This window comes from Pipistrellus hanaki (assembly GCF_964339955.1).
Source record: "Pipistrellus hanaki genome assembly, chromosome: 8".
Lineage (NCBI taxonomy): Eukaryota > Metazoa > Chordata > Mammalia > Chiroptera > Vespertilionidae > Pipistrellus > Pipistrellus hanaki.
Window position 1 is genome coordinate 55188156 of NC_140510.1, and position 70624 is coordinate 55258779.

General features: G+C 54.4%; 1 protein-coding gene and 1 long non-coding RNA gene across 2 annotated transcripts; one reads left to right on the forward strand and one right to left on the reverse strand.

Annotated features, from left to right (window-relative positions):
• Positions 1-6775: 6775 nt before the first annotated feature.
• Positions 6776-44761, reverse strand: TWIST2 (twist family bHLH transcription factor 2). The gene is made up of 2 exons (XM_084891371.1): positions 44070-44761; positions 6776-7466 (listed from the first exon to the last, which is right to left on the reverse strand). Exon 1 carries the CDS (start codon positions 44593-44595, stop codon positions 44113-44115), a length of 483 nt encoding a protein of 160 aa, XP_084747497.1. The 5' UTR covers positions 44596-44761; the 3' UTR covers positions 6776-7466; positions 44070-44112.
• A 50-nt stretch (positions 44762-44811) lies between these two features.
• Positions 44812-59643, forward strand: LOC311626283. Its single transcript, XR_014795663.1, has 3 exons — positions 44812-45138; positions 57584-57759; positions 57847-59643. It is a non-coding gene; the product is annotated as an uncharacterized lncRNA (long non-coding RNA).
• The last annotated feature ends 10981 nt before the right edge of the window (positions 59644-70624 follow it).

Sequence of the window (70624 nt, forward strand, 5' to 3'; positions counted from 1 at the left end):
CCTACATTCTGCTTGCCCTGCTGGAGATGCATCTCAGAGGCCCATTTCCTAGAAGTTTGAGTCTCATTGAGACTGGCTTCTTAATGAGCATAATTATTCTATCATACAACGTGCCCAATTTGGTTTTCAGATCCCTTGGGGACTAATTCTTCACCAACTAAGAGCCAGCTGAATAGTATACATTTAGGATTAGACATATGTATGTTAATGCAGACCATGAACCAAATAATTATAGGGAATGATGTTTTGGTCTCAATAAAATAAAGATTCTTCTAACAACAGGGCTCCTATACCCAGAGTGGGCTTGCCTGTGAGGGGAGGCACCCCTGGGCAGTAGCTCCCATCCCTGCAGCAGCTCCCACGCAGGCTGGGTGCCCACCTGCAGGGCTGGGCTGGGCAGGGCTCTCCTTGGCCTAGATTCCTCTACTTCTGCTTCCAACTCTTCCCGACTTTAGGGAGACTTTTTTTTTTCATTTCTTACAAACTTTTTGCTATGCATAAAGATAACATAAATATATAAATATTGCTTTAAAAAGTAACTAGGTACATTTTCACAATGGAACACCACTCAGCATGTAAAAAAAAAGAAAAGAAAAGAAAAGAAAAGAAAAGAAAAGAAAAGAAAAGAAAAGAAAAGAAAAGAAAAGAAAAGAAAAGAAAAGAAAATCCCACCCCTTATGATAGCATGGATGGATAAACCAGCCAGAGAAAGGCAAGACCACAGGACCCCACTCATATGTGGAATTCAATGAACAAAACCAACAACAACAAAAATTAGGTTCCATTCGAGACCATATTGTATTTCCCCCTTCTTACTATTACTATTACTATTACTATTACTATTACTATTACTATTACTATTACTATTACTATTACTATTACTGTTACCATTACTGTTACCATTACGGAAATGGCTGCGCAGACTCTTGTCTGAGACACAGTCAGGCCCCTGTAGCTGCTTCTCTCAATAACAGCGACCTCCCACGTTAGTGCCCTGTAACTGCCTCTCGCCAATCACCCCTCTCCCATGGTAGCTGCCTATCGCCATCCTCGGTGCCTCTCGCGATAGGGGCTGCCTCTGGCAATAGTAAGTCACATCTGGCACTTTTTGTCTGTTTGTCTAGATTTATCTTTCTTACTGGAATAATTTTCCTTCAGCCTAAACAAGTTTCTTTAACATGCAATGCAGACTTCCTGATTTAAAAAAGTTCTCATTTTTGGCATTTTTTTTTCCCCTGCCTTTTTCCTTCTGGGTCTTGGGCTATAAATATATTCAACCATATGATAGATTGCTTTGTCATGAAGATTGCTTCGGGGGGGTGGTGCCAAGAAAGCAGCCTTTTAAAAAATCTCGGTGCTGTAGTTTGGACTCTACTTGGCACAGCCCATCTTGAGATCCAGGCCACCCATGCCCCGGGCAGCTGGCAGCGTGGCGGTTGGGCTGCTGCTGGGTCAGCACCCACCAGCCCAGCAGACGGGGAGGAGTGGGGCGGCTATACAGAGATACGGCTGTTGACCCAGAGGAGCTGTGGGCTGGAAGACACTGTCAACCTAAAAATGAAGGCAGGGAGCGCTCACTCTGTTTTTTTATTAATTCTTACAACTCCCCAAATGAGCAGTGGGAGGAACTGGGTCGGCCAGATCAGCGGGACCATCCACGAACAGAATGTGCAACTCTTTCCAAGTTGATTAGCTTTGCCTTAAAAAAAAAAAAAAAAATATGTGAATTGTTGAGTCCGTTCCCAGCATCATAAAGAGCCAGGTTTTGTTCATCTTGGCACCAAAATGATGTGCTTTCAAAATCTGAACAGAACTAGAGAAGCAACGAGTCAAAGAAGTAAGACTCAAGAAGTAAAAAGGAACACACTGTTTGGTGGAAAGTCTGTTAAGAAAACAAACAGTCCATACCTGGGCATAAACACTGGGCTGTGTGCTGGTGAACATTTGACACCGTCTCCTCCCCCCACCCATGCCGGAAGGCAGAGAGCTCTCATCAGATCTGAACATGTGAGGCTGTGCGTTTCAGAGCAGACCCAGGGCTGGGGTTCTGGCTGAGGTTCTGGCCGGAAGCATGCTGTCCATGCATCCTGAGAGAGGGCACCTATAGGTGGGGAAGACCACCACACAGGTTCCAGACCTTCACCCCCAGGGATGTTTATCTCACCTGTCCCTGCATGATCCCGAGTTGCATGTTCTCAGCAGGACATTCGCGTTCAGGAACCTGTAGGCCAGCTTAGCTCCGACACCCTGAGCTTTCCTCCAGGCTCGGCAACAAAAGCACCTCAGCCCCCAGTGCTGCAGTGCACACCGGGCGCCCTCGGCAGCCTTCGCCTTGCCTTGCCCTGTGCTGTCCTAGGAGCTCCCTTCCTCACCGGCAGGGGGATGAAAGCACAAGTTATTTGTGCCTGTTGTGTGTTGTGCTGTTTTGTCAAATCAGAAAATGGACTCTGTGTCTTCTTCTCCCCACAGTGGGAGGAGGAAGGCCCACGGGCCTTTTGGGCCTGGGCAGGGGTGAGGTGACCCTAATGCTCACCCGTGTCCCCAGAACCTTACACCTGGCAACAACTTCTATTTTCCTGGGCATCCGTGGGTCTGTTTCCATGTGGCTTATTATGATGCCAATATATCAAAAAAGGTCTCTTTTTCCCCCTCATAAAACTGCAAGCATGGCAATTTTTAGCAAACAATCTAAATAATTTCTATTTTGGTGAGGGTTTTGCAGGGTTGCTGAGCTGTCCTAAATGTGAGAGGGGTGCCAGGAATCTGGGGAGGGGTAGGAGGGAGAGGGAGGAGGGGGCAGAGCTGTCTTCACATCTCTGCTGGCCCTGGCTCTCCCCACCTGACACTTCACCATGAGCCGTTTGGGGACCCAGGGCACTGGCTTAGCTAAGCTTCTGCTAGTAGCACGCTAAAGAACATGTGGAGGCTAGGGTGTGTGGAGAAGTACTTCCCATGAATTTCTTTATCAAATGGGCAGGAGTAGCTTGTGTGAGGGGTACAGGCTAGGATTCCTCCGCTTGGTCCCCATGCCCTTTAATAGGTCACATTGCTAAAACCCACCCACCCAACCACCAAACATGCCAAGCTCTCAGCACCTGGTATACGAGTCTGTTCATTCGGGACATCTCTGACAGCGGGTGGTGCCCTCAGGAGCGAGGGGTCCTTGTGCCCGGCGTGCGCGGGGCTCATTCACAGGGCACTTGGGACCCTGGGGGCGGCTCTTACTTGGGTTACCTTGGTCATTGTCACGAAGCCCACACAGAATGTGGATTCATTTAACCCCATTTTACAGCTGAGGAAACTGAGACCCCAAATTAAGTGTCCAGCAGTGACTGCCCTGCATGCTCCAGGATATAGACTGACACATGAGATGACAACCTTGGAACAACGGAAAAGAACAAAGAAAATCCGGTCCAATCAGACTGGAAGCCATCACTGCCCATGACCGGGCAGGCGGCAATCCAAGGGAAGGCCCGAGCGGGGCGTGTGGCATTGGAGCCCGCTGCAGGGGTCTCCCCTGCCTCACATTCCTCTGGGACCAGCACTGGGAGTCTGAGTGTTGGCTTTTGAGCAGAAGGGCTCAGACTCCCCAATGCTCTCGGGCACAGGCACGGCCACCTTGGCTTTGGAAGCACACAGAGGTCCCTCTCTCCCGGGTCAGCAAGTCCACTGCCCGAAGGTCATGCAGCCCCGAGGGACAGGCCCCCTCCCCCCCCCCCCCCCCCGAAGGACCATTTAGGGCTCAGTCTGCCTCTCATTCACCTGCTCCCACCTGCGTCTTTCCCAGCAGGTCACGGGGCTGCATGGTGATGCTGGGCAAAGACCCAAACACCGGGACAAAGTAAGTGGACGAATGCCGATGCCAAAACAGCAGGAGGAAGGTGCAGAGCACAGCTGGGCGCCTGTGTTCTGCCAGGGGCTGTGAAGCTCCAGGTACGCAGAGCCCGGTGAGCAGCCACTGAACTGGTCCCCAACCAATGACGGGTGGGTTCCGTGGCCGAGGCCCTGCCCCTAGCCCTCTGGGCGGAGCCTCTCCTGTCTGTGGGGAAGGAGAGGCTGGGAGGTGTGTTTGGAGCAAGCTGTGGGGGTGGGGACAGTGCCAACGTGTTTCTTTCTTTCATGGCGCTGCGCTGCCGCCAAACCAGCGAGAGGCTTCCCGGCTTAAGCCTGTCAGAGCCCAGGCTGTGTCTTCTCCACGGGTTATGTCTGGAGACCGCTTAGCCTAGAAGATTTTCGTCAGAAGAAACCAGACCACAACATGGAAAGCTACACCGAGCACCCAGTCCAGAGAGGAGGCTGGTGGTGCTGGTGGCTCACCTCTCTGCTGACAAAACTTCCCGGGGGCCAGTGTGTGCCAGGGGCTGTGAAGCTTTGCAATTTGGAAAACCACATCCCCATGCGTGATTCATGCCCAGGGGTGAACAAGATTACAAGAAAAGGGCTCGCGTTTCACAGTAAAATCTAGAACGGTGGCCATTTTGCCCCTTAAAATCTCCACCTTTGTCTTCCTCTTCTCCACGGGCACCTCCACCCTCTGCTGCCTCCCACCCTTGTCCCTCGGGCCCATGTCTCCCACCCATCACGCGCTGTCTCTAGGCCGTGTGCTCGGTGCACCTCCTAGAATGTAATCTTGGCCTGTGGTCGCAGAGACCCAGACGGAGATGGCCGTGCTCCCGGAAAACGCTCCCAGCGACCTGTGTGCTCCCACCTCCTTCCACGTGCACTCGTTTTAATGTCTAGTGGGAAAATATCTGAGTTGGTTGAGGAAGGAGGGCGCGTGGCGGTGAGGACTCGGAGGTAACATGCCGAGAGTAGACGTGGCACTGCTAACCAGGACTGTCTTCACAGTGGGCGCTGGAGGGAGCAAGACTGTCTGCTGGAGTGTGCGTGTGTCTGCTGGAGAACGGGGCCTAGGGGCAAAGAGTGCCCCAGGTCCTCGGATAGGACCTCAGGTCTTTCCGTGACTTTGGCTCAGGGTCCCCTGCTGGACTCCACTCGACCCTCCCACGCAGGGGAGGATGTCCTCACGGCACAGCCCTCACCTTGGACTTGAGCGTGGGTGGCTCACTGGACATGGTCACTACAGTGGGGACCCATGGCTGGCCACTGGTGGGCAGACTAGCTCCAGCTCTGAACTTTGCAATTTGGAAATCAAGAAACACGAGCTTTTGACCACCCTGTCTGGAAGTTTAATGTGGCAGGTTTGGTGTTGTTTTCCTTTGAATCACTGCCGGCGAAGGCAGTGTAGGTGCTCAGGCCTCTGTAGGACCCTGCAGGATGGAAAGCACAGAGCAGGGCAGGACCCCTTGCTGCCAGACCACAGGTGCCCAGGTGTCCACAGGGAGCTCAGTGTGTGTGTGCATGTGTGTGTATACTGAGTGGCCAGATGACCTCTGAACCCATGCACAATAATCTGGCCACTCAGTGTATATCCTATATAATAAAAGCCAATATGCAAATTGTTCCCTCAACCAGTAGTTCAACCAGTAGGCAGGCTGGCCAACCGCCCATGTCCCCTCTCCCTGGCTAGGCTGGCCAGACCCCACAATGCACAAATTCATGCATTGGGCCTCTATTATAAGGATCATAATCTGGCCACTCAGTTATATATGTGTGTGCAATGCATGTGTGTGTGTATATGTATGCATTGCATGTGTGCCCATGCCCACTCACTTGCTGTGTGCAGTGGGGGCTAGGCTCGTGTGCAGCGACCAGGCCTGGACAGGTGCAGAGGAACCATCAGGGTGGCATTAGCCCCGGGGAAGCTGGGCTGCATCAGGGTCCCTCCTGGGAGCAGCCAGACGACGGAAGCTGGAGTTTCTGGAGTCCCTGCCCTTCAGTGAGCCAGGGAGGAGGAGGACCAGGGAACGAGGTGGTCACAGGCCAGCACAGTCCTGCCAGAGACACCCCTCCCAGAGTCCTGTCTGGAAGCTGGCGGGGTCTGTGTGACCTTGCACAGCCCCTCCCCCCCATACCCCTTCCCTCCCCCACTGCTCTGGCTCACAGTATGACCTGGTGACACGCAGTTCCCCAGCTGGAAGCCTTCAACCTGGGGCCACCACAACCCCACTGGTGCCCACAGACATGGTCAGGAGGCCAGCAGGTGGAACGAGGGACTCCCACTCCTCATGGAAATGTGTCTGCCCCTTCCCCAGACCCCAGCCCCTGGCTCCATCGTGGCCCTTGGCAGACTGTGGGCCTGCTGGGTTTTTGGGCCAGGGCTCCAACCTGGACATACCTGCATATACAGGTGTGCCCGCCTTCCCCTCACACAGCTGTGCATGCAGGTACTGGGGCTGGGTGTGTTCAGAACAGACAGTGACCCACAGGGAGAAGCGGGAAGGAGCAGCATGAATGTCCTGTCTGGGACCCAGGAATCCCGCCTGGGCCGGGTGGTGTCAGCTTTGAGGAGCTGGCATTGGCTAGTGCTGGCCCTGGGCAGCAGGGATGGGACACGGGCGGGAGAGTGTGGTCTCAGGAACAGGGATGGCCTGGGAACCCACTCTCTAGCTCTGAGGCTGGGGGTGGGGCTGAGAAGGTGGGCACCTGGGAGGGGCTGAGGCCTACCTTCCCTGCCCGCCCAGGCCCGGGTCTGTGAACACTCTCAGCCACACAGAGATGGAAGTTCCTAGAAAACGCTCGGACATGTGTGGCATCAAATGTCTCACATCCTTTCTTGTCCCTTGTAAAGTGAGACAACGGTCATTTCTGTGGGAACTGTCTCGGGCCGTTTCCCGGGCTGCGAGGCGGAGGGAGAGCAGAGAACAGACGGAAGACCAGGGCTGCTGGCGTCTTTATTGTTCAGGGCGGAGGGTGGGAGGGGGGAGCATACACAGCCACGTTGCAGTCACTGAGCTTGTTAAAAATATCTCAATAAATAAAACAAATAAGCAACATATACACTGAAACGGAAAATATAAAAAACTGGTTACTGAGCGAATGGTGGAGAGAGAAGGAGCAGGGGGCGGAGCTCCAGGTTGCTGGGAACGGCATGCAGGGCGGGGCGGGCGCAGGGTCTCTCTCTGAGAGCCTCGGCCCAGTTTCGATCGAAGGGTACAGGGGTGCATTTCTGTTTTATTAAAAAAATATACATTACACAAAGGTACTCGGAGGGAAATCCAAATCCAAAATCCAAATCCTCATAAATGTGTTCCTGACTCTAGAGGTCTCCAGAAAAACATACCCCCTCCCCCCATAAAAAACAACCAAGAAGAAAAATCCAAACACTGGCAAAGGTGACAGCGAGCATGTCACCGGCAAGAAGGACCGTGAGTGCCACTTGCTCTGTGGGACCGTCTCTGGGGCAGAGGGTGCCGGGCCGGGTCTTCGTCAGGCGCTGTCGCCGTCCCCTTGTCTGGGGCCTTGCTGGAGAGGAGAGTGGGCGGCTTCCTTGAGGTTGTTCAGGTTTCAGAATTCCAGGCTTGGACGCATCCCCATTCCTCAGGCACCTCAGCCCCACGGACAGTCTGGAAGACAAGGAGGAGGGCGAGTGAGACACCACCACCTCCCTCGGCTCCTATCTCCCACCGAGGGGCCCGGACAGGACGGGACAGGTGCCTCCTCCCGTCCTCCCCAGCCGGAGCTGGACACACCTGTGCCTAGTTAGGGCCACCAGGCATCTGCAAGCTGCTGACCTGCACCAGGGGCCCAGGCCAAGCACTGTCCCCCACCAACAGCCTCAGCTCCTGCACCCACTGAAGGGTTCTTCCCTGCAGGCTCTGCAGGCTCCCCGACGACGTGAGACTGTGAGGTGGGCCAGCCAGTGAGGGGGGAGGTGAGGGGGAGGTGAGATGACCGTGGCCCCTGGCCTGTCGCCTGCTGTTGGGGGCTGCAGGCTGACCACCCAGTCCAGCCAGCTGTGTCCAACCCTGCTGTGTACCATCATCGCTCCCGGGGCCTGAGCTTAGTAGGGGTCCTCCAAGCCTGGCCTGTGAGCCCTCGAGGGTGAAGTGCCCACCCTCAGGCTGGAGTACACGGCACTCATTCTGGGACTGGGACACACGTAAGACCCCAAAGGAGGCGGGCCATTCATGGGGATCCTGAGGCCCTCTCTGCACCGGGCCACGCTGGCTCGGGGTGACCCGATGCGAGGTGTGCATGCCCTCACCCAGAGGACCTAAGTACCCACAGGTCTGCAGAGTGGCTAAGTTGGGGGCTGGGGGCAGAGATGGAAGTCAGGAATGGATTCACCAAGGAGGAGGAGGGAGACAGACCTTCATGAGGAGTTTGCTGGGGGGAGGGGTGGCGGGGCAAGAAGTCAAGGAGAGGCACCCCAGGTCCTGGGAGGAGATGTGTAAAGATACGGTGACGGGCGACGCCTCAGCGGTGCGTGTGTGAGTGTGTGTGTGTGTGTGTGTCAGTCAGTGTGAATGTATCAGGGTGAGTATGAGTATGTGTGTCTGTGTGAGTGTGAATGTGTCAATGAGTGTGTCAGTGTGTCAGTGTGAATGTGTATTAGTGTGTCAGTGTGTCAGTGTGTGTCCCTGTGAGTGTGTGTGTCAGTGTATCAGTGTGAGTGTGTCAATGTGTGTCAGTATGTGTCAGTGTGAGTGTGTCAGTGTGAGTGTGTCAGTGTGAGAGTCAGTGTGTGTCAGTGTGTGTCCATGTGAATGTGTGAGTCAGTATGAGTGGGTCAGTGTGTCAGTGTATCATTGTGTGTCATTGTGTGTGTCAGTGTGTGTGTCAATGTGTGTCCCTATGTGTGTGTATGTGTCAGTGTGAGTGTGTTAGTGTGTATCAGTGTGTGTCAGTGTGTGTGTGTGTCAATGTGAGTGTGTCAGTGTGTATCAGTGTCAGTATGAGTGTATCAGTCTGAGTGTGTCATTGTGTCAGTGTGAGTGTATCAGGGTGAGTGTGTCAGTGTGAATGTATCATTGTGAGTGTGTCGGTCTGTGTCAGTGTGAGTGTGTCAGTGTGAATGTGTCCGTGTGTGTCAGTGTGAGTGTGTCAGTGTGTATCAGTGTGAGTGTCGCTCTGACCCGGATGTTTTTGGCTGAGGGAGCAGGTGGGTGCGCTTCCTCCCACAGAACCCTGAGCTCCACACTGCCCCCTCCGGGAGGTCTAGAACCTTTGCTGAATGAAGACAAAGGTCGAAAAGGTTCAGACATCTTCTCTAGACCTCACACACACACACACACACACACACACACACACACACTGCCTTTTCCCGGTTCAGAGTGCTGGGCAGGGAGTCCGGGCGCTCCCCAGAGAACGTGGTTGTAATTAGACAATCAATGGGGGCCGGAGAAGCCTGGGTGGAACCCTTCCCGGTGGGCGGGCGTCACCAGGTTGCGGCTCTCTGAGCTGCCCGCCCTCCACGGGGAAATGCAGGCTCGTCCGCGAAGAGCCAGAGATGCCGAGCCAGCCCCACGCAGCGGCGCAGGGCCCGGGCGGCAGGTTCGTTTTTCTTCCTGACTGACAGCCTGGGGCCCGGCCCCTCGATGTCACCCTGACCCCGGCCATGTCTGCTGACATGGACAGCGCTCTCAGCACAAATGTGAACCATCTGGGCCCAGGCCGCCTCCCGCGCAGAGCCACCTGAAACCCTGTGTGCGTGTGCGTGTCCCCGTCTGCCTGACAGCCCAGGAGGGGGCGGCGGACGAGCTGGAGCCTTTACCTCCCCCACACCAGAGTCTTACTCAACTCTGCATCCCAGGACCTGACAAGGGAGTGAAACATCAATGACATTCTCCAGAAAGGGAGCTGGGCTGGGCTGGGCTTATGGGGAAAAGGTTTCCTCTGAGACTTTCTATCCATCCACCCCTTCACCCATCTACCTATCCAACCGGTCACCCAGGTTCCCATACCCAGTCCCCCCACTTCCTCCATCGCTCTCCCCTTCCTTCCATCCACCCATCTTTCCAACAGGCACTGAGCACCTTTGCCTGTGTGCCAGGAATGCCATTCGTTGTTTTAAAGGCTCAGCCACATGCCCAAGGCCTAGCAGGGGAGAACATGCAGGGAAGCAGCTAGAACACAGGCAGGCAGGGACAACGTTTAAAAGAAAGTGCAGGTGAGACCCTGCGACCAGAAAGGAAAGGATTACAGCACCTTGGACTTCGTTGGACTGTCAAAAGAAGCAGGTGGGCCCTGGCCAGTTTTCTCAGTGGTTCGGGCATCCGTCCTCAGACCAAAAGATCTTGGGTTTGATTCCTGGTCTAGGGCATGTACCTGAGTTGTGGGTTCACTCCTGCCCTCAGTGGGGTGCGTGAGGGAGGCAGCTAGTCAACGTGTCTCTCACATGCCTCTCTCTCTCTCTCTCTCTCTCTCTCTCTCTCTCTCTCTCTCTCTCTCCCTTCACTCCCTTCCCCTCTCTCTGAAAAGCAATGGGAAAACTATCCTCAGGGAAGAGAGAGAGAGAGAGAGAGAGAGAGAGAGAGAGAGAGAGAGAGAGAGGCACTTAGCACCATGGGCAGCGCCATGCAGTCTTGGCCTCGTGACCTCGCTGGCCTGAGACTCACATGGCAGTGGCCCCTGTCTGACTCCTTCAAAACGGGCACAGGGGCCCACAGAGAAAGACCAGAGTGTCCCGCCTGACAGTGGGTTCAAGGACCACTTATAGATTAGGGACCCCTTCCCCAGGGAGGGAGGGACCGGGGACAAAGTGGCCGGGGCACAGCCATTGGAGGCGCCTTGTAGAAACGAAGTAATCTCACAAGGCCCGTTGCTGCTTGTCTTACGTCTCCCCGGGGAGGAAAGTTTGCCCTTTGTCCATTGCTCCTCAGGCCACCTCAGTGCTTCCCAAGAAAGGCTGGGTAAGCGGGATGCCCTCATCCCACCCACAAAGCTCCCAGAACACTCCGCGGTGATGGGCGCCTGCTGAGCCTGCAGGAAACGCCCTAGACTCTAGGGCCTAGAGGCTGCCGTGCTGCTCAGCTTCGAGGTGACCGGTCTCCAGGACCAGCGGCTCCGGTGCATTTGGTGACTCTCAGGAGGGCCGCTCTGAGGCCGGCACCGGTGTGTCCACGGGGAACTGTGTCCTTGTGTGCTGGCGCTACCGAGCTCCTGAGCTCTCTGCACCCTCTGCTTCTGCCACTGGCCCGTGCTTACCTACCTACCTACCACCTACGCCCCCGTGTGGGCCCTGCACACGGGGCCTGGGGTGGCGGGCAGGGTGAGAGCAGGCAAGGACAGGCTGTCCCTGGCCCCTGGCCTCACGGCTCAGGCCGTGACCCCAGCTCCCGCCATCCGTGTGTGAGAAAGAGGCGTCCTGTGTGCAAGGGCCATGTTTACGATGCCAAGGCTGCTTTTCTACGGCTCCCTGGTGGCTTGCAGCAGAATCTTGGCCTTGCCCCTGCGGGGAGGGAGAGCTTCACACCCACTTGGAAACTGGTCTCTCTCTCTCTCTCTCTCTCTCTCTCTCTCTCTCTCTCTCTCTCTCTCTCTCTCTCTCTCCCACCTTGGGCTGGGCTTCGGCTTCAGTGAGTCAGGCTGACTGTGCCTGGGACTGCCTATCTGCCAAGGAGGAGTCAGCCTGAGAACAGCCGGGAGAGGCAGCTTGTCTCTGGGGGACCAGCGGGTCTCCTCTCCTTGGTGCCGAGCAGCGTCCCTGCCTTGGAGAGACCCGCCCTGCAGACCCCACCCGAGGCATCCCGCCTTCCTGCCTTCCTCCGGGCCAGGCTCCTCTCCGTGAGTCACAGGCGCTGCAAATGGGTTCCGAGATAGGAGGCTGCAGTCCTGAGTAAGCAGATGGCAGGGGAGCCGCCGCTTCCCAGACGCGGCCTCCAAACCCCAAACTCCTTCCACCGGCGAGCTGCTTCTCCAGGTGCCGCTAAATTCAGCTCCACGTACAGCTCACGGGTGGCAGAGGGCGGGATGAGCAGTCACCCTGTGGGCTGACGTCAGCAGGTGGGGCAGGAAGTGCCTTTGAAGACCTCCATCGGATGATGAGGTTTCAGAGACCAGTTGGTGGTGACTTACCCCTGGTCACCAGGCTGGGGTGGAGTCACCCCAGAACACAGGTCAGCTGGCCCTGGGGGGTCTGAATGCCTCCTCCCCAATGACTGTCTTCACTCTGCCACACAGCGCCACGCAGGGCCCTCACCTGCCTCACAGCGACACGCCAGGGCCTGACCTCCCACAGCAAACAAATGAGAAGACACCCTGCTCTCAGGGACAGCAGGGTTGGCTCAAGAAATCCAAGGTTGGCGAGCCCGACGCTGTCCTCACCCCAGTCACGGTCACGTATCCTAACAAGAACGGGATGTGTTCTAATGATGCTACAGTATGTTTCACAATAGCTACGACTATTTCGCTGTAAAATGTGTATCATCAACATGAGTGACTATGGCACAACGTGACGTTCGCAGGAGGGCATAGAAAGGTGCATGACAGAAGCACAAAGGAGGACCAGTTACGAGTCCAGGGGCTGGGAGAGCTCTATGCAGGCTGGGGTGGGAGGCACAGGGCACATGTAAGTGGGTTGGAGGAAGGTTAGGATTGGGGGGGTAACGGGAGCACTGTCTCCCAGGAGAGCCAGAACCCGGCAGGACCCCACAGACAACCGAGGCCGTGAAAAGTGCGAGGGGCTCTGGCCGGCTCGGGGCTGCTCTGCAGAGATAGCTGTGGGAGCACCCAGGGCCACCAGGGGGGCGAGGACCCGCGGGCCTTGGGCAGGGCGGCCCTGGCTGAGGTCCAGGAGAAAGGGGCCGAGGACCTCAGGAAGGCAACAGCGTGCTGGAGGATCAGCTGCGGTGGCCGAGGGGCCCGGCTGGGGCAACGCAGGGGTCGTGACCCCAGGAACAGAAAGGGACAAGAGAGAAGGTGCTTTGGGGGGCATAACAAGAGCCTTGCTGGCGGGGTGGGTTGTCGGTGTTTTCAGGATGCCCGCAGCAGGATGCACAGCGCAGGCCCCAGAGGAGGGCGAGGCTTCAGAGGCAGCTTGTGAGGGAGACTGATATACTGCCACTGTTCCTCTTTCCCCCCTGCTCCCCACCTGGCAGAGCTGGGGGTAGAGACATTCAGGGGCACCAGAGGGAGAGGATGTTGGGGAGGCTGCCCACAGTCAGTGGAGGGGCACTTGCAGAGCTGGCTGGCAGTGCCCCCTGCTGGAGGGAGGACCACCCTCAGAGAGGACAGACAGGATCTGGACTGGGCAATGAGGAGTCTCCGGGCTGCATCCGGAAGGCCTGGGCCCCTTGGGAACAGTCTTCCGTACATGCAGAGAGACAGTGAGGGTGCCAGGAGCTGGGACTGATGGTGGCCCAAGCCTCCCACCCTGCGTGCCAGGCCCCATGGGCTTTATATGGGATTCACTGCAGGCTCTCCAAAACCTCCTGCAGGAGGCACCCTCACCTCCCTCATGTTCAGCAAGGACACTCCGAGCTCGGGGAGGGGCAGGCTTCTCGGCAACACAGCAGCGGGCAACGAGATGGGCGTTAGCCCCAGGCCCCTGGTCTGAAGCCGGCCATCCATCTCTCCTGGGGCACAGAGTCTGCAGTGTGTGGAAGGACCGCTCTGAGACCATTTCCTGTGAACGATGGAAAGGGAGTAGGAAATTGTTCCCTGTGGTGCTCTGAGGACCAGCACTCCATCAAGGCCTCCAGCTTTAGTTCCCGAAAGGAGCCTCAGGAAGGTAAGGATTTTTTACAATTCAAAACGGCTTACAGAAACAGCTACACCTGCCTCTATTTGAGGAGGCACTCCTTTGTTCGAATGACCCAGATAAAGCACGCTACTTCTGGAATATTTGCGTATGTCCATGCATATTCAGAAGAATGCAGACACCTGACCGAGCTTTGGAAAGAATCCTGCCAGGATCCACTTCCCAGCCCCAGAGATCCCTGGGAATCCTGGTGGCAGCAGGCGCTTGGGGCGTGGTTGGTTTAGAAAAGCCAGCAGCGCCATGGGCCCTGGCGTGGTGGAGGGTCTACTTCTAGGCACTGCGATACCCCAGCTCTTGGGTGGCTGGGGGCTTGGCCAGCCCACCCCTTTGGCAACAAGGACCAGGCCCGTCCTTCCCAAGCTCTGGATTGTTACTTTCAGCCCATTCACACTCTCAAACTTGTGACTAAGACTGCTCTCTGTTGGGAAACATGTCATACATAGCAATCAGCTATCTTGCACTCAGGCTCTGCTCAGTTCCGGTAAAACTGGCTCCAAGGAACATGACTGGATGAAAGAACGACCCTGCCCAACAGGCGGGTAGTCAGTGTCCAGGCCAGGAAAGGACCAGCTATCCTGGTGGTGGCCTGGCAGGTGCTCATTTGGAGCCATGGCCCTGGGGTCCCGAGGGCAGCGGTGCAAGTCCGCAGGATGGGCGCCAAGGGCACAGGGGACACCCTCCACCTGAGGACGTAAGTCAGAATGGGCATGACGACCAGCAGGAGCTGCAGAAGAATGGAGAAATGATCGGATTGACGGGCCAGCGGAAGAGGAATGGACAAATGGCCCATGAACAAACCTTGCTGATAAATTCCAGCGGTCCCCCCTTCCACCCTTGCACTAGAGACACCTTAGTCTGATTCTCCTGCTGATTCAGACAGAGGACACCCTGGTGAGCTCCAGTGAATAAGCACGCCGGGCTGACTAGGGCTGATGTGCAGAGGGAGAGGCAGCACAGACTCTGAGGACAGTGAGGCTTCCAGGATGGGCCATTCCTCCTGGGAAGCGTGCAGGCACCTCTCCTCCAGGCCCCAGCACTCCCACGGCGAGAAGCCATCAGCCAGCCAAGCCAAACCCCAAACTTTGAACTCCCATCTTGTCTTTTCTCTGGCCCTCCTTCCTGCGGGCGGGGCGAGGTGGTCATAGATCAGCCAGGGGAAGGGTGTCTGAAGACTGCTCCCTCACCCTCCGCCTCAGCCCCCAGAGGACCTCAAACACCTGGGAGTCCCCAGGGCCCGGGGACAGCAGACACAGAAGTCGAGGCCAGCCTCCAGACCTGCACAGTTATGCTAGTGAGACCCGAGTTGTTACTGAGAAGAATGCTGCAGAGGTGCCCCCTGGCCTACAGGCAGGACTCCACAGCAGGAAGGCCCCCTGTGGTGTTAACAGGGAGACCCCGTCAGCCGTGGGGGCCTCCCAGGAGTCCCTGCCCTCTGACGATCGGTGAACCATGCTCACCTTAAAGCAGAGGGGGCTGGTGTCGCCTCTGGAGAATGGGTTAGATATTTTCTCCCCGAAGGAATGTCCATCAGATGCTTCCCCAAAAGGAACCTGTATCTCCCAGCATCTTGCTTTGGAGATTGGAGCTTCTAATTTCATGAGACACAAATGCAAGCAAACCGAGCGGCATCCTTTGTCTGCACTGAATCTAGCAGGATCTGTGAGGAGGTGGGCTGCGGCACCAGTGACCTCCTCCCTCGGCGCCGCGTGTCCCCTGCCTGTGTGTGAGCGTGTGCCGTGGCATCGGAGAGGACTCCGCTGGCCTGCTGGCCTGACTCCGATGGGCTGAGTGGCTTCATCTGGGGAGGGCGGGTCCCCGGGTGCAGATGCTCCCTGGACTCCCCTCAGCTGTGACCGCCACTCGAGAGTTTAGGGTGATACTCTCGCCGTAGACGGCACGCGCAGGCGCAGCCCCAGGACCAAGTAAAGAGACACAGAACTGTGCTCGTTTTTGCTCAAGTTAAAAAGGTTCAATATTCCTGGGTTAAAATCCCACATTTGCAAATTACATTTTATTTAAAAGAATCTTATGGAATTTATTTTGTATTCAATTGTTTTTGAATAATAGAAAAAACAACCACACCTGAATCACTGAGTGTTTCCTAAACAGTGAGTTCTTACTGAAAGGGGAATGCCGAGGAGTGATGTGCGAACTCACATTCCACAGGAGCCCGAGGGGGACCTCTCCCAGGCTGTGTGGCTTGAGGGGGGACTCATCTGTGTCACCGGCCTGTGACTCATGGGCTCTTAGCTCCTCCCCGCTGAGGACTGTGGGAGCAACGCCTCTGAAAACAAACAAACCGTTCCCGGGGTCAGGTGTCATGCCAGGAGGTGCTGACATGTGCCGGCTCCAGGCTTTGCTGCAGGGGCTGTGGCCCCGGCCAGATGCTGGGACATCTTGCAGATCTGTGGCCAGTGTCTGAGCCACTGCTGGTCCTCCTCTCATCTATGAGATGGGCTGGTCCTCACTGCCCGGCAGGCAAGAGGGGACCCGCACAAGGGAGGTGCTCACTCAGCGTTAGGGAGTCAGCAGTGAGCACTCAGGCTCAGCAGCCATCAGCAGTGTGGCCGCCGGTGGGAGCAGGACCAGACCCTGCTCTGTGCCACACTGACAGACTTCACTGGGTTTGGGTGACCTCTACGCTGCAGTTTAAAGAGCTCACGTGGCCTGATTTTATGATATAAATACAGTTTTCTTTAAAATGCAACTGCTCCACCACAAATGTCTGTCATTCCTGGGTGTGCACTCAGGAAACACAGGGTGGGCACAGCAGGACAGGTGGGCAGTGCCTTGGGTGTTTATGGATACTTGGTATTTGTATTTTATATACATAGTGTACACGTGTGTGTGCATATATCAAACATCATGTATTACACATGTGACTATACATACACATATACCACCACCACCACCACCCCCTCCCCCCCCCACACACACACACACATTCTTGTCACCTTTCGTCTCCTCATTCTTCTTGCTCGTTTCTGCTCCACACAGTCACTCAGTACTCAGGCTGGCAGAGGCCCCGCTGGCTTGGGACACACGCCCATGGAAGATCACCTGAAACCTCCCTCCCACAGAAGCTTCTCTTGCTGCTGGGAATATGGGCTGAGGGCAGGCCTCTTGCTGACCACACAGGACCCTCCGACCCACACCCCTCCTGCCTGCCCTCTGACCTGCGTCACCCCGTCACCCGTGGACTGAAGGTGTTCCACACCAAGAAGGAGGCCTGGAGCAACCCCACACAACACCCGGGCTCGGAGAACCATCCACTGGCCCGCGTTCCCAGTTACGAGCCAGGGGAACCCAGGGCTGGATGACGGATTACCACCTACATGGCAGTTATCTGTATCCCGTGGCATCGTCTGAGACAAAACTGAATTCTCCTCCAGACCTGGTAGTAGGGACTGGAGAACCGTGAGTGAAAACGCTGAGGTGAAACAATGGATGCGGAAAGAAACCACCTGCTCCCCATGGAGTGCAGCTTGAGTTCCAGGCATTTTAGTTGTTGAGCTCAAGACATAATTAACACTAAGTAAAGCCATGGCCTTGAATAGTCACAGGGGCGCAGCGGTCAAAGTCCCTTCTCGAGCAGCAGGGACTCCGACCCCCGAGGAGGTCCTGGCGGGCAGTGAACGGGGGAGCTGACCTGCTGGTCTTTGGAATAAGGTCCACTCACATTCGTGTCTTAGTGGGGAAGGCACTGGTAAGCTGAGGCCACAGACACACTTCCCAGGTGTGGGAAGCATCAGGGCTCCTTTTGGAAATGACCCTGCAGCGTCCCTGTGACCCGCCCGCCCCCCCCCCGCCCCCCAGCCCGGGCTGTGCAGGGCATTTACCCTGTGGTTTGCAGGACACCAGGTGATCTCCATGGTGAGCTGTTACCATCACCCTCAATACCACCACACAGATCTCACCTGTTCCACCAGCCCACAAGACCTAGGAGGGGCAGTGTCCAGTCTAGACGCCACAGACACTAAGGATGCCAGAGAGTCAGGGTCAGGAAATTCATTACTCGCCTGTGCTCTTCCCTCGGACAAACGTGCACAATATACCCGAGGAGACCAGCTTTTCAGTCTCCCCCTCTCTGCCTGAGCTACACAGAACAGACCTGGGCAGGGCACTGGGAGGGCGGGGATGGGGCCGAGAGCCCATGGCCCGGGGGAGGGACCTTACCACCGACATGCCCTCCGACAGCCTGCCTGGCAGGCCGAACTGCAGACCGCCGCACGGGGACACGGCTTCTCTGCTGTCCGCCGCTCGGAAGGGGAAAGCTGAGAGGCTCGGGAGGCTGAGGAAGGTTCTGATGGGCCAGGACGGACCCCGGATGTGCTGAGCCTCTCAGGTGGCCTGTCTCCATGTGTGTTCTGCAGGAAGGCCCCACACAGGGACGCCTTCCTCCACGGAGAAGAGCAGCTGCTGAAGGCCCTGCCTGCATCACGCCACCCAGGGGAGCCGGCCTGGCAGTGATGGTGAACTTGGGAGGAGCAGTGTGCTGGACTCAGCCCTGGCATCTTCCCTGGAGGGACATCTGGGGGAAGTCTGGGGAGAGGGGACTTGGCCCAGCACTGGGGTGAGTCTGCTTGACCGGCACCTCTATCTCAGCCTCCAGCTCTAATACAGGTCATGCTCCAATCGACGTCAGCCTTGTCTCACGTCTCAGCACCCAGGCAGGGACCAGGTGCTGTGCACACCCTCCACCCTCAGCCCTGCCTGGTGGCAGGTGTGAGCCTGTTCACTGATCTCACCCCTGCATGGGGGCTCCATCTGGACACCTGAGGCGTGGCCAGGCGGAGGAGGGGAGTACCTTCAGGACTCCACTTTGAGAACCTGCCCTCCAGCGTGAGGCTCTTGGCCGAGACAGGTGCCTTCAGGCCCGGTTAAGCCCCTGTGCCACCTGCTGGCTGAGTGATCTTGGTCACGGCTCCTCCTCAAACTGGACTCTCCCAGAGAGAAGTGGGGGACAGGGCTCAGGGGTCTCCATGGTCCTGGGGAGGGGTGGGGGTCTCATAACTTTCTAGAATCTCAAGATCTGAGAGCTCGCCCACACCTTCTGTCTGGGGGTGCAGCTGGCATCTGACAAATCTTCAAGAACCGGGGAAAGGTGTGAGACCCGTTTCCCCAGGACATGCCCGGCACCGGGAGTCCTCAGTCCTTCGTGGGAAGGACCTGCTTTATTGGAGAGAGTTCTGAAGGGAACAGAAGGCTGGAAGGGATTCAGACCGACCCCAGGGAGGGCCGCCCGTGGTTAATGCCTCCCCCACTGCGACGGACTGAAACCGGACTTCTCTCTGCTCCTGGCCTCACCGAGCGGCTCTTATGGGCCTCAGTTCCTGAAGGCTTTTGCAAATCCCAAGCAGGGGAAGGCCACGGTCCTGAGCTGGGAAACCAACGCCCAGAACCTCGTAGCTCTGCATTCCTGAAAGCCGCCTCCCTTTCCAGGAGGCAGTCTCCTCATCACTGGCCTCTCTGTCGCCTGGAGCTGGGACACAGCTCATCCCACCCTCTGTGCTCCTCCCTGGCCAGACTTCCAGAAAACTCTTCCGCTCCGGTGCTGGACGCTGTCCCTGCTCCGTCTTCGAAGTCCCCCTCCTCCCCCGCCCCTCCTCCTCCTCCTCCTCCCAGCAGTGAAGACCGCTGAGGGGCAGAGGGCGGGCTGGCCCCTCTGCTCCCTCAGCTGCTGCGTCCTGTCCTTTCTCCCTCCGTATGTTTCTCTCCTTATTTTTCCTGCTTAATGTCGTGAGCCCGCTCCTCGGAGAGTAGCAGCTGCAGAAACGAGCTCGAGTGGATTTCAAATCAGCAAAGAGTTTTAAAATGAGTAACGTGGCGAAGGCCCCGTCTCCACGGAGGCAGGGCTGTGCCGGCCCGCGGTGCTCCCGGTCTCGAGCTTCACAGGGGAGACCATGGAGGAAACAGTCTCCAGACCCGTCCTCGTAACAGACCAGGCCCCCACAGCCGCTGTGCTTCCTCCGAGGCCCTCCGGACCACAGGAGGGAGGGCAGAGCATAAGAGGGAGGTCCAGACACGCACAAGCCTGGCTGGGGCCTCCAGGAGAACCAGCAGGAACACGGAGGTGGGAGGGCCGTGGGGGGGACATGGTCATGTCCATCCCGGCAGAAGCCCTCCTGTCCCGTCCCTCTGGGGCCACGCTGACCAGAGGGGGTCCAGCCTTGGGGTTCAAGGTCTCAGGATGGGACGACCGTGGGCACTCGGGGCAGCTCTGACCGAGAGATGTTCTGCTCACACGTCTCGGGCTCTGCTCCTGGGGCTGCACTGGCAGGACCACCACAGTGCCCATGGCCGGTCACACGTGAGGCAAAGATGTCAGGAGCTGCCTTCCCGCCCAGCAAGGCACAGGCATTTGGCACCTGGGAGCCTGGCTCTCGGCAGAGCTCTGCCCATCTGGGCACACACCTGAACCGAGTCTTCCTGTCCCTGAGCTGCCGTCGCTGCTGCCCTGGCTCTGAGCAGCCGGGACGGTCACGGGCATCTGAAGGGCTCCTCCGAACGTATCCTCTGCTTTGCAGAAAGAAGCGTTGGTCTCAGTGGAGCCCTGGAATGGAGTTATCCCGCACAGGGCTCAAGCACACGCTCCCAGCCAGCTCCCTCACCACGGGACAAGATGGATGTGTGAGTGACAAACTAATTTGCTCCTTTCAAGGAGCTTTCCTCATGAACTTAAGTGTTTTCACAGATCATTAACTCCGTGGCCAGAGGCCTGAGCAAGGAGGAAGCTGAGCTGAAGTGCCGGTGGCTTCCGTCTCCGAAGACCAATCGGAGGCTGGACCGAGCGGCTCTGAAATTGTAATAACGTGAGTCAGCATTAGCCCAAATTAAATTCGCACATGCGAGGCGGGCACACTGGCACCGGGAGGACACGGCGCCTGCGTTTCTGCTCAGCCCCAGCACAGACGTGGAGAGCTGATGTGCAATACAGCTGCCATCCCGGTTACCCCCGGGGAGGAGGCCATGAGGCGCCGGCCGGAGCAAGGCCCGGGCTCCCACTCTCGGAGGCACTGAGCTGCTGAGCTCCTCAAGACAGGGCCTGTGGGCTTGGGGGACCTGGGCGGCCGCTGCACGGGAAAGGGAAGCATTGAGGCTCAGAGCTGGGCCTGGGCTTACATCCTGACTTGCTGTGTGCCCCTAAGCAAGACTGTGTGTGTGTGTTTATGTGGATGGTGGGTGTTCCCCCCTCCTCCCTGTGCCCGGAGCTCCCACCCGAGAGCTGGGAGGCTCCCCAGCAAGCATTCTCTTACATACACCTCACAGACGCAGAACTCCCCTGCTGCTTGCACAGGGCGCAGACAGGCTGAGCTCAGACCTCGCTGCTGAGGGTACTCGGCTGAGATGGGGCACACTCACTTCCAGGAGAGGGAGCCGCCCAGCTCAGGGACAGAGAGCAGCCCTGGCAGAAGCAGGCCAGGAATTCTCCTTGCTGCTGGAGTCCAGGTCGCCGTGCCTGAGCGCATGAATGAATGAATGAATGAATGAGCGGGGATATGGGACTCACTCTGCTCTCCAAGAACCCCCTATTAGATGACATACACACACTCAGCCAGGGCTCACTGGAAAGAGGTGACAGCAATGCCCACTGCTCATCTGATTAATAATAATTTTATTAATGATAACAGTGATGAACCCTTTCTCCCCACGCCCTAACATGCTGGTGGCCCCAGGCTCCGATCAAAGTCAGAGGCTTCTTGCCCACGGGGCACACGCCCTCCTGGGGGACTGCACGCCCTACCCCGGGGCCTTGAGTCACCAGTCTGTCTCCAACGTGGAGACCTCTATGGCCACTAGCAGGCCCTCCACCAACAAGAGCCACATTCAAGGTCGTCACTGCTCCTCCATCCGTGGGGAACGGTCTCTCACCTCCAGTGCTTGGTTGAGTGTCACCTGCCCTAGGAAGCCCTACCTGACCCTCAGCCCCTCTCCGAGTCCAGTGTGCCTCCCACAGGCACTGCCGATGGGGGCCCAGGCCACAGGGCTATGGCATGTCCACAGCCATAGTGGGTCCTGCCAAGCCCCTGGCTGAGGGCAGCCCGTGAGAGTCACAGGGAGTGATTTTCAGAACAGGCCTCCCTACCTGGGCATGTGGATGGGGAGGATGGCAGGGCAGAGAGAGAAAAACTCCAGGGGTGCTGACTGCTAATGCTCCCCTCCCCTGTGGAGAATGGCCGGGCCTATGTGTGTGTGTGGGGGCGGGGGGGCGCATGTGTGCCTGCTTATGCTGGATAGGAGACCACATGATGCAGCATGCAAAGTGAGACACTTTTGAGCCAGAAGGGGCACTGTGAGTAATGAAGATCGGAGGACAGGAACAAACCTGGACAGTCCTGGGCATCTGCAGAGACGTCACCTAGTCAACCAGCAGCCCTTTCTGATGCCCTGTGTCCCCCTACCCCCAGTCCCGTAGAGCCCTGACTGCTGGTCTCAACAGAGGACGTGAACTGCATACGCTCCCAGCCTGATGGGAGCACACAGACTCCGCAGGAGGAGCTGGGAAGGAGTGTGCCCACCTCTGGGAAGGAGTGTGCCCGGATGGCGACCCTCCCACCTCTGCCACACACTGCCACTCGCTGTCACACGGTGAGGATTCTGCCCTAATCATGGTCTCACTCTCATTCCCTGGGTGTCTCAGCTCTCCTGCGGGACGACGTGCCTTCACTTGGCGTGTGTAGTAGGTGAATTCTTACCGTAGCCTCCAAGGTGAGCATGGAAATGAAACATTGAAAAGAAAGTCGGCTCCTAACGGAGGTCGGTGCTGTGAGGAGACCGTAACGGGGTTTCCATGCGGGCGGCCCAGTGCCCTTTCTCTTCACTAAACCTGCCTCCACCTCACGTTAAACCTGGTAGTCACTATTGCCCCGGATACACGGTTCCCTCCAAAAGGAACAAACTCCACATCACCTGGGACTGCGACTTCACCTGGAAAACAGATCAAGCTGCCACCCGCACTGCCAGCATCCCAGACAGGGGGTGCCACATCCCTGCAGGCCAGGATCCCCGGAGGGACAGGGGGAGACCACGGGGTCCCATGGCTGAGCCAGCTCCGAGGCCCCACTCCTTGTTCCCATGATGCTCTGCAATCCGTTTGTAGTCTCGTTGCCATTTCACCCTAGACTAGAACATTGGGGGGCATTGAAGTGTACGTGTGATTCCAAAAGGCAACTGGGGCTGTCCACAGTGTCAGGTGGGCTCTGATAAAGGGGCGTGGCCAGGTGTTTTCAGCATCTGCCCAGATGCTTATGTTTATTTTCCGTTTCAATGGTGGGTGAACTAAGTTGCATAATTCAGGAGAATATTATGAATAATGTTAACGCTTGGAACACGTTGCCAGCGTGTCAAAACCCTGGCCCAGGTACCTGGATGCTAAGCTCCTCTTGTCATGCATCATAAAATCTCCTTATGTGTGCCTATGCTTCTGAAACATGGCTGAATTTATTTATTCTTTTTATACTTTACTTAGAATTTGATCTAAGTTCCTAGGAAATGGATCTGTTTTTGTTTTGTTTTTTGTTTTTTTAACGTCAACAGGCTTTGGGATCATAACTATGACAAGTACTCGGAGAGGTTTTCTTTTCTCTGACCTGGTTCCATTGTGTTGGGACTATCCCCAAAGGGAAGGGGGGGTGATACCCAGGGGGGCAAATTACTTGCCCAGATGGCCCTCGAAAGAAGAGAGCATCACAGACAGCACAGCCTTGGGGCCTCAGGTCGCTCCAGCAGGCAGTTCCTGAAACACTGTAGTCACTTTTTCCTAGGCTTTGCTCTGCCTGACTTCAAAACTCTTACATAAGGCAAGCTATGAGCCACGGGGAGCCCCCTGAGCCCCTGCAGAGGCTGCCTGGGTGCCCGACCTCATTTCCATATGGCAAGGGCTCAGCGGCTGCTGCACCTCCTGGGCGGCACTGGCGACCCTCCCATACCCATCCCAGGCAGGGCAGAGGCAGAGGCCGGCTGTTGGCCCTGAGCCCATAGGTACTAAGCGGGCAAGGAGTACCTATGGGCTCAGGGGGCCTCAGCCTCCACCCCTGCACCCTGGTGCCCTGCTGCAGCCCTGCCAGGTGGGGAAGCCCCACCAGAAACGGGTTTCCTGGTCTCATTTATTTTCCTCTGTTGCATCAGAAACTCCTGAAGTAAACACTCACTCAGGACAGGGCTACGTGATTCCAGGGTCTCTGCCAAGGCTCTGGAGCTAACCTTTCCGCCTATTTATTTATTTATTTTGGTACTGGGGGGCAGGGGAGAAGTCTGGACCCCCCAGAAACTGGACCAGGTGACTATCACCAACACCGGGGGAATTTGTCTGACCTGATTGACGGCCTTCCAGTGACCCGGGCCAGGGGACCGAAGTTCACGGCATTTTCTCGGCGCCCGTGTGTTTGTGAAGGTCCAGCTCGCTGCCAGCCCACCACCCTCTGCTTCCAGGTGCTGCGTGGTTCTGCGGTTTTCTCACGGCCAAGCACCAGCCACGTGGATACAGAATGCTTGGCTCTATCAGAGGCTTCACTTTCCCTGCTTTGCTCTTTGGGTAAAGAAATGTTCCCCACGGAGGAGGCCGCTGGAGGCACAGAGAGGGGTCTATTAAGGTGGGTGGCACTGTCAGGGAGTCTAGGAAGTGGCCTTCCTATCTGCTAAGACCTGCAGCTGGTCCTTCCCTCTCCTCTGTCCTCAGGGCTCTCTCAGGGTCCAAGTGTCCACCGTGTCCCACCCAGAGCAGAGTCAGAGCTCGGTCCCCTGCAGCCCGCGACAGTGAGGGTCTCCAGATGTCCCATCCGGACCAGGGCTGGACCAAGGTCTGAAAGCATTTGAGAGGGGGGAAAGCCACAGACGTGGCTCACATTTTCTGCATTGTTTCCCGAGTCTTCTGGTAGTTAGAGGAAACAAATCCACTCGAGGTGGGCCCACTCTGCCATCCTTCCTTCATTTCAGTTCCTTCTTGAATTCCAGACAGGTTTTCCACGGGTGAGGACAGGTGCTCCACAGAGAGGGGTCCAGTGTGCGGGGGCGAGAGAGACACAGACTCCCACTCCTGCAGGCTCACTTGAACCTGGTGCTATGGGAGCCCAGGGCAAGCAACCCGCCCACCTGAGGGCATTTAAAGGATGCTCACCTCAGCCTCATGGGGAGAGGAGCCTCTGTAGGTTCTTCAGGAGAGGACCGAAGGGCCACGGTTTGGTCCTTAGACAAATGCCCTGGCTGTTGGAAATGGACTGGGGCAGGGGTTGATGGGGACTGCCATGGAACAGGGAAGAAGCCCGTGGGCTATGGTGTAACCACCACACCCCATCGCAGAAGCTCAGCCTTCCCTGTAGAAGCCCTGGGCCCGCATCCTTACATCTCCCCCATTCCTTCGCAAAAGAGGAATACCGAGTGACTACATTGGACCGTGTGAGCCCCAGGAGCATGAGACTGAGGAGGACTCCTGCCTGTGCAATTAAGGTAAACAGCAGGAGAGTCCAGACTTGTAAGCAAATCAGGTTTCCATTTCTGGACTTAGGAACACACAGATTTTAATGAAAGAGTCTGGGCAGTTGTGCTCCCCAAGTTGCTGCGTTTTCCTGGAAAAACGGTAGCGGCTAATCCCCTGGTTACCGGCCTCGGGGCCCATTAATTTGGGAAGAAGACCCACCCATCACCATCCTGCCTCGGCCCGGAGTCTCCAGGACCTGTCCCTAACGTCTCCAAGACATGGACCTCATCTCAATTCGATGTAGAACACAAGTGAATCGTTCCTTTCCCGTGAAGAAATGTGGATCGGCGGGCTTGCGTTTCCAGCAGGTTTGAGCCCATGCACACGGCATCCTCATTCCCAGCAAGGGCTTGGGGACCGGGCGGCCGACCAGGAGGACAAGCCCAGGCTTCCAGCGCATGCACAACACCAGCGACTCGAACCCCACGGAGTATGGGCTTCGGGCCGCACACCCGGGACCTCCACAATGTCTGTCTGCTGCATGGGAACCACTGGCCATCTGTCCAGCCAGCCTGGGCCTCCCCTGTGTGCCCGCCTCCCTGAGAGGACACCCTCCCCTCCCCCAGGCACGTGCTGCCCCATAACTCAGCTCCGGAAACGAAATTCACAGCCTTCTGTTTGAATGACCTTGAAGACACATATCTTTATCGGATTAATAGGCATTTTACCCAATTCTTAGAAAAGAGAGAGCATCCTCCTTCCCTCCATAGGATTGGCCAAAAAGTCATGAAATCCAAATACAGACAAACGCAAAGAGGCACACGGGCGCCAGGGCTTAGCCTCAGCCTCCTCTCTGAAAGGTGTGAGCATCACATCCCGTCAGCAGGTGCTGGGAACCCGCATACTCAGGGCTGCATACGCATCCCATCCCGGCAGAGAGAACTCCCACCCCCTTGGGATTAGGGTCAAATGAGCACCAGAATGGCCCATGCCTGGGCCAGCCTCCAAGTTTACGGGCCCAAAAGTTCACCCTGTACTGGCATAACTGACCCAGGACCCCAGGGAGGAGTCTTCAGGAGGATACGACACCACTAGCTTGGGGCAGGCAGGACCCGTGGTGGGGACAGGCTGCCCACGTTGTTCCTCTTCCAGTTAGTGCAGACCTCTGGGTCAGGAGGTTTAAGAACACCGGAACATTTTTAAATGGCAAGACACGCACAGCACAGAATTCACCATCCTTACCCTTGCTAAGGGTGCAGTTCTATAGTGTCAATATTCACCTTTTTGTGCATCAATCTCCAAAACTCTCTTCATTTTGCAAAACCAAACATCTGCACCACTCCCCCTTCTCCCTGACCCAGCCTGTCTCTGAATCTGACTTCTCTAGGCACCGCCCATTGGTGGAATCACACAGTATTTGTCCTTGTGTGCCTGGCTTATTTCACTCAGCGTGATGGCCTCAGGGGCATCCATACTGGAGCCTGGGTCAGAATTCCCATAAGTACTCCATTGTGTGAATGGACCACAGTGTGTCCATTCGACCCTCAATGGCCAGTGGGGTGGCTTCCACCTCTGGGCGGATGTCAGTGATGCCGCTGTGAACATGGCGCACACGTATCTCTCCAAAGACTCTGAGTTCCGTTCTTTTTGGTTTACACCCAGAAGTGGGATTGCTCGATCGCATGGTAATTCTACCGTTAGGTTTTGGGGGAATCGTCGAACTGTTTCCCCCCACGCGGATTCCCGCCTGCCGTGCACAGGGCTCGCTCCTCCACACCCTCCTCACACTGTGTTCTGTCTGGTGGCAGCGGCCATCCTAACGGGTGCAGCGCCCACTCACTGCCGCTCCGGTTGCGTTTCTCTGATGGTCAGTGATGCCGAGCACCTTCGCACGCACGTGTTGGCCACCTGTGGATCGTCTCTGGAGAAATGTCTGTCCCAGTCCTCTGCCCATTTGTGAATCGGGTTATTTGGGGTTTCGTTAAGTGCAGACATTCCTTCTATCTCCTGGGTATGAGCCCCATCTCAGCCACAAGGTTTTCAAATCGTTCCTCCCAGTCGGTAGGTTGCCTTTCGGCTCTGTCTGCCGTGTTCTTCGAGGCACAGGCGTCCTCGGGCGCTGCAGCTGCGTTGGAGTGTGTTTGCTGTTGGTGCCTGCGCAGGAGCCCGGACGGCCCGCTCTACCCGAGCAGGAAGCCATCTCCACGGTACGCAGCGGTGGCCTGCGCAGGGGCTTCTGGTGAAAGCCCTCTTTGAGAGCCGTCCTCGCCTCCCTGGAAATGCTCCCCCGATCTGTGTAAACAGGCCACGCTGCTCACTTTCTGAGTGAGCTTTGCACACACCCATGTCTTTCTGGCCTCTTCCTGCCAGAAACAACCTGAGCTGTCAGGCATGTGCATCCCCCATGTCCCTGCACCACCAGGACCACCATCCTTCACGCCTCACCACACCTCACCACCTCCGTCACCCGCCAGGTGGGCCTGAGGGCAGAGCGTGCAGCTGCAGCCCTGACGGGCCATCGAATGTGGTCCTTCCCTATCCCCTGCGTCTCCAAACCAACAGCACCCTGCAAACCTCAGGGAGCACGGGGCGGGCACCGTTCTCTCTTCAGGATCACAGGATCCTGGAGGCTGGGCAGAGGTGGAGGCACCACCTCAGAGTCGGAGGGCATAGGTGGGTCCCAGCCCAGACACCCATGGACACCTGGCCTGGGCCTGATGCATGTCGAGCCCTCTGAGACCCATACTGGCCTCCTAGAAAAGGCAGCGAATAACCCTACCCCTGTCACTGGACTGTCTTGGGATTTAATGAATAAGTTCCTGCACTGTGCCTGGCACACAGGGGGTGCCCCAATACTTGCTGAGCCCTCAGAATATGCCCCGTCCATCCTGTGACAATCACTCAGCGCATGTGATGATCACTCACTGCCAAGCCCGGGGAGCCAGCGTGGGAGCCCCAGTCTTGCAGAATCACCAAGCTCAGAACACGCTGTCTCACCGACAGCCACAACCAGGCTGCCCTGCTGCCCGCCCCGGAAATGGCACCTTTTGTCTTCCAGGGCCCAGCCGAGTGATGGCGTGATGGAGTAACGGTGACTGAGGATCCAGGGCTCGCTCACGTTGGCCATGCTCCCAGGTGCTGCCCCCACTCCCCAAGCCACCACATACAGCCTGGTGAGAAGTGTGTGTGTGTGTGTGTGTGTGTGTGTGTATAACATCACACAGTGCACAGCATTTCATTCCCCAAAACACACACCCCTGCCCAGATTCAGATGTATCTCTCGGATGTATCTCTGCCCCCTGCTAGATTTATGGCCATTCTCATTCATATTCTTTCTCCCTCCCTCTCTCTCTCTCTCTCTCTCTCTCTCTCTCTCTCTCTCTCCTTACACCCCACCTCTGGCAGAGAGCAATTCAGGTGTGTTCTTCCAACTTCATAGCTCCCTTTCTGCAAACTACCACTGGCTTCTAGGATGGAAAAGGTCCTATAAGATGAGGCTGGCTCTGCGCTCAGCAAACCCCCCAGGAGCCCCAAGTTGCCAGGAGTGTCCCCCGGAGGCAGCCAGGGAATTATACAACACGGCACTTCCTGTCACAAGAGAAAGCGTGTGTTTGTACCACAGACACAGAGTAAGTTCAGTCTGTTGTTAGGGAAATGGGGTCCTCCTGCGACCCTGCACAGGTGCCTGGCTGTGAGCAGGGCCCGAGAGACAGGCCAGGAGGAAGGGCCTCCTGCCCCCGCCGGGCACTGTGTGCTGATGGGAAACATTTCGTTCTCGGGGTTCGCATCTGCTCACCCACTGGCGTGTGGGTGGGGGACTGCTCCTTATGATCCAGAGCAATAAGTCTGCTTAGAACTTCCAGCACACGTGTCCAGGGAGAGAGGTCTGTGGGTGAGGAGGAATGCATTCCTCATGCCGCAGCAGGAAGGTCTACTCCAAACCAGCAGACTCCAAATGCCACACAACCCGAGGCTCGTCTGGTCCCCTGGGCGCTCTAAATCCAAAGGCATGGTCTGTGGTGTGTGGGTGGTCAGGAGGTGCCTTGGCCGTGTCAGGGCCCGGGGCACCTCCTGACACACAAACCCCTGAATCTTGACACACAAACGCCCAGGTGTGTGTGTGGAAGTGGCGCGCTGGCTGGGTCCCCTGCAAGTAGTGGGCCAGGGCATAGGACATGCTCAGGTGCCTAGCCAGGCCCCAGGCCGCCTCTCGCTCCCTCCCCATGGAGATGCCCTGTGGGTGTGGGGGTCACTAACGCCCTGAGGCAGAGATCTCCAGGGAGACACAGGTCCCCGCAGCAGGAGCTGGGCCCCTTCTATCACAGATGGCAGTTTTATTTGCTGGACAATCTGCTTTGGGTTCAATTCCTGGTCTGCCCCTGTTCGATAGACCCCTTAGCTGAGCTACCTCAGCCCCTCAGGCTCCCCATCTGGGAAATGGGATGATGAGCCCCTCCTGGGGCCCTTTTCGGGATTAAAATAACTTTTTGCCAAGTGCCGGGATTAGGGAAGGTCGGCGTCCAGCTCAGCGGTCAGCACGCGGCATCTTCACTGTCTTTGTTCCCTGATCTCCCGGCCAGGGCGGCTCTGCCACTCCTTCTCTGCTCTCCGCCATTGGGAGGAGAGGGAGGAGGTCCTCACCTCACTTCACAGCCAGGCCCGGAGCGGGAGGCCGCCCACCCAGCCACCTGCCCTGCTCTCACCTCCGCTTCCCTGCGGCCCGTCAGAGCCCGTCCCCTTCCATGGACCCCCAGGCCCAGCCCTGCCCACGCCTCACGCTACTGGCCCGAGGAGGGGAGCAGCCAAGGACCCCGTTCTTCAGAGAGCCGGAGCTCAGGGAAGGGAGACTGCTTATGGAGTTTACCTGACGGTGTGGCTTTCAGGATGTGGGACCGTGCTCCGCATGTACCCATGAAGGCCAAGCAGGTGGGCCCAGGGCAGGTGGACCCCAGAGCAGGGTGGACCCAGGCCCAACATCTCTGCAGAGCAGCCAAGGCCTGACCCCCAACCCCAACCTCTCGGCCCTGCTCTGCCCAGCAGGCACCAGCCTCTCTGCCCTGGTCCCATCTGGTCTTGATCCGACTGGCCCTCAGGAGCTGGGAGCTGCCTCCACCAGGAGTCCTGGCGTCCCATGAAAGCCTCCCTGCTCTGTTTGTTTGCAGCCAAAGACAAAAGCCATGGCTCTGAGTCACTGCGCTCCCCGGGCTGAATCATGCAGGAGGCCCACTCGGGGACTAACCCGGCCTTCACCTCATGGTTGCTGTCTCCGCAGCAAACGGCAGCTGTGGCCAGGAGGGAGGGTGAAGGCTCAGCTCGGTGCCGGGGAAGGTGCGGGCCCAGGCCTTTCCCCCCAAACCCCCCCCCCAAACCTCGGCTGCTTCCCGGCCCTGATGGAGCCTGACAAACATCTCAGTCCTCTCTCTGAAGAGGACTGGTCACCCGGCCAGAGTGCTCCCAGAGCGTGCCAGAAGAGCACAGCGAGTGCCGCCAGGGTGTGAGAGAAGGCAGGCCCAGTGCAAATCACATGCCCGAGAACCTGAGAAGAGAGACCGGAGCCTGGGTTCTGCCTGGACACACAGGGTGGTGGGTCCCCAGGAGGCGCAGGTGTGATTCAGACGTTATAGGAAGGGAGGGGCCAGGTTCTGGAGACCTGACCGCAGGGTGGGGCAAGGGGACATCTCCACCTTCAGTCCTGAACCCTCCAGGAAGCAGGGATTTTCATTTGTCCCAGTGACTGGTGAGTATGAACCCCTCCCAAGGCTGCCTCCCCTGCCCTCCCTCCTGCCCTCCTGCCTCCCCTGCCCTCCCTCCTGCCTCCCCTGCCCTCCTGCCCTGGGAGGAGGGGTAGAGGAAGAGTTAGTGAGTTCACTGCGCTTCCACCGATGGGAAATGGTTCACACTGAAGAATATGTAACCCCGAATACCCGGAGAAGAACAAGGAAATGAGACAAACGAGGACGCGGGGACGGAGGGCAGGGCGAGCCCATGGGAGGAGGATGAGTCCTGTAACCAAGGCCGTGTGCAGAGGCCGGCCCGTGGTCCCTGAGGGAGCCACGTTCTGGAAGAACACGTTGAATTTCCCTGACATCCGAGGCATGGCATGTAAACGAAGCGGGGCCTTCACTGTGGGCCGCAGGAGACACACGGTCGATTCCGTAAGGCTCGTTCTTGTATGACTTCAGTCAGAACCAGAGGCCTCACGCTGGAGAAAGGTCCCGGAGGGCATCTCTCTGAGGTGGGGGTGGAAGAGGCAAAAGCACTCCCTGATCCACCGGGAGGGACTGGGCTGGGAGTTTGGGGCAGAGGGAGCCACAGTGCAGAGGACGGGATGGCTGGGATGTGACTCCCCCTCTTTCTTCAATAAGCACTGGCTTGTTTTCGCAAACTTCAAAAGCCATGCCAGGCATTTGCAGAAAATTTGGAAAAGAAAGAAAAGCAATAAGACCAGTGCGAAGGAAAGGAAGATCTTTCCGTGACATTTTGATCTAGAGCAGCGGTTTGCAGCCAGTGTGCTGCGAGAATGTTTAAGACGGCAGTGCCTGCCTCGTTAGCCAGGGACCCGGACCTTTTTCCCGGACCTCTTTTTGTTTGCTGTCAAACAAAACAACGACAATGACCGATGCAACAGTAGCTGTCCGGTGTGAATGAGTCAAAAGTATACTTTTTTTTTTTTAATTGGATCAGCAGAAAATGTATTTCTTGGTGCGTCACAGAATTCAGTAATTAGTTGAAGAAGGATGAAGATGCCATGAGAGGAAGAAGGGTGAACATCGCTGACCTAGAGACTTCCCTCTCACCTCTCTGAGACAAACACACGCGAGTGAGCACACACTTGGAATTTTCAACCTGAGACCGTGTGATCTGCCCGCAGGTAGCCTTTCCCTTCATGTTATTAAATATTTGTTTATGATATAAATTTTGCTGACTGCATCGTGTCTCAGCATCTGGATAAACCACAATTTATTCAAACAACTTCCCAGGACATTGCAGTAATGTTAGCCCTCAAAGGGTGTTTCCTATTTTAAAATCGTTTCTTGTCTATCAGAATCCCTGAGAAAGAGATGCCTTCCCTCAATCCTGGGGCTCATCTTTATACTTTCTCCAATTTAATAAAACATAATGTCGTCCTGTTTTATTTTCAATTTCTTGGTGGTTGTTGAAGTTCAACACTTTTTATATATTTATTGGCCAAATGAATGTCTTCTTTTGGAAGTCCATATTTTCCCTTATTTCCTGCGGTACAATTGCCTTTTTTCTTTTGAAGTTTGAAGGACTCTCTGTCTAATTACAGTACTGATCTTCTATAAAACTTCATAAATACTTCCCAGTTCCTGTAAAATTCTGATTATCAGACTCTTTTTTTTTTTTTTTTTTTGGTATTTAGAAGCTTACAATTTTAATGTGGTGGGAATTCTTTTTCTTTGACTTGGCTTGCTATAAGTTGGAAGGCCAGCTCCAGGATCCAGAGGCTGTGAAGTGACAGTAATAAATGACACAGCCGTTCCCGGAATGATCATCGGATTCAGTGGGACAGCATCCCGGGCGGCCCTCTACGTTCCAACCCTGTGGAGTCAGTCCCCACTAGACGGGGCCATGGGAGCTCAACGGGACAAAACCAAGGTGTCCTCTGACACCCACCAGGAAGCCTGTTTCCTATTGGTTCTGGCGGCAGATGTTCTAAGGGAGAAGGAAAGTGGGTGACCATGGCGACACCTGTGCCCAGCCAGCTTCAGGGACTCAGAGAAGGATGGGAGTAGGTGGGAGGGTACCAGCTTACTTCATGGCACCTCGATGGCATTTCTAAAGTCAAAGGATGAGCTCCCCTGCTATGCACCTGTCGTGACTGGTGTGCTGGCTGCAGGGCCCGGGCATGAGGCGGTGGACATGACTGAGCCCCAGCGCGGTTACTAAGCAGCAGGGTGACCAAGGAGGAGACAGTGACCTGGGAAAGCGCGTGTGCTGAGCGGCACCCATGAGTCCAAGTGTGTTGGCTCTGCAGCTGCCAGGAGACTAGCGGCAATGACGAATGGGCCCCAAGACAAGACGTGTCTGACTTGCGGGGTGACCCAGCCTCTGGTCTGACCACGGCACAACTTACCATAACCAGGGGAGTGGCGGCAGCCAGCCTCTGTCTCCACCAGGAGCCCTCTCGGCAGCTCTCGGGAGTCTGTCTCCCCTCCCGCCTCCCCAGCGGGTGTCTCTGCCAGGACCAGAGGACCGGGAATGGGGAACAGCAGCACCCTCGGCCACTGGCCGCCCGGTCAGCTTCTGCGGGGTCTGTTCTGAGTTCTCCTGGGCCCTTCTGTCTGCATTCCTCAAGCCCAGAGCACGCTCTGGGTGGCTGTGAGGGTCCCACAGTGCTGACTGCTCAACGCCAGGAAGGTCGTGGGGTTTTAAAAAGAAGGAGCTAAACCACGGCCCAGGAAACACAGGCCAGGCACTGTCCTGCCCATCCCTCGAGGTGGGTCCTAGCACACAGATGGCTCGGGAGGCAGAGAGGAGGCAGAGAGGAGGCGAGGAAAAGAGCAAAGGGGAGAAAACCTGCCTGAGCCCGGCATGGTTTGTGTCACCCTCACCCTCTCTCTGGGGGCAGCACCCACAAGCTCACTCACTGTGCGTGGCTGCAGTCCCGGCCCTCAGCAGAGCAGGGCTGGAGAGAGCCCTGGAGCCAGAGCCCCACTTTCCAGGAATCAGCCCTGGAGGCGGCAGCCCTGGGGGATCTCTGGACGGGTCTGGCCCTGGGGAGCCCACTGCTGGGTGTGGTCGGCTCCTGGACCATCCCCACCAGATGCAGAGACACAGAACCGGGGGCACTCCTGCCCCGGCCCCGGCCCCGGCCCCGGCGGTGCGAGAACTCAGTCCCAGGAGAGGCTTCCCGAGGCGCCACGGACAGGCCCCTCGGATCCCGGGGAGCAGGAGCTGCGCGTTACCGAGGCGTCTGGGGGAGCTCGCTTTTTAACGAACGCGTTAGGAAATAGATTTCGAAAGGAAATGCTTTTACTCAGACACAACTAGACTAAATGAGAATCATCTGATAAGCACTGAATCATGTGGATAAACTGGATAACATCTGTGGAAAGTGGAGAAAAGTTGAAGGCTTATGGTACCTCCTACGGTTACCAGAGAGGCCCCCGGGCTGAGTCATAGGATTTTCTTCTTTTTTTTTTTTTTATGGTGGTAAAATACCCAAATATATAATTTATCATTTCAACCGTCCTAAAGTGCACAAGTCAGTGGAATTAAGCCTCAGTGTTGTGAAAACACCATCCCTAGCTAGTTCCAGAGCCTTCTTATGGCCCCGAGCAGAAATCCCACATCAGTTAAGCAGTCATGTTCCCCTCCCTGTCCCTCTCCTCTCCCCACCCCGGGCCCTGGACGACCACCAGTCCACTGGAGCCTGTTCGGGGTTTTCCATTTCAATGCAATCGTACACTATTTGGTTTCTGAGTCTGACTTCCTCCACTTAACGCGATGACTTCAAGGTTCCTCTTTACGTGAGTGTCGTCCTTCCGGTGGCGTGACCGTCCATCGCGTGGCCCACCACGGTCTACGTGCCCATTCCTCCGCTGACGGGCACTCCTGTTGTCTGCCCTGTTGGCAACGGTGAGTAACTAACGAGGGTCCCAGTGCGGAAGCAGGTGACTAAGAGGGAGTGGCCCTGCCCCCGGTGCTGAGGGATTTCCTGACTGGGGGCTCTCCGAAACTCACGCGTCCTTTTATTTTATTTTATTTTATTTTAATATATTTTATTGATATTTTACAGAGAGGAAGAGAGAGGGATAGAGAGTTAGAAACATCGATGAGAGAGAGTCATCGATCAGCTGCCTCTTGCACACCCCCTACTGGGGATGTGCCCGCAACAAGGTACATGCCTTTGACCGGAATTGAACCTGGGACCTTTCAGTCTGCAGGCCAACGCTCTATCCACTGAGCCAAGCCAGTCTCGGCAACTCACACGTCCTTTTAGAGATTGATCGGTCGGTAAACCGGGGCCCAGAGAGGCTTTGCTTTGCCTAAGCCCACACAGAATTGAAGGATCCAGAGGCAGAAAGTGCTGTCCACGCCATGGCCAACATCCATGGAGTCTTGCTTCGGAGAACGGATGCCCTGGACACAAGACAATGGGTTCCGCCCGGCAGGCTAACGGGGAGGCTGGCCTGCTCCTACAAAGGCAACAAACAGCCTTTGGCTTCTGTCTAATTAAAATTTCCCAAAATAGACACATGCTCCATCACACAGATGCTCATTACTGAGGGAAAGAATGACACATGGTTTATTCTGGAAACAATGACTTCAACACGTTGCAAAATCCCTGGTGGAGAGTCCCAGCCACAGCACGTGGTCACACGTGCGAGCGCTCTGCGCTGCCTCCGTGGACGAGCGTGGCGGGGGGAGCAGCGGGGAGCACAGAGGCCGCCCCGGAGCCCGCACTGCCGCCAGCATCCAATGGCGCTCCTCACTTTCCCTCTCCTTGTTTCTGGCTAGAAAAAGTGAAACTATGCAATTAGCACTCAGCTCTAGCTGCTCTAATGTTCCAACAACATACACCACAGGCCGATGGTCCGAGCGCTCGGTGCGCAGAGTCCCCACAGGGACATGCTTCTCAGGAGGGAGCCGGGGAGCAGGCCTGTCACCTGCGGAGGTCACAGGCTGTCGCCGTGCACGCAGGAGGATGCTCTGCAGGATGGACACGTGGCCTCTGGCTCTCTGCAGAGCCAGGCTCATCTGTTTCCCCGCAGACCCCACGGCGGGCGGGCTGGCCTTCTCCTGGAGGCCGGCCGTCTTCAGAGGAGCCAAAGCTTTGAAAGAGGAATCTGACGTAGGGTGATGTCCGCAGCTACGAAATCCAGGAGGAGGAAATAAATGCTGAGTTATCACTTCCTTTCATTAACCTTGGCAAACGCCGAGATGCGCTGGGCTCGCGCTCAGACATTCGGCAGCGGGACCTGAGGGCGGATCAGCGAGCAGCTCCGGGGCTGTCCGCGCGGAGGTCCACGGAGGAGGAGGGCGGTGGAGCACCAGGGTCTTCCCTCCCGCTCCCGGCCAGGGCCATCGGAGGTCCCCCCAGGTCACTCTGGGGCACTGAGCACGCAGGCTAGCCCAGCACCCTTCTCCTACAGCCCCCACCACCCCGACCACCGGCTCTCAGGGCTCTGGCTCCTGCAGCTCCTGGTGACTGTGGCAGGCCGGCAGGGGCACCTCTGGGGTTCCTCCGAGGCCCCTTGCAGGGAAACTTGGGAGCCTGGGAAGAAAGGAGAGGTGAAGGCACGGTGGGTCCTTGTCAAGTCACCATGGCCCAGGTGCCGCCCTGTTGGAATTTTTACAAAGTGCCGTTTTTCCGAGGAGGGAGGCAGGACGCTTGTCCGGATAAGCCTCTGTCCTCCGCGTGTCTGAGGGGCCGGAGGGAGAGGCCGTCCCTGTCGCAGGCAGCAGAGGGAGGGACAGGCTGCCCTACGAGCCTGCGTCCCCTCGACTGCCCATTCCTTGTGAAACTCTCCACACGCCCCTTTTCCTGGCCACATCCTAGTTTCCTCTTTTACTTTGTCACTGCTGAGGAAATTACCGTTTTCGTGTTATAAATTGTAAATGATGGGTTAACAGGGTCACTGGAAACACACAAGGAGATTGCATTGACTGACAATGAAATTCTGTGAAACGGTTCACTTGCGGAATGTAATAAAACAAAGATGGATATAGCATAATAGTAGTTGAAACGAGCAGGTAAATGCATCGTAGTCCATGACTTTTGATTATTGTTTAATTAAAATAAAATATCTACCCTCAAAAAAGTCTAAAAGAGTTTTGGAACTGGCAATAATTTAACACCCAGCAAAACAGCCTCAAGTTAATTTTTCCCTTAAAAGATCTCGCTGCATGGCTCTTGGTTACACAATGACACCAGAGGGACCTGGACACACCCGGAGTCCCCACACGAGCCACGTGGGGGTGGGTGATCCTCGGAGCAGGTCCTTTTGCACAAGAGAAATCATCACAAACACCACACCAGGTTTCCTAGGGCAGATACCTCTGGGGCACTTCCATTCTAGTATCAGTGGAAGGATTTTCTTAGAAAATAGTAACAAGGATTCACCAAGCATGCATGTGGGGCGCATCTATTCCCAAGCTGCCCAGAAATCCCAGAAACCCTGGGCTCGGAGCATCCTGATGGCATGTTACCCCCTGTGTGAAGGTGCTGGGATCGGATGCTGGGCTTTGTGTTCATTCTTTGTTACTTACTAGTCCTGCAAAACTCCACATGGACCTTGGTTAACAACAACAACAAGAAGAATAAAAGACGAGAGCTCGCGGAGCAGGGAAGGGTGGCTGGAGAAGAAACACTCTCCAGACAGACAGGGTGTACAAAGGGTCAGATCCTGCTCTTTGGAGGCCCCTCCTCCTCACAGGTATCAGGAGACGGGGAGGCAGGTGCTGGGTGCATTCTGAAACCTCATTGGAACCAATATGGATGCTGCGGCATGCAATTTGGAATGATGTCAATTCGTTAGTCTTCAGTGAAGGCGTTGTTCATCAGTCCAACCCAGTGAGACACTCTTCCTCCGTCCCTTCCCCACGCGCAGGGACCGGGGCATTCCCAAATGTGACCGGTGCCTTACGTGTGTTACCGAGGCAATCTCATTGCAACAGGATTTTAACTTCACACAGCCTCTCTGGAATTGACCCAGGGAGGGTGTAGATCTTGCTAACCCTGCGAGGCTGCGAGGCTGGCTATTGCTGCTCCACATTAAAGGCAGGGGAGGCGAGGACGAGGGGACAGGCACCTTCGCACCCCCAGGTCCGGAAAGTCACACGGAGCCCGAGGCTTTTCACTTCTGAGCCTTCAGCGCGCCTGCAAACCAACGCTCCTGGGAGCACTGCGGTTCCCAGAGGGAAAGAGCAGCTCGACATTTGTTTCCAGATCTCATGACTGAAGGGGCACGCCGCCTGTTTGCATTGTGACTTACAGAATGTTCGGAGTGGAACACACAAAGAACCGCCGCGGCCGCCGAGTCCGGCTGTAAACCCGGGCCGTGTTTTCTTTTAGGGAGTGTGTTTCTTTTACAAGCTGCCTCTCCGGGAGCCCCCCCTTGCCTCTGAAGCAGGCAGAAAGCTCTCGAACTCTCGAGAAGAGAGGCATACTCCCAGGGAGTTTAACAGAAAGGCTCCGGGCGGTTTACTTGTATAGCACAGAGAAGCAGCATTCACGACAAAAGTATGGGCATCTGCTCTCCGTGGGGAAGTCCATAATGGCTCCCGATGCCTCCCCTCTACAAGCCAGAGGCCAGCCCTCCGTGTCCGGTCGGAGCTGCGCGGCCAGGCACTTGGGAAGGGCTCTGGGGTCGACCACCCCACAAACCTCAGCCGTGTAGTTGGGGTCTGATGCTTGGTCACCATCAAAGGGTTAATAAAAATCAAGGTTTTTGCCCAGATCTTTCCCGTCAGTCACACACCAGACCTGCACAGCCAGAAAAACAAATGTAAGCTCGCCATGGAATTAAACAGTGAGCATTACGCATCCCAACGCCAGACAACATCACTGAATTTACAAGCCCCCCCCCCCCTCCCAAAGATCCTGGTGGCTATTTCTTTCTTTCTTTCTTTCTTTTTTTTTTTAAATGCTGAATGTGAGCTAAAAGGAAGTGATATTTTCCAGAATAACTGAATTTGAAAACTGAAAGCTCTCTGGGTTCAACCCTGCCCTTCCTTTAATTGATGAAGAAATTCTGACCTAAAGGAAGGAGAGTCGTGCCTGACGGGAAAGGCATTGCTCTCAGGACTTGAGAAGTAAAATTACAATTCCGCAGGAGGTGTCGTGAGAAGCTAGTCCTCAAGCTCGTTCCCTGGTCAGATAACAGAGGCATCCCGATGAGAAACGGGTGAACCACAAACAGCCTCCGTAGACAGCGCACGCTCAGACCCCTCATGTGCTTTCTTACCCACAATCACAGGAGAGTGCGATTCCAAGAAGCCGTGTTGCAGATAAAATAATATAGGTATTCAAAGCATGTAAAACACTGTTTTGATTCAAAATGACTCTATTTTCAACTAACCACTAAAAATGCCTCTCTGGTCAGAATGAAGTTACATGCCGGCTTTCCCAGTTTCTGAGTCAAGCCTCCTTTCAACATGACAACCGTTAGTAGTAATCACTGGAGAAAAATCCCACTGTGTCCGGGTTTACCTCAGCACGAAAATCACACTGCTCTCCCGTCCCGTGTCCCTGCATTCCAGCTAACATGAAAGTAGGCACACTTAATGTAACTAAATTGCACTCCGAGGTTTACCGCTGAACCAAATACAAATGTGTTCCCAGGACAAACAAATATTAATTTAAAATAACCATGACTGAATTGAGGATTTGATCTCTCTCTTTTTCTCTCTCTCCTCCCTCCTTCTAACTGTGTGTGGCTCTGAATATTAAACCTTTAGAGTCTACACTGCGCAGTGAATAATTTTTATGAATCCGTGCCTTTAAAAGAGTGTGTGTCTGATGTAAGTCAACTAGCTAAAAGCAAATGTGCCAGTTTCAGGTAAGGATTTCCTAATATTTCTTTGAAAAAAAAATATTCTTTATTAGAATAGGAACAAATATTGCTTGGTATTTTTGTAAGATTTCTGGAATTCTACTCTTTAAAGAATTACAAAGAAACACTTCTGATTGATTAAATATTGGAAACGTGTTGAGATTCCTCATGTTCCGAAAAGAAGAGTAACAATACAAATGACATCAGGAAAAAGGGATATTTTCTCAAAGCGTATTTTTAGTCTATTACTCTGAGATAAGGTATAGTAACTTGGTCATTTGAATGTAGAAAAAAATTTAATCCTTGTGGAATACCTTTTAAATTTTTTTACTTGAGATGATTGCAGATTCGCCTGAAGTTTTAAGAAATAACACAGAGAGCCGAAACCGGTTTGGCTCAATGGATAGAGCGTCGGCTTGGGGACTGAAAGGTCCCGGGTTCGATTCCGGTCAAGGGCATGTACCTTGGTTGCGGGCATATCCCCAGTAGGGGGTGTGCAAGAGGCAGCTGATCGATGACTCTCTCTCATCGATGTTTTTAACTATCTCTCTCCTTTCCTCTCTGTACAAAATCAATAAAATATATTTTAAAAAAATAATAATAACACAGAGAGATCCCATCACCACATCACTCAGTTTCTCCAGGGCTAATATCTTGCAGCCCTCCCTCCAATGTCACAGCCAGGAGGCTGACATTACGCCATCTCCAGACCCTGTTCCACTTTCTCCAATTTTACATGCACCGTGTGTGTGTGTGTGTGTGTGTGTGTGTGTGTGTGTTCCTTCCCATACAACCCTGTCACGTGCACAGCCTCAGGTGGCCACGTGGAACACCTTGTTAAGCAGTTTCTGCTTTTAGTATTTCATCTTGACTGCACCCCTGTCTATCTCTCTTAGATGCTATTGCTTCTTTATGGCTTTCTGTTCCTTGGCTACAGTCACACGTTCATCTCATCTTGGAGTTTTATTGCCTCATTCGTGAACTCTCCGCTGGTGCAGGGCTTTGTCTTTGGTTTGCCTTTTGCAGCACATTTATCCTTTCCCATGAAAAGACACAAATATAAACAGACATTCCAGCGTGCATTCATGGGTTTTAAAGACACCAGTGAGAATAGATGAATATATACACGAAGCTTAAAAACTGTCATAAAAGTTCAGCCTTTAAAATTGGCTTATTAAAATATTTGTTTTTTTAAACCCAGCTTTAAACTAAAACTATGAGTTATAGTGCTCGGCTCACAGAGTTTACTTTATGAGCTTCTTGCCAGGCAAAAGGAATCCGGCATCAGTGCCGTCTGTCCGGGATACAGTGAAGTGGGGATGATGAAAACTCAGGGTTTTTTTTTCAGGCTCAAGCCTTGTCTGAAAATATGCAGCTTTTAGTAAAGCTCGGTACAGAACTATATTTCAATGGACCTCAAACGGCCACCCTCCAGCCCCTACTCTGGCCCGATGGACCGCCAGACGTTCTACTGACATTCAAGGGAACAATAGCCACATGACTGAGGCCAACTCCCTACATCGGATCTTACCGATGTGTATTTTATAAGGAAACATCACGTATAATTCAGGTAGCTCAGTCTTTCACTCTGCTTCCTCTGACCAATCAAAAGCTCTACTGAAATTCTGCATTTCCGTTCTCCACGAGGAATTCATTTTCTTTTGAAACCAGCTAGCAATCCAATTATAGCAGTTAGCAAACACCTCCAAGAAGTGAATTACAGGAAGGAGGGAAAGGCTTGCACATACTGGATACTGAGAGGGTCGTACTCTGCCCTCCAAAGTAACTACCAGTTCTCGGAGAAAAACTAGTTTGCAGAGTATGGTAACCCACTAAAAATCTGCACATACTTTGCAGAACTTAGAGAAGATGTTTTCTTTAGCCAAAAAACAGAACAAAAGGGGCCATGTCCGATAAGTAATCGTCACCTCCATATACCCGCCATACCCAGCGCCTCGGACCCTGCTCCTGAAGCGCAGGCATTTCATGAAAATACTGAAACCTCCTTAAAGAGTTTTCCATTAGATGAACCCAGCTGATTGTCCAAAGACTCCTGATTTATTGTCTGTGTTTTTAAATGCCAGGCCAAAGAAGAAAGTCAGGGAAAATATCAGCACCAGCCGTACGACTTCCTGTGTCTCTATAGCAAGGGGCAATTTAGACTTCTTTATCATTGCTGCTGTTCACATAGACACGGTTTTGAAAAAAAAAAATATATATATATATGTATACATATGTGAAAACATCTCACATTAGAAATTAAAATCACATACCATTTCCTGAAAGTCTAGAAATTCTTTGGTGATACATATAACTAGTGTTTCTTTTAAATGTTACAGGTAAATAACAAAGGGCATTTAGCAACATATTCAGGAAATCAAACCAATGGTGATTGATTACTCTCATAGAGACTAATGGGTTCAAAGCAAAAAGAAGGCAACGTTTTTGCTTCATACGCCCGGCAAGTACACACAAGGTGTGCCCAGATTATTCCTACATCAAGAATACCTGCATACCCCCTCTTCTCGGGCACGGTGGGTATCTATCTACTTGAAGAAACTGGTCAATTAGATTCAATTTTATAAAAATATCAATAAATGGGCTCCATAGAGATCATTTGCTCTCCAGCTCGATGTGTTATCTGTTACATTTTAAGGATTTTTCCCCCCCAAACAAACTCTTAACACTTATCATTTACTGATTACAAGTACTGCCTTTTGTTTTTATATAATCTTTCATTGTGATCTATGTCAGTGTTAGGAATGCAGTTATTTTGTAATGAATTTTAAATGACCCTACTAAATTCTGCATCGAGGTATATCTCTCCTGGTATTTGTTTTCAATAATTTTCTGGAGGAAAGTCTTAACGAAAATTCTGTTGGCATTTTCCTTAAACAAAGCTATGTGTGTATATTTTTAAAAGATGACATTCCTCATCTGTTTGTTCTTATTTCATCTGTGCTATAAACTATGGATGGTCTAAAGGGTAAATGGGATTGACTAATGGGAGCTCATAATTTAGGCAGCAAAACCCAGAATTAATGCATTATCCCACTGCAGCATTTCAGTCCTCAGCCAATCCAAACCCTCTTTCCCAAGAAATATGTGATTGAGACACTTTCCATCTGCTTTTGACAAAGATCGGAGCAGTTTCCCATAAGTTATTCTCTGCTGAAATTCGTTGTTAAAGACCTATAAACCGGTCCTTACTTTCGAGGGCTCTATCATCAGAATTCTCTGTGGCACAGAAACAAAACTCACAAAATAAAATCCAACTGAGCTACATCAGCTTTTCGTGGGCACAACAAACGCATTTGCAGATATTACAGAACCACATAAAAAAAAGAAATAGATCTGTTTGGGAGAGTGGGCGGCTGCTCGCTCCTGGGTGATCTAAATTCCTTCTGTGCGAAGCAGAGACTTTTATAAGAAAACATTGCAAGGTGAGCAAGAAACTAAACATACAGAGTAGGGAGGATTTTTTTAACACCCCCCCCCCAAATAAATCCTGCACCCCTCCATGGCCCGCGGGAGCCATAGCCCCGAGTCCTCTGGAAAGCGGCGCCTCCGCGATTAGAGCTCTTCTGAAAGGACTTCCAAGGTGTCTGGTGAAAAGGCGCTGGCGGCCCCTGAACGCTCTTCCAGAGGAGGACTCCTCCGGGGCTCCTGGCAGCTGCGTCCCCTGTACCTGCTCCCGCGGGACCTACCCGCACGGAACCGGCCCTCCTTCCCCTCAAGCCTGTTTCCCCGCCAGGACCCCGGCGCTGCTTCGCAGGCTGGACGCGGGGAAGCGGCAGGGGCAGAGCCCCCTCTTAGATGGAGCAGGTTCAAGGCTGGGAACAGAGGCTCCCAGCTCCGAGCCCCGCTCCACCTGCCCGCGGGGAGCGGGGTTCCCAGCAGCGGTGTCAGCCCTGGCCACCGCGCTGCAGTCTGCGCGCATCCGCCTTCACCCACCCTCCGCACTCAGTGCACCAGGGCACCCCCGGCTCCTGGGCTGCCCCGGCCGCGGAGCCCCCAGCACGGGGCAGCGTCCTCCAGCCCTCTCCAGGCAAACCTGGGGGCTCGGGGTGCGCACCCCGGCGCCCACCGGACCCGCCCACCACAGAACAGGACTGCCAGGGAGACCTGGGTGCTCGCTTCCCAAGAAGAGCGAGAATCCACCACCCTGCACGACCGCCACCACCAGGAGGGACCCAAAGGGCAACTGGTCCCCACCTCTCTGCCTCTGGCCACCCCACCCCCCAGGCGGTTCTTCTGATGCTCACTCCCCCCAAAGTCACCCACAGACCCCAAGAATGGAAAATGCGACCATTGCCAGTCTGCCCTTCTCGGATAGACACCCTGCATGTGAGTTTGTAAAAGGCCCCAGGGCGCCCCTGGGACAGACGGGAGAGCTCCCCAACCGACTCCCGTCTGTGGCTAAGAGGAAAAGGGCTCCCCATCGCGCCTCCGGGGGAAGGGATGCGCGGGTCCCGCCATCCACCCGCCCCCCGCGGCGGAGGGCGCCCCACGCGAGCGCAGCACCTACCCTGGCGCGCCGGCCGGTCCGGACGTGGGTGGCGCGGCGGGCGCTAGTGGGAGGCGGACATGGACCACGCGCCCTCCATGCGCCACACGGAGAAGGCGTAGCTGAGGCGCTCGTGGGCCACGTAGCTGCAGCTGGTCATCTTATTGTCCATCTCGTCGCTCTGCAGGACCTGGTAGAGGAAGTCTATGTACCTGGCGGCCAGCTTCAGCGTCTGGATCTTGCTGAGCTTGTCCGAGGGCAGCGTGGGGATGATCTTGCGCAGCGCGGCGAAGGCCTCGTTGAGCGACTGGGTGCGCTGGCGCTCGCGCACGTTGGCCAGGATGCGCTGGCTCTGCAGCTCCTCGAAGGACTGCGCGCTCGGGCTGCCCTTCTTGCCGCGCTTGCCGGGGGCCGGACTGCCATCTTCGCTCGACTTCTTGCTGTAGCGCCGCTTCCGGCCGAAGCGCTTGGGCTGCCGCTCGAGCTCCTCCTCGCTGGTGCCCAGGCTGTCCACGGGGGACACGGGCGAGCTGGAGCCCTCCTCCATGGCGCCCGCCCAGCGCGCGTGGGGCCGGGGGCGCCGGCCGCCGAGCGCGCGCCGCTGGCCGAGCCCGCGGTCGGTCGCCGGAGCGCACGCTCCCCCGGAGTCTGGTTTCAAGGCCGGCTCGTGCAAAACCGAGGTCTCCGGGAGAGGAAGTTATTGTAACTTTTTTGGAAACTCTAGCCGGGGCTGGGTGGCTAAATAGTTGTCAGGAGCAGAGGCGGCGCGCTGATTGGCCGCCGCGGCCAGGGGCCGGGCAAGTTCTGGGCCTTCGCCGCCCGCCCCCGCCCCCCTCCGGCGGCGCTTTCAGTTTTGCCTCCCCCTTCGGCCTCCCCGACCGCGGCGGGCACCCCGGGGCCGGTCTGCGCCGCGCCGCCCGCACCTCCACCGGGGCGGGCTCTGGCCCCTCTCCGGCTGCCCGCGCCCTGGGCTCCGCCGACCCGGCTTTGTCCGCTCCTTCACGTGGAGACAGGCCCGCCGGGCGGCGGGGTCTCCCCGGGGCGCGAGGGGCGCCGGTGGCGAGTCTGACCCTCGATGCGCGCCCAGGAGGTGAGGACGGGGCGGGAGCCCCCGGGGCGCCGGGGCCTGTGCGCGCCTGGCTGCCCCTGGGCGCGCAGCGGGCACTCGGGGTGGCCTGTACGTTCGGCCTGAGGCTGGGACCAGGGCGGGCAGGGGTCCCGGCGCCTCCGGCGAAGGGCCATTCGGGCGCCCTTGGAGATGCGGCTCCCCACCCATGCACTTTGGGGGACCTCTGCAGTCGCCGGCCGCTCTGCGTAGCAGGCCTTGCGGGAAGGGGAAACCGGTTCTCAGCCCACCTTGTTGGGGGAGCCGTGGCTCCGACCCTTGGCGCACCCTCCTTCTGAGCGCCCCAAAACCTCAGCGCCACAGCCAGCCTCTGCGGGAGGCGCTGGCGCCCTCCGCGCCCACCCGCGCCGTCCTGCCCCGGGGCGGGGTGCCGGTGCGGGGTGCGGCCGGGGGCGCCCGCTAGGTCTCCGGGGCCGGACCCGTCACTGCGCTCCCCCTTCGCCTCGCCCGTGGGCCGCTGCGTCCTCCCCTGTGCGGGGCGCACGGGCGGCCTCCAGCAGGAAGGAAGGCGCGGGGCGGCGGGAGCTCAGGGCGCGCTCTCCGCGGGCGACACCGGGGACCCCGGCCCTGCGCCATCTGGACGCCGAGCGCCGGCCCGTTTGAAGTGGTTGGGGCGGGGGGTGGGGGGGTCTTTGTTCCCCAGGCCGCTCTGGCTCGAGGCCTGGAGGTGGTTTACTGGCTCCGATGCTTTGAACCTATTCCCAGGTGACCCGAGCTCAATTAGGCCCGGGCCTGAGCAGGGCTGTCAGGCAAGCCGCGAGATCAAGGGCGGGCCGGCCCTTTTATTGGAGTTGAACTCGGGGCTGCAGAGCGCTCGCCTGGGCCAGACGAGAGCAGGGCGGTGTGTGCTGGCCGGCTGTTCAAGGGGACATTTCCCCAGCAGACGGCCAGAGGAGAGCAGCCCTCACACAAGCCTGGCTGCCCGGCAGGGCTAATGGTTTCTGGTTTCTTCCTGACCCAAGGGCTTCGCAATCCTATCGCTGAAGGGTGCTCTGGGGCCGCCCTGCCCCGCGCCTGATTACTCCCTGTCCCCACTCTGGGAAGGCCGCGGTTTACCCAGCGCAGCATCATAGCTTTCTGATAGCCCTTTCTTTAAAATGCTAAAATAAAAATTTCAGGGAAAAAAAGGCGAGAGGAGCCTTTCCCCTGTGGTCCCTCGGCGCTGGGACACGTCCGTCCTGGGTGTTGGGCCTCTCCCTCTCCTTAGGTCTGCCTTTTGGAGTGTGCTCCTGCTCCTCAGAGCCAACAGCAGGGCCTGCTGCTCCTTCCTAACTCCATGTGTCCCTGGGCCGGGGTTCTAGGACCTAGACCCTCCGCTGCCTGTCCAGCTCAAATGCCCCAGTGACATCCCTCCCCCACCCACCAGGAGCTTCAGGGAGGAGGGAAGCCTGTCTCTGCGAGGCCCGCTCCCCGCCCCTGTGTCTGCCTCTGCTGCTGAGCATCAGGACCAGGAGCCTAAATTACGGCGATATGGTGCAGGTGCCCTTGGAAAGGGCTGGCATCACAGGCAGGCAAGAGCTTGAAAGATTTCTCCTTGAATGATGGTTCAGGAAGGCATATGACAGACCTTCTCTATTTTGGCTCTGCCGTTGCGCACAGGGCAATGGTACCACGATATTTCTCTCCTTATATCCAGTGGTGGGTGCCCACTCTCTTTTTTTTTTTTCCATTCTTCCCCTATTGTTGCTCTCTGAATTGCAGGGGATGGGAAGCTCAAAATGGCCTTCCTCAAACCCTGGCACCCCTGGTCTGTAGGATGCACTCTGTGGGTGTGGAAGGGAGGAGGGGCCACCCCCACTGCCGGGTCCAAGTGTCTGGTCAGTGATCTGGAGGAAAGGTATGAACATGCATCTTCTGAGTGGAGCTCAGCGGCAGTGGCACAGATGGGAGCTGGGAGCAGCAGCTTCTCTATTCAGGGCACTTCTGGAACCCTCGTCCTCCTGAGGCTCCAGTCTGCAGTGCAACTCGGAAGTCAATCCCCAAAGCCCTACCCGGAGCCTGTTCACTCAGCTCCACGTGATTCTACCAAGGCCTGTGGCGAGTTGTTTCCTGCGTGAACCGGCCAGTGTGAGTCCCGTTCTCTGCAGCAGACCCCAACCGAGATACCCTGACTCTGACTGTGACCTGGGGGGGTGTGCTGTCTCCTTGACATCACTCACGTTTGTCACACGTAGCTCACGCTGGCCTTGCACACACACTTATAAATGCCTTTAAGACTTGATCAAGGTGGTTCTTGCCACAAACTCATACCATGATATTTTTTGGCTAGGGATTTATACCAGATCTCAATGAACACAAGCACAACAATGTAAGAAATAAAAGCAATAGGAAGGCTCAACCATGACATAAGGAGAATGGGAGAGAGCAGGGTGTAGGAGCTGAGGCAGAAGCCCATCTTCTCCACAGAAAACTTATAGACTTGATTTTTGGAATCGATATAAATGCATAATTATGAAAATTAAGTCAAAATGAACAAAACAGAAATCCCTAAAAAATCAAAAACAAAGTCAAACAAATGCATCTAATTTTGCATCAGTTTGGTGGCTTAACCTTGCAGACAGAAATAATTTAGAAGAGCTTTAAAACACTATAATTTGACTATACACCTCTACTGGGACATACTCTAAAGGGGGAAAAAAATTTTACAAAAAAGGTGTAAGCAGTATTAACTGCATTCACATTTTTGTAACAATATTGCTGTTGTTATCCTGAAACTGTACGTTAAAGCAAATAAGTAATTATGTTTCTCTCTTTGGGAATCAAGATTTCCAGCCTGAAAGAATAGAGATATATGGGAGAAGTGAAGAAAGTTAAGTAAGGCCATGGGGTTCTGAATTTGTTGAAAGATCAGTATGAACTCATGGCATGTTCTCTCTTAAACAATGTATTTCCTGGCCCTGACCACCGAAAAGACCAGCAGTGTTGGGTGACCCTGTGACAGCACTGCAGTGTCCAGACTGATCATACTCCATCCCACCCCCTTGAAGAAATGGCTGGCTTACAGTCTGGGACAAGCACGCACGAGATAAGCCCGGAGCACCTATTATGCAGAAAGCCAGGAAGCTCTCGGTGACTCCTGGGACCATGTCGGAGAGACTCAGGATCAAACCTAAAGGTGCCTCCATAGGCCAAAGAAAGCGAGGGATGAGTATCTGCATAAGAACTGTGACTGCAAAAGACAGACCCATGGGCTGTGGTAAAAACCCGGCAGTTTATAACATCCATCAAGTAAAACACTTATGGGTCACCTTTGGCTGATAATTGGAAACTGACTCAGGGTTCTAAAACTTGGTAAGCAGAAGGAAAGGCTCAAGCACATGATCAGCCTTCCTTACCAAGTTATACCCAGAGGGACATGAGTTGCTGGAAAGCGTTTGCTCCACAGGTGTGCTCCGGGTAACAGATGGAGGTAAAGGGTAGCATGGCTGCATCACTGGTTTGCAACCTCATCCCAGTAACTCACATCACCAAGCGAGAGGCACGGCCCTTGTGGTGAGGCCCTGAGGCACCTGGGAAGGATTCCTGCCCAGTCACCCCACCTGCTGCGCAGGCGATGTTTCCAGGAAACCCAGGGCACATCCTGGGACAGGTTGAATGGCATCGTAAGGATGTGGTCTATTGGGCCCGTCCCCTGCTCAGGACCTGGAAAGGGCTAATCTCTCTTGGTGTAAAAACCTCTCTTGACCAGGACCTGAAGGCCTACTCCCTTCTATGATATACTGTCCCCTCTGGCTCTGCCTCCTGTCCCAGGCTCGGTCCCGCTGGCCTCCCGGCATGCCCCTGCGAGGGCCCCCCTGGAGCTTTCTGCCAGCCGGGTGACCATGTGGCTTATGTCCTCACATCCTCCAAGTCTGTCTCAGATTCCTCCATCACATCACCAGCCACCCCCTCCATCTGCTCGCCGTTCTGCAGGCTGGCAGGTGGCACTGTGCCCAGCAGGGTGGGTTTCCTAACATCCTGCCTGGTGTCACCTGTGCCTGCGGTCACCTCATGGCTCCACCTGAGATGGCTCAGTCACAGGTGGGTGGTCGGAAGGCTGCCGGCCAGGGCCCCGTGGCTTCTCCGGCAGGATGGCGTACACTCTTCCTCTCTGTGGTTTCCAGACTCCAACCACGGGTCAAAGGGCAAGGGGTAATGCACAGCTGTCAGGCCGTCCTTGGTGTCATATTTGCTTAATGTCCCAAAAGCTAATGTAAGTCACATGGCCAACAGTGTAATGTCAAGAGCTTGGCATTAAAAAATTTGATGGGCAGCTCTGAGTGTGTGTGTGTGTGTGTGTGTGTGTGTGTGTGTTAGTGAAGGGGGCTGTTGTCATCCATAGACTTACTTTAAGATGATGAGCTGGGGGGGCAGTTATATGGGGGCGGGAAGGCAACCCCGGTCATTAGTGTTTGTCCACTTTTCTTTGTGGCTGGCCGCTCTCTCCAGAGGGGATTCTCCCATGTCCCGTTCTGGGACATCAGCCTGGCCCCAGGGTTCTGGGCACCAAGCGGGGAGCGGGGGGAGAGGCCTCGGCAGAGCTCTTGTCGTTCAGAGCGTGGATTTCCTCAGGCTCACCCTGTGCTCACACAGTCCCCCGCATTTCCTCTCTGTGCTGCTGGTGCCCCAGCCTGAGCTCTCTCCAGCTCAAACTGTCCTGAGTAGCTTCACTCCTTCTCCCGCAGAGGGAGGGCTAGCCCCGGGGAGTGGGACAGACAGAAGCGCCTGCTCCTGACATTGACTGAGGTGAGGACGCTCCTCTCGGTGGCGTCCTCTGGCTGCTGTGTCCTGGAGTTGGTCACCCTCCTTAGCCTCCTTCCACTTCCCCAGGTACCTCTGTCGACTCCTTCCCTGTTCTCTCTGAGCTCTGTTGTTTTTTTGTTGTTTGTTTTTGTTTTGTTTTGTTTTGTTTTTGCTTTTTTGGTTCCCGTAGTACAATTTTAGATGAATTTAAGGGAGAGAGCAGAAGTAAACAAGTATGTGCAAGCCATCATTTTTCATTGAAATGGCCATTAAAGAGGGAAAAGGCCAGGGAATCAGAAACTGCAGGCCCTGGGGCGGCTTGGCGGGCTCCAGGTGGCCTGGGACCCGGGCTGCCCTGTGACCTCCTCCGTGGGCATGTTCCAGTGGGCAGTGGCTCATTACCGCCCCCTCAGGGTGGGAGAGCTCCGTGCCCAGCAGGGAGCTGGGGCCAGGAGTGAAACACCACGGAAGACTCACAACCGAGGCTGCGGGAGCGCTTGTCCCCTCTCCTTTTCCCATCCTCTGACATGCCGGACGGGGACATCACTGGGCTCCCCGCACGCCCACGTCCCGGTCCTGCTGGGAAGGCCTCACCGTGTCCCATCCAAGGTTGTCCTAGGAGTGGCTGGGTTCACCTTCACTCACATTAATGCATGAATCAGGACGACTTGATTTCTCTCTTTCCCCCCACCCCCACCCCCGCCACCCCTTTGCAAGAATGAAGCTCATAAATGCACGTTCTGATTACCCACGGGGAAACCTCATTCCCATTGTTTAATGTAATTCAAACAGACGTTTGCTTAGATAGTTCTTACTGTCCTGCCCAGTTTATGTTTAATCTTCAGTTTTATAATTCACATCTCATGCCTTCTCTCCCCGGCTCCTGCCCCTGCTCTTCAGAGATCAGCACCTGCTGTGGAGCCCATGGCTGGAGAGATCACAGGACACGTGGCTGACGTCTCTCCTCGCTGCGTACTGTGTGCACTTTCTTGTACCCGGTGGGAAGGAGGGATTGAAGGGGAAGACTGCTAACATGGGGCCTTGTTATTAACGGTCACTAGCTGTGTGTTAACATGTGCAAGGAGGGCAGTGGAGCCACACAGCAGGTACTTCACATCCAGCGGCCTAGGGTTCCAGGTGATTTGGGAAGCAAGGCTGAGGGCAGACTGAGATGGCAAGAGCAGCGGGGTCCAGGCGCCGGGAAAGTCTTCCAGGCAGAGGAGGGAGGAAGAACATTCAGACGAAGACAAGAGAAGCTGTCAAAACCCACAGGGCGAAGAGGGCCTGGTGCCCCCTCGATGGGTCACTCCCGTGGCTGGAGCTCAGGGGCTCAGGGCCAGCACGGTCGGCTTGCAGGTGATGTGAGTGCGACCTGAATCCGCCTGACAAAGCAGAAATAGTGGTCTCGGGACTTGGGATGCTCAGGCCCAGGCTGGCTTGAGCTGGATTCAGGGGCTTCAGTGATGTTGTGTCTTTCTTCTCCCTCCCCATCCTTCAGCTCCGCTTCTCTCTGCATGTGAGCTTCACCCTCTCTTGCTGCAAATGGCCCTCCTGTCCCCCTGGAACAGCAGAGAAGTTGGGCACGGACCCTGACAAGCTGCACTTCGGCCTGTGGGGCTGGGGCCCTGACCCACTGGCTGTGTGGTTGCTCCCAGGATGGGAGCAGAGGGCAGGCTGGGTCCTACGTGTGGGGTGGTCCCTGCTGGGAGAGATGTGACCGATGAACAAGGTATGTCCCCTGCAGCATGCACAGCAGCATGGAGGAAGGTAGGCACCAGGCTCTCAAGGGTCTACCAGGTCCAGCGAGCAAGTTTGGGTTTTCTGGAGGCAATGGGAGCAACAGGAGAGTTCCGAGGGAGAGCATGATGACTGGCTTCCTTGTGAGAGAAGCTGGAATAGGATAGTCAAATAGGCGGCAGTCTCAAAAGCTCAGCCAGCTGACCAATGAGACAGGGAATCAAGGATCAGGGAGCCAGAGAACCCAGGAATCAGGGAGCCAGGGAATCAGGAGCCAGGGAACCAGAGCTCAGGAGAGGCCTTGCTGGTTAGAGCTGCAGGGACTGTGTGGAGGGAGGGGAAAGGAATCGGGGGTGGAGACGCTGCAGGATTTGACTCAGGGTGATTGCGAAGGCCTGGGGTAGGCTTGGGACTAACTAGGGAGGCTGCACTCACCCCTCTCTCCTCTGCCTGTAGTTCTGTTTCACTGGTAGATGTACTAGTTGGAAACCAGGAGGCATGCAATTCAAATGCGGGTTTTTTTTTCACGTAAGAAAATGAATTAACACGACCCAGCCACAGCTCCAGGCTGTGCGGAGAGCAGAAACAGAGCCCGGTGGCCAGGGGTCAGCACTCTGTGTTCCTTCCCTGGTGGGAGAGGACCTCCTTCCTTCCTCTCCGCGGGACTCAGTTTCCCCTCCGTGAAATAGCGGGTTGGGGTGAATGACCCCCACGATTCCCTTCCTAGGAGGATGCTGGTTCCATTGGCAGAACGTAAGTTGCTGTTGGTTGACTTCGGCACCGTGTCACACTTTGATGCTTTTAAGAAAGGGGCGGGGGGGGGGGGTGTCTGTCGAGACACGAGGAGCATGACTCTGTTTAATCTAAATAATGTGCAGGGAGCCTTTGGTGACTGCGCGTGCCCTGACCCCTCGTAAAGCCCTGCCCTGCGGTGGCCCGGCCATAAACCTTCCTGAGAAGGTCCTGTGAATTTATTGTCGCCGATCCTTCATAATGAGAAAGCGGGTTCTCTCTTCCACATGGCGCCTTTGAGTTTTAGCAGATCTTAAATTAAACCTGTGCACTACGTGTTTTAAATTGTTGTTCAGAAAACCCCTCAATTCATGAGCTGAAAATCTGACTCAGAAAGTCCTGTACACTGATTTAAATAAACATCCAGGTTTAACCCAAAATGTTAGCAGGAATAAACGTGGAATTAAACTTGTGTAATTAAAACTCTGACTATGGCCGAAACCGGTTTGGCTCAGTGGATAGAGCATCGGCCTGCAGACTGAAAGGTCCCAGGTTCGATTCCGGTCAAGGGCATGCACATTGGTTGCAGGCACATCCCCAGTGGGGGGGAGGGGGGGGTGCAAGAGGCAGCTGATTGGTGTTTCTCTTTCATTGATGTTTCTAGCTCTCTATCCCTCTCCCTTCCTCTCTGTAAAAAAAATCAATAAAATATATATATTTTTTAAAAAACAACTCTATGTCTTGAGTATAAAAATGCATCAATGAAATCTTCTGGGGAACACTTCTGGGTGTGTGGGAACCTTCCCTTTTCTAGGGTTATGAGGACCATGGGGAGTGGGCTGCAGAGCCCTCCGGAGGGACGGAGGGGCTGGGAGAGAGAGCGCTGATGTCCTGGCTTAAAGAAGAAAATGCCTCAGGGTCTGTGTGTGTTCTTCTCTGGGCTACACATTTTTAAAAAGGTTTTTAATTATTTCACTTAACTCCATTCTCCCTACTTTATTTCTTTATCTTCTACCAGGGAAGATAAATAAATAACAACTCAAGAGTCCCCCCACACATACACACCCCATTCCCTCCTCACTGAGAAAATGGAGGTGCTGCTTTCCTCCAGCTGGGAGTCCACTAAGGGCATCCAGACCTCTTCCCCCGCTGTGCTCTCCCCACTCCCCGCCCCCCCCCCCCATCCTGTCTTCCCTCTCTGGCCCTGGTGGCTCTCCTTCCTCCTCCTCAGAGGGGACCTCACCTCAGAGGAAATGCCTCCTGAACTCTGAAATCAGGGAACCCAGCCTGGCTTCATTTTATTTTCTGTCGGATACATTCCCCGTGCGGATAGAATTGTCACCTGCTTCCCTGGCCCAGGGACACCCCGTGTGTGGAATGCGTTCTGTCCTCAGGGCTCTCCCACTGGGCTCAGGGCCCTCACTCCTTATCCAGTCGGAGCCCGTGGCCGCCCACTCCTGCCTGGGCGCTCATTGTAGTCCCTCATTTCCGGGCTGCAGAGAAGCTTGCCATGTAAAGGGCAGAAAATGTTTGCACTCATTTTTAATATTTAAAAGCTGCTTGTGTAAGAAATATGGAATATTGTATTTTCTTTTAGGACAATTTCACGAGTGATATTGTGGTGTATAATCAATAACAAGGCAAGTAGTGAGAATCTTCAAAGCACTATAGTTACGTTCAAATTTAAGGAAAATGGTCAACTCGATGAAGAGGAAGGAGAAGGAGCTAATAACACCAAGTAAGAAACAAACAAAAGAGAGTCTGCGAGCCCTCGCTGCTGAGGTCAGAGGGAAATTGGCCCTGTCTCCTACGTGGTCCGTCTCCCGCCAACTCGCACCCTTGTCTGTCTCCAGACACCAGCCCCTCAGCCAGCAGGCAGGCATTTTTCTAGCCCTCAGGGAAAGGGCTCTAAGAACGAGATGGAGAACGAGGTCTCATTCTCGATTTTTTAATCAACATTTTTAAAGGTCTGATATGCATCCATTTGAAGATTGAAATTTGATTCCTTTTAACAAACGTGAACTCCCTCCGCAGTCAGGGCCTGTCTGTGGCGTCAGAATGCTTCCTGTGCCCCCTGCAGGTGCTCAGTTCCCCTCCCGGCCACCAGCAACCACGGATGTAATTTATGTGCCTGCTTCGCTTTGTCCAGAAGGTCATACAAACCGAGTCATACAGGCCAGAGCCTTCTGCCTGGCTTTTCACATGTCGGCGAATGTTGTCACTCAGCTTGCCCATGCATCTCTAGCTCGTTCCTTTTCATTGCTGAGCATGCGTATCGTATGGACACCTTCATTCGCTCACCCCTGCATCAGTTGATGGGCACCGGGGTCGTGTCCAGTTCGGGTGGTTGTGAGTAAATCGGGTCATTGCTGAGCAGGTTCTCTTCTCTCTCAGGTTAGTGCCTGTGAGGGAAATCGCTGAGTCCTGTGCATGCCTAACTTCAGAAGAAACTGCCAAGCAGGTTTCCAAAATGCCTGAACCATTTTGCATTCCCACCAACTGCATATAAAAATTCAGCTGCAATCCTAAGAAGCCTGTGAAAAGATCTAAAGCCTTTCTCACCAAATGCTTATGTGCTACTGGTAGCAGGCAGCGTATGCGAAAACAAGTTATGGAAACACACCTGTATCCCCTCACCAGTATATTACAAAATATCCAGCTGCAGATGCCTACGAGAAAACAAAAGCAAAAACAGAAAGTAACAAGTGTTGGCAAGGATGTGGAGAAATGGGAACTCTCTCACACAGTGGTGGGAATGTGAAATAGAAGAGCTGCTCAGAATGACAGGTTGGCGATTCCTCGACAAGTGAAATAGAGAATGACCCCATGACCCAGCAATTCCACTCCTAGGAATATTCCCAAAAGAACTAAAAACAAAGACGTTCACGGCGGCATTATTCACAATGGCCAAAATATGGAAGCAACCCACCTATCCACCAGTGGATGATGGATAGACAATTTTGGCATGGCCATATAATGGGATATTATTCAGTCATGAAAAGGAATGAAGTACTGATGCATGCTACGGTATGGACCATGTGAAAACATGCCAAATGAAACAATACGGGAGAAGTCACATATCATATGGTTCCATTTACATGAGCTATCCATCATAAGCACACCCACAGAGACAGAAAGCAGACAAAAAGCTGGGGGCTGAGAGAAGGGGGGTCTACTAACCACTTTTTAAATTTTCTGTATTTTATGATGCTTGGACATCTTGGGGTCCTATAGACCCAGAGAGGGCTTGCCCCTCCCAGAGTGAGCTAACCCCTGGAGATTACGCCTCTGATGTGCAGTCTAACCAAACCTAAGTCCATACAGCCACCCAGCTCATGCCATCAGACTCCTTCCTTCAGGGATCACCCCAGGGCCGGTGTGTACAACTAGGGACCATCTTACCAGCCCCCGGGTCCCTCCCTGGCACTGGCTTCTGGCCGGGGCCTCTCCAGGACTCAGGTCTGGGCTGGTTGAGCACATCCCAGAGAACCCAGAGCGCAGAGAGCAGAACGCTCACAGCCAGGGTCTGCGTTAACAGCTGCAGCTGCGGGTCTATCCTGAGTCCGTACTGTTGGAGGGCAGATGCCGAAGGGCACCGCTGAGTTGGGGCTCTGTGAAGACTCCGGGACATGAACGCCTCCACTTCTTTCCACGCGAACAGAGAGGAGTGGCCGATGCTGGCCATTTGGCAGCTCTTGCGGATCGTTTGGCTTCTTTCATCTTACAGCTCAACATATCTCTTCGGATCATGAAAATGTTTCATCCTGTGTAAATTTCCCCGTGATTCTTCCTCCTCTTATTCAGGGGGAGTTGTGCTCCCACAGGGAAGGGAGCCCCGAGCGCGGGAAGGCCAGCCCAGCATGTGGGAGCACGCACACGCACAACCTTTGATCTTCCCGCTGACACATGGCACATTAATCACACTTTACAGACACGCATTGTCTCTCGCTTACATCATGAAGCATGGCCCCGCGAAGACACTGGGTCTGAGGCACACATGCCGCGGAGAACACACATTGTCAGGGTGATTTAGGCTTGGAGGGTCCGCAGGGAATCGCTGGCATCATGAATCATGGGCCAGAGATCTTCCCATCACAGGCGAATGCTCCGTTCCAGCATCCGAGGCTCTTAACCCGGTGGCTCCTACCATGAAAGACAGTCCTTTCCATGGCTCTTCTAAGACTTTTGTTTTCTAGAGCGGTTTGGGTTCGCAGCAGGATTGAGAGGGAGGTTCGGAGATCCCCCGTTCTCCCTGCCTGCACACACGCACAGTCTCCCCCACTGTCAGCATCCCGCATGTGCTGTATTTGTAACCATTGGTGAACCAACGTGGCCGCACCATCACCAGAGGCTACAGTTGACACCAGGTCACTCTTGGTGTTGTACATCCTATGCGTTTTAACAAACACGTGATGACCTATGTCCATCGTTGTGGTATCACACAGAGTAGTAGTGTCATGCCCTGAGAACCCTCTCTGCTCTGCCTGTCCATCCTTCACACACACCTCAACGCCCAGTTCTCTACTGTCTCCACGGTTTTGCCTTTTCCAGAACGTGGTGAGTTAGCATCCCAAAGTGTGGGGGCTTTTCAGATTGTCTTTTGAAGACAATCACACATGAGTGACATGCATGTGAGTTTCCTTCAGGTCGTTTCATGGCTTGGTAGCTCATTTCTTTTTAGCACTGAATAACAATAAATGGACCTCCGTTTATTCATCCATTCCCTACCGAAGAACGTTTAGGTTACTCCCAATGTTGGCCATTATGAACAAAGTTGCTATGGACATTTGTGTGCAGCTTTTTGTGTGAACCAAAGTTTTTAAGTCCTTTGGGTAAACATCAAGGCCTTTGTTTGCTGAATCACAGAGTGTGTGTGTGCTTCGTCTGCCTTTTACTTCCTCTTCTCGCTTACTGCATTAGCTATGGCCTCTGCTTTCTTGAATCTTAAACTCGCCATCCAGGCCTCAGTGTGTCTTCAGACCAGCCCCCTGGCCGATGACACAGCACCTGGGGGGTCTTGGGAAAGTAACTCAGCCTTTCATAGGCTCAATTTTTCCTTTTTGTAAATCAGGGTGATAATGGTGTGCACCCCAATAAGCTGTGGTAATGATTAAGCAAATGCAAAAGATATCACTTATCGGAGTCATTTTCATTGTCACATGTACTGCCTCGGGTTTTCTAGGCCGTGCCTCTGATGACCCTGTTCCCTTTCCACAAGTAATCCCGGGCAGGCCTATGACTAACACGGAGCTTCCCGTCCCCTGAGTCCCCCCAGAGGCGCCCCGCCGCCGCCCTGCACTGAGCACACTGTGTCTGGGGAAGCAGAAGGATGGCCTGAGATGTCTAATATCCAGCACCTGCAACGGTCACCTCCCAGGCCAAGAGACACGGCAGGTGTGATTGTGCTGGGGGTTTGTGATGGGGAGGGGGCCCTAGGTTTTCTGGGTGGATCCATTGTTCTCACAAGGCTCCTTCTCCTAGGGAGGCAGGGCCCTCTGAGTCAGACAGATGGAAATGGGACAACAGAAGCCGAGGTCAGATGATGCGATGTGGCCGTGAGCCAAGGAATGCGGGCGGCCTCTCGAAGCTGGAAAACGAAGGAAATGGATTCTCCCCGGGAGCCTCAGGAAGGAGCACAGCCTTGCCTGCACCTTGGCTTTAGTCCCCTGAGACCCACTTCAGGCTCCTTACTGCCAGGAGTGTAAGATCCTAAGTGCGTGTTGTTTTAAGCCTCTAAGCTTGCAATTCATTACTGCAGTGATGGGAATCCGTGACAGCTTCCTCCTGGACCAATTAGTTGCCAAGGGTCAGTTCAAAGCTGAGGCCGCATGGCTCGGAGGTTGCAGCCCCATTAATGCTGTTGGCTTTTCTGGCTCGAGTCTGGACGGTGGAGTCCCTGTCTTTATAGGCAATTGGATTTGCTTATTTGCTATATTTGCTTAATTTTCCTGTAAGGTTCACCCTCACCAGGGCTCCATACCTGACTTTGCCCAAATATGACAATCGTGTGATGGGCTGTAGTGAAACCTCATTAAAGTCAGTAAGGATCCTTTCACTCCCAAATCTACCCTGCAAAGACGAGGTCAAGCAGGTCCACGACCCCCTTGTGTGGTCGCGGCCATGGTCCCACGGGCACAGGGCTGCCGAGCTCCCACTCCACACCCTCCCAGCGCTGCTGACAAGTTTGCCATAGGCCCATGGTCGGCAAACTGCAGCTCACTAGCCACATGCGGCTCTTTGGACCCTTGAGTGTGGCTCTTCCACAAAATACCACGGCCTGGGCGAGTCTATCTTGAAGAAGTGGTATTAGAAGGAGTTTAAGTCTAAAAAATTTGGGTCTCAAAAGAAATTTCAATCGTTGTACTGTTGATGTTTTGCTCTGTTGACTAATAAGTTTGCCGACCACTGGCCTAAGCCATCTCCCCACCACACTATCCTTCAGGCACATGAGTGAAATCCATTAGCAAATAGTTACAAGACATTTTAGGACCTGGGGTGAAGGAAACTGTGACATTTCTTGCCACAGAGAAAGCTAACTGGTTTGTGGTTAATTTGAAAATCACTTCGTATTGTTCTCGCTTTAACTTGCAGCGCTGCTGTCTGGTGCGTACAATTAAGGAACATAAAGGAATAAAGCTTGCTAATGTTCGGAGACACTGACAATTATTCTATCTGAATAATAATGAGGCCAGCTGGGCAGAGAACCTGTCTCCCCCAGGGACTCGGTGCAGGAGATATGCCGTGTCTCCTCCATGCTCTAGGGTGTGTTTCACATGGCCTGGCCTTCAGGACGCGGCGTGCACTTCATCTGTGTGGTCCTCACCCCACCCTGCGTGTGGCCGGCTCTCTCTGAGCTACAGAGCAGGGCTTGGAGCATCCTTAGGTTGTTCCCACCTGCGGAGGTAAATGCCCACAGTGGTCACACAGGTCTGAGGTCTCAGGCCCCGTGTTGGCGCTGCTTCTCCCTCAACGTCCGATGGAAGGGTCACTGACACTCCTGGTGAATCCTGTGTGCCAGGAACTCGGAAGCACCTGGGAGAGAAACGGGTAGACAGTGGGTAACCTGTAAGTGGTAGCTACTGTCAGTCAGGATTATTACCGATGATCAAGCATGTGGTAGTCTTGTCTCTGCAAAAAAGTTGTATGCTCCCTAACAGGGAAACCTCTTCCACACATACACACAAGCGTGTCCACTCTCCAACACAATGTATCAAAGCACTCAGCTACTTGATCTCTCTCAGAATTGAAATGAAATCAAACGTCAGTTCTTTGGTAAAAGTCTGCAGCATGAAACAGAGAGGATTTACATAGAATTAAATGGCTCCCAGAATCCACTTGCTGCTTGTGAACACGCGTGTGTTTCATGGGCTCTGTTACCGGGGAGCTGGTTTACCCTTCCTGCCAAACCGGCCACAGCTACGGGTGAATGACATCATTCTTTCCCCGTTGGGCAAATAAAGGTGCTCATGGCAACTGTCCCCGTCAGTCCGTCAGTTTGCTGTGAAGACCCAGGAGGCAGGTGGATCTCGGCGGAGGCTGAGATAGAGGCAAGCTGGGACTCCCTCCCTTCTTTTGTCGAGTTCTGGCAAGCTGTGGTTGCTGCAGGACACCCCCTAGACCCACTGGGTTCCTGGAAATAGCAGACCTTTGGGAAGGAGGGTAGGGGAGGCCGCCCAGTGTCCCTGGGCAAACCAGCCCTCCCCAGCGTCACACTCAGCGTCGCCACATTGAAGAGCAGGTGGGCTGGTCTAGAGCCTCCCCCCGAGGCCCCGGACCAAGCTGGGTCAGTCTCATCCACATCACCAGCATGAGCACAGGAGAGTGGGACTTCCCGCTGCCACCGGAGGAGGGAGAGGGTCTGCTGGGCACGCTATCCCATCCCCCCTCACCTCCCCAGTGCACCTCCTTCCTCCAACTCGGCATAATCTGAAGGCCCTGAGAACAGGCCTGCCTGTCCAGTGCCTACGGCTCCCCTCCAGAGAGCAATCTCCCTTGGACGTTTCTCATTCAGGCTTTCAGACAAGTGAGGAGCAGGAGCCTCTGTCCAGGCTGTGCACTCAGGTCCCTGGGCGCCAGGAAGGTGGTCCCTGGCACAGAACCCACGCAAGGGTGTCCGTCAGAACAGAGGAGCTGCAGCCACTCTCAGCTCCAGGGCATTTTCTTTCCGATGGCTGCGCTCAAGACAGGAGAAAAGAGGCAGAGTGGGCACCGACGTCTGAGACGCTACGTGGCTGAAATGGAAGCGGAAAAAGTGCATCCACGGCTTATCTATAATAATAAAAGCGTAATATGCTCATTAGACCGGACGTCCTTATGCACGAAGCTGGGGCTGCAAGGGGAGCCTAGGTCCCCGGTGCCAGAGGGAAGCCGGTGGCTGCAGCCTGGTGAAGGAAGGCCTACTCTTGCACGAATTTCATGCATCAGGCCTCTAGTTTGGCAATAAGGACTCACCGATTGCATTGTCTAAATCAGTGTTTTTCAACCTTTTTTGGGCAAAGGCACACTTGTTTCATGAAAAAAATCACGAGGCACACCACCATTAGAAAATGTTAAAAAATTTAACTCTGTGCCTATATTGACTATATATAAAGTAATTCTCTTGAATAGGAATCAAATAAACACAAAGAAAGTATTTTATAATTACTTTATTATGAAATATTAAGTAAACAAAATAGTGAAAAATTATAAAATTCTTGTCTTGTCTGCACCTACGGCACACCAGGCAACATCTCGCGGCACACTAGTGTGCCGCGGAACAGCGGTTGAAAAACGCTGGTCTAAATGAAAAGCCTTTAAAAAAGCATATTCAGCAAGAACACAGAACACAAGTATTAGGTTTAATGTAATTTTAATTTAATATTAATCTTCTGTGGGTCCATCTGTTTCCTTTTCTTTTTGGTCCTTGGACATTCTAATGGCATCAACATTTTTTTGAGTTTAAAATTAAAGTTGAGGTTGGGGAGAAGGAAGAAGGTACATGAAACAATGAATGTAGGCCAGGAAAACACGGATCCAGTCCCGTCAGAGAGGGGAAGGTGGGCACGGGGCTGCTCTTGGTAGAGCTGAGACGATTGTGAGCAGAAATAGACACACGAGTCCACTCAGCCTTCACCCTCTGCCACTCCACACATCCGGGTCTCTCAGAATCTGCACCTCGTGCTCCGTGTGTCCCATGGTCTCCCCTCACCCCACAGTCAGGAACATTTGAGAAGATCCAACAGATGTGGTTCTATCTCTGCTTCCCTTTGTTATTCAAATTAGGGAGGAAAGCAAAATTTTAGAGAAATGGTTTTAATTAGCAAATAAAATAACAACATCTTATACTTGCGGACCAGTCGATCTGAAATTGATTTGCAAATCGGAGTTTTGCTTGTCCCCCCAGTGTTGATATGGTTGTGGAAAATGTTATTCTGCTTTTAGACGGGGAGCCCAGGCCCCGTGTGAAGCGATGGCCGTATTTTAAAGGGGCTCTTGGAGAGGCAACCGCTTGAACTCCTTGTAAACATCACTGGAAATGAGAACCAGAGCGAGGCTGCCTCTTGGTGAGTCACGAGCACCCAGATGTGGCAACGTAAACCGGAGACTTTCTTGTTCTGATTTCCAGATGACTTAAAAAAAACAAACAAGAAAAACACGTTTTTATCATAGCCGCATCGGGACATGCCCTCTCCATGGATGTGCCGGGAGTGTCCGAACGAGGCAGGCCAGCGACCCCTCAGCACAGGCCTGGGAAGGGCCTGGAACAAACCAGGAACATGACATTCCAGAGGAGACGAGACAGTCCAAGAAGGTGCTGTTTGAGAGCTGATGTTTTGGTTCCATGGGTGAACTTGGAACATGGTCTACCCTCACGAATGGCTGGGTGGATGGTGACCCCCCCCCACAAAAAAAATAAATAAAAATAAATAAAAATTTTTAAAAAAAATTAAAAAAAAAAAAATATATATATATATATATATATAAAATCTCCAAGTCCTAACCCCTGGAACCAGGGCATGCACCCTTATTTGGAAAAGAGGACTTTGCAAATGTGATTAAGTTAAGTATCTCAAGGTGAGATTGCCCTGGATGAGTCAGGTGGGCCCCAAATCCAGGAACAAGTGTGCTTGTAAGAACAGGAAGAGATGGCACAGGAAAGAGGGGAAGCCATGTGACGATGCAGACAGACTGGGGGGGTGCAGCTGAGGGGCATCCGGAGCCACCGAAGGCTGGAGGAGGCCGGAAGGACGCCTCACAGGGCCTTCAGAGGGAGTGTGGCCCTGCTAACACCTTGACTTGGGACTTCTGACCTCAAAAGGGTGAGAGCATGAAGTTTTCTTGTTTGAAGCCATGAAGTTGATCCTTTCTTACTGCACCCTGGGGAAGTTCAGAGAGGCCTAACCCAGAGACACTGATGAACCTGGCAAAGAATGCCTTGGGTCATCTTCCAGACTCCTGAAGACTCCTGAGACCCACTGAGGAGGAGGAGGGGGGGGGGGGGGGACTAGAGCAGAGAAGGGGTGGAGGCAGTCACCCCTTCACTCCGGGCAGCATCCACGGCTTTGTGACAACAGAGAGCAGGAGGACAGTTCTGATCACCCACCCTGCTGGCTTGTCCCCTTGACCTTTGATTGGGGGTCAACTGTGTGCCGTGGCCGTGAGATTGATGTGGCACTGCCATCCTTAGAGGCATACATCACGGCCCTCCTGACCTCCTGACCACTCCTCCTTCATTGGTGCAAGTGGCCTGGGCATAGATTTTTGGGAAACTTGTATTGGGTGTGAGAGCAGGATGGAGGTGTCTTATGTGCCCCCAGAATGTTAATTCCAGAACAATGTCCTGATTACGTATGTTGAGCTCTGCATCTCCCACGTTGTCTTTCTGTCCTCGGCTCAGGAGAGAGCATTGGGCTCCCGCTCGGCTGCAGCCCCAAGCAGGTTAGGAAGTCCGGTCCCACTGATGCCAGCAGCCCCCTCTCCGACCAGGCCGCTACCCTGCCCCTGCCCAGGCGCTCCAGGAAAGCACAGACCTCTAGGTTCTGCTATTCTGCAGAATTAAGGCCGCTTGGTGAGCGGGGCTTAGGTAGGCCACGCCCAGTGAAGCACCTGCACCTCTCAGGACGGGTAGCAGATACTCAAAGGCAGAGAAAGGAGCGGGGTGCTTTCCGTGGAGAGGACTCTTCACAAAACATCAGCAGCAAATCTCCAAGCAGCTGATGCTTCACATCCCTTCATCTCATTTTAGATAAGATTGCTCAGAGCGGTGACCACCACAGAGTGGTTAGCAACTCTTCAGAGAAGCAGAGGATGAGTTAGCCACCACGTGCATTTGGGAAAAGGCAAATTGGGCAAAAGTGGAGACGCAGGGTCTCTTCTACGTGGGGTTTATTTGCCTTGTGAGGGGAAACACACAGCCCAACCCCAAGTCATCCTTCTCAGTCACCGGCCCTAATTGACTTGTCTTGCTGAATACCAAAATTACATATTTACTGGCTGGCCATCCTGGTTCGTTGTGTCCGGCTTTTAGATTTCTCTTGCCTGTTTTAAGCAGCAAGGCTACTCTACGTTTGAAATCCCCTTTATTTTATTTTTTAGTGCGACAAAGCCAGCACAAAGCAGCGCTGAGGATTTGTAGGAGAGTTTCCATATTTATTTTCCCAAGGAATTGGACCTGGTCCCACGCCCTGAGCGACGCAGCAGGGTCTGTGTGTCCCACGGGGCGCGTTTCCATCAATACGAAACGTCCTCGCGACGGCACTGATTAATAGAGTGTGTCTGAATTAACTAATCGTTTCACTTCCTCTAAACATGCTTTAATTGACGAAGGCAATGCAGCAGGCATGAGGGGGGCTTTAAAAACCACTCCAGGAAGCTGCCACATGATTGTTGGAACAAGAAAAACACTATATTCTTAAAACAACAAAGCCAGCTTTAAATCTCAAAACCTATGGGGTCATCCATTTCTCTCTCTGATATTTTAATTCCAGGTCTGAAGAAGCAGTAGTTATTTCTGGGAGCTGGGGAAGTGGTGGGGGTTGGGGGGAAATAGTCTGTTCTCTTTCAATCAACTCAAAAATCCTTTAATTTCACAATGATTTGGTTCATCAGCTGCTGCCCCACTGGTTTTTAAGGTGTGAACTTTCCTTTTTTTTTAAAAGAATTTTACCCTGTCCAGCCTGTGTGGCTTAGTGGTTGAGCATCGACCTATGAACCAGGAGGGTCACAGTTTGATTCCTGGTCAGGGCCCATGCCCAAGTTTCAGGCTCAATCCCCAGTGGGGGGAATGCAGGAGGTAGGCGATCAATGATTCTCTCTCATCATTGATGTTTCTATTTCTCTCTCCCTCTCCCTTCCTCTCTAAAATCAAGAAATACATATTTTTTTAAAATAAAATAATTTAGGCCGAAACCGGTTTGGTTCGGTGGATAGAACGTCAGCCTTTGTACTGGAAAGTCCCAGGTTCAATTATGGTCAAGGGCACGTGCCTTGGTTGTGGGCACATCCCCAGTGGGGGGTGTGCAGCTGATGGATGTTTCTCTCTCATCGATGTTTCTAACTCTCTATCCCTCTCCCTTCCTCTCTGTAAAATAATCAATAAAATATATTTTTTAAAATAAAATAAAATAATTTATTCTACCCTAACGCCAACAACACAGGTCCAGAGACCGGTGAGGAAATTTTGTGAGAACAAATCAGACTTCCCAAGTCTCCATTGTCCCCAGATGCCACCTGGCAGCCTGTGTGCTCTGTGCCGGGAAGGCCGGGAGTCGCAGGGATGCTGTGAAGAAATGCACTTTGCTGGAGAGGTTGCTATCTCGGGAGGAGGGGCTTCTCGTTATTAATTATTAATGACCTAGGAAACACCAATCCGGGAGCCTAGCTGGTGGACCGAATGTGGAGGAGAAGATGGAGGAAGCCTGGATGCAGCTGGACTGGGGAGGTTGGGGAGGGGCAAACAGCCGCGTGGCTTTCAACAGGAAAACACTCCACTCCTGCCCATCTCCCCTTCCCACAGGGCCCCCCTCAGAGGTGGGGATCCTGCTGCTGCCCCCACAGACCCTCCAGAGGCAGACGCGATGGAGAGAGCGGATTCCCGGCCGGAGCAGACCCTGCGTCCAGCGTCCCTCGGCCCTGAGGCTGCCCGCCCGCCCGCCCCTGCAGCGTCCGTGTCCAGCCAGGCTGATTATCTCTGCTTTTTATCTGCAGGCGGAAATGGGAGCGATACATGCAAAACGAGCTCCATAAATAAATGCCGAGGACTAATTGCCCAGTGGGCCCTGGCCCAGGAGGCCGCGGGGACCTTGTCTCGTCTCTTTCATCTCCGGCTGCGCTGGGCCCCCGCAGGAAGCCCGCGTGCTCGGCCCCGGGAGGCGTGCTTGGCGGCTCCATCCATTTTCCCCGTGGAAGAGTATTTACTTTGTACTAATTGGTCTCCCTCTTGGCAGCCTCGGTGCAATCGTGGGGACTCTTTGAGTCCCCTGTGGAAAGGAGAGAAGGTGGCAGGCGGCATCGCTCAAGGGCAGAGACAAGGGAGAAAGGCAGTGACTACTCTAGAACCTTCCCCCCACACACACGGCTGGTCCCAGAACAAAGCCTGTCCTCAAGGTCGCTCGCTCACACTGCTCCCTGGGGCATCCTTCCTCCCCGGAGAAGGTTTGGGACACACAGACCCAGGCAGCATCTCGTCTTTTGGGCACAGGGCAAGGTCACTGAGTCCAGGCAGGCGCTCTCCAACAGGGGCCTGCGTTGTTTACACACTCACTCTTTCCCTGTCCTTATGAAACAGGCGCACCAGCGGCAGAAACCTAGGGAAATGCCGGAAAGCCTGGAGAGGAGAGCAGAAGTCTCCCCGAGCCGCCGGCTCAGAGGCGAGCACCGGAGAGGCGGCCGCCCTGAAGGCCGGCGGTGGTTCGACCCACAGGAACGCAACCCGCTCTCCTGCACTTGACGGGACGTGTTCCGTTCTCGGGGAACCGTTTATACCGTCTGTGCAATGTTTCATCGCTGTTTTCCCGTGATTTATTGGAAGACTTGTCTCCGATGATGGACATGGTGGTTATTTTCAGATTTCATGATTATAAATGAGGTGGTGAGGACCACTTTCAGGCATCAATCCTTGTCTCTGCCTTTGATTATTTCTCTAAAGCCGATGACTCAGCCTGGCATCACCGGGTCAAAGACCGTGGACGTCTGATCATATTTAATACTTTTTTCCCAAATCGTTTCCCCAAGGGGTTCCACCACGTGGTGTCCCCGGCTTGCCCCCACCTGGGAGGCACCCTGCCTCCCGCCCCACACAGCACGGAACATTAACATTTTTTAAAGTCTCTGTGCTTATGATACCGCAGTGCTTTGATCTGCATTTTTTCTTCACCATCAGCAATGTTAAACACATTTTAAAATTAACTCAGACCACATTTTGTACCATTGCGATTTTAAATGAACTCTTAGGTCTTGGCGAAGGTGGCTGTGTGAGGAAGAGGTAGCATTTGAGTCTCTAAATAACCAATTAGCTGAACACCATGTATGGACCCATCATCACACTTGTTTCTCAGTCCACCTTCTCTGGCACCAGAGTCGGTAGAAGTTCCTCCTTATTCCATTCTACCCACGCCGCCACCGCTGAAGGCCTGTGGGCGGCCCAGGGCCTGCAGGGAACATCCCACGGGGAGGCCACCTCACCCCTTGCGTCCCGAAGACTGCGTGCGGCACTTCCCTTTCCTGCTGAGGCACCTTCTGATTCTCAGAATCGCCCCCAGGAGCCGCTGTCCCTAACCGGGGCTGCCTCCCCCTGCCAGTGCCCCTGCTCACTTCCTAAAGATTCCACACAAAACCCTTAGCTTTAATACATCAGTTTCTCGGTTTCAAGGTCCAAAATCAGCAGGCGGAAACACGATGTATTTCTGCACACCAGCAATGAACACTCTGGAAAAGGGTCATAAGAGAACAATTGCATTGCAATCGCATCAAGAAGAATGCAACACTCAGGGCCCCATGTACCCGGGCAGGCGGAGACGTGGACACTGAAAACTGCAGAGCATTGCTGCTGGCCTTAGACCTAGACTAAACAGCGAAGACCGTGTGTCTCTGAGCTGGGTGGTCCTAATCGACAGTGACACTCGCCGGTGATCAGATCTGTGCACCTGCCATTCCAGGCTCTTCTTCCCTCGAGGGGACACAAAAGCCCAAGTGTGTGCCGAAACCGGTTTGGCTCAGTGGATAGAGCATCGGTCTTCGGACTGAAAGGTCCTGGGTTCGATTCCGGTCAGGGGCATGTACCTTGGTTGAGGGCCCATCCCCAGTGGGGGGTGTGCAAGAGGCAGCTGATCGATAATTCTCTCTCATTGATGTTTCTGGCTCTCTATCTCTCTCTTCCTCTCTGTAAAAAAAAAATCAATAAAAAATATTTTAAAAAAAGAAGAGGAAGAAGAAGAAGAAGAAGAAGAAGAAGAAGAAGAAGAAGAAGAAGAAGAAGATTATGTCATTTAAAAAAAAAAAAAAAAAGCCCAAGTGTCACCTGGAGGACCCTGTCTCCAGGGAGCACCTGGCCTCGACTGCCCCCACCCCAGGCTGCCCAGCAGGCCTCCCCGGCCTCGGTTCCCTCTCAGACCAGCTCCTGCCCTGCTTGACTCATAGGTTTTACTCATTTTTAAAATTACAAATTTGTTATTTCTATGCAAATGCAATACATGTTCACTGTGGAAAATACAGGAAATATACTTTTTTTAAAAAGGCTCCTTCAGACCCCACCTGCAGAGTGGTCATCAGCATCTCCAAGCACACCCTTCTCCCCTTCCTCTTCCTCTCTCTTGGCTTCCATGCAGCAGAAAGCTGAGCCTGCCCCTCCAACACTCCCTCTGGGGTCTCACACCTCTCTGTCAGCCTCTTCATTCACCTCTCTCCCCGGCGTCACCCAGAGAGGCCGGGGACTGCATGACCGCTCTGGACCAGAACTGAGGTCCCGCCTGGAGACCAGGCAGGAGCAGGGCAGGACGCTGCCAGGGCCCCTTCTCCTCGTCCGTGATCTCATCTCCCTCCCCTCATCTCTGCTTCATGCAGGGCCAGGCCACTGTGCCTGCTCATCGCTGTGCCTGCCCCTCCCAGAAGACCAGCCCCCTTCTGCCTTCAGGGAAGCGTCCTGATTGGTTCTGCTGGGACTTGGGCCCACCCTGTGGCCTGAGGGTGGGATGCTCTGAGGGTTGACCCCTCTGGGACCACTGGAGGATAAGCTACCTGAGGGAGGAAGGTGGCCCCCAGGAGAAGGAGGAGAGCTGGAAAAAGCAAGAAGGCGGAGCATGCTCCCACATCCCGGAATGCACGCACAATCTAAACATTGGTTCTTTCCCAGATTTCAGAATAACTATGGAGTCAGTTCAATGAACAAAACTCACCGATGTGCTGTTGGTGTCACGTGGGCTAAGTATCTGTCCGTCGCCTTGACCGCCTCCCTTTAGAACCACTGTCACTGTTGTTCTGTTTTTCAGGGAGCCATGGTTTGCATTCTGTAAAACCCATCCTCTTTAGTGTTGGCAAACGTACATGGCTGTGTAGCCACCAGCATGATCGAGATGAAAACAATTCCACCACCTTTCAAGGCGTATAACCTAGTTTTTAAGTGAAGAAGACATAGCCATTGGTTCATCAGGAAACGAGATTTGGTTTTAAAATACTAAGTATGTAAAAAGATACTCACGGTTTCCTTCCATTGCATATACCCTGGGTTTCCTCATTATGTGGGGACAGCAGAGAGAGTGTGTGTGCTTAATGCCAGCAACACTAACTCAACAAAATTGCCTTCGAAAGCCACCCAAGTGTTCCCTCTCCTGCCAGCGTGCACGCACAGCCACATCCCTGGAACGCCCACCCAGGGTGAGCCGAGTCCCTTTCCAGAACGGCAGAGCGAGTGGGAGTTCTGCTCCGCTGGAGAGGTCCCGGCGTGGGGGAAGGTTAGTGTGATGGGGGAAGACGGCCTGGGTGAGAGGCGGGCGGGAGTGGGGGTAGGCAGACCTGAGGGGTCCGGGCAAGAGAGCGAGGGCAGGAGATGCAGAGGGGTGAGCAGGCACGGGCTGGGCGGTGGGGCCAGGGTGCTGTGATGTTGGTGGGTGCAGGGACCATTTGTTTTGTTTTAATATTTGCATTGATTTTTTTTAGAGAGAGGGGAAGAGAGTGAGAGAGGAACATCAATGTGAGAATCATTGATTAGCTGCCTCCTGCACCTTCCCTACTGGGGATCGAGCCTGCGATCTGGGCATGTGCCCTAACCCAGGACCGAAATGTGACCTTTGGGTGCATGAGATGATGCTCAACCAACCGAGCCACATTGGCTGGGCTGCCACCTTGTCTCATCTCTCTCCAACACATTCACACACAGACATACACACACACACACATACACACGTGCTCATAGGTGTGACTCTTCCCTGAAGAGGGGCAGCGGCAGATGCCTCCAGATGGAAGCATTACACCAGAGACATGGCACGCCACGTCTGTGTAAACCGAGCCGGGGTCAGACAAGAACTTCTTCCTCCTCGGAGAAGTGCAGTGCTCACAGCCAGAGGACTCCCACGCCTCCGGGTTCAGTGATGGTGCTCAGAGGCACGCTGGGCAGGAGGCCACAGGTGATGGTGGGTCCGAGTCAGGCCTGCAGACCTGGCCCTTGTGCCCCAGGACCCAGCCTGGAATCTCGGCAGCAGCGCACGGAGTGCCCGCCAGGCTGCGTCTCCCGGGCGATGCTGGCTGGGCAAACGATGGTGTTTCCGTGTCCGCAAGGTGAGGGTCCCTCCTCCGGGGAGCAGCAAACTAACGTCACTAACCCGCCCTCAAACTAAACAAACAAACAAACAAAGTGTTCATCTGAACCCAGGAACATTGTACCATGTGTCTTTCCCATTTTTATCCAGGCGTAATGTGCACTTAGTAAAATTCACCCTTTTTACTTTAGACAAATGTATGCCCTTGTATAACCACCACAACCGAGATATAAACTCTGATACTCCTCCCAGTGGAACTGCAGGTCCAGACAGAGCCCCACCCTGAAGGCAGGTCAGGCATGAGGCTCTGATATCCGGGGGCTCTTAGTTCACCAGCTGGCTGCGCCCCAAAGCTCAGTGACCTTGGAGACACGGCTTGACCTTCTGAAGGTCTCCATTGCCCCAGCCCCAGACGGAGGGGAGTCGGGAGGATGTGGGAGTTGGCAGGACAGTAGGCCGGCTGGCACAGGTCGCCGTCAGCACCTGCCAGCTCCTGAGGGGGTGTCAGGGGCCTCACCTGTCAGCAAGTG

What these genes read in the sequence shown, in the direction of transcription:
- TWIST2 (XM_084891371.1), bottom strand. Translation starts at nt 44,595, where the DNA reads ATGGAGGAGGGCTCCAGCTCGCCCGTGTCCCCCGTGGACAGCCTGGGC.